This window comes from Impatiens glandulifera, chromosome 5 (assembly GCF_907164915.1).
Source record: "Impatiens glandulifera chromosome 5, dImpGla2.1, whole genome shotgun sequence".
Lineage (NCBI taxonomy): Eukaryota > Viridiplantae > Streptophyta > Magnoliopsida > Ericales > Balsaminaceae > Impatiens > Impatiens glandulifera.
Window position 1 is genome coordinate 1,584,260 of NC_061866.1, and position 57,001 is coordinate 1,641,260.

Consider the following 57,001-nt stretch of genomic DNA (forward strand, 5'->3'; position numbering starts at 1 on the left):
TCAGCCAATCAGATTCAAGGAAGTGAAATATGACCGTTGGCATTTTTCACCTATAAAAGGGGCAGTTGAAGAAGAATAAATGTGCGACATAGTGAGACAAGCAACATACAATGAGATAAGTGAGAAATTCTAAGAGCATTTATTCTACAAGTGTTAAGACTGTGCTGTTCTAGAAAGCCTAAGTGCTAAAGTTAAAGTGTGTGTTTTACAATTTCGGTGTGAATTGTAAGAGTGTTATCGAGCAGGAAATAAGTCTCGATCGGATTGTACTTGTATTCCTTAGTGAATATCCTTCTCGCGGTTTCGAGAGGAAGGGGTGACGTAGGAGTTTTATCTCCGAACATCCATAAAATCTGTATTGTTATTTACTGTCTGCCGGTTTCATTATCTAACCGATCCGTACCGCTATAACCGACTTAACTCTATCCAAGCCGAATTTCCAGATTACCGAAGCCAACCCATCAAATCTTAAACCTCCATCATATAAAACCGATTCTACCTATCATACAAGTGTGCCGCTTGAACCTGAAAGCAAACCTCTTCCGCGTTTGAACCTAGTTCAAGGGTTTGTGACAGGTTGTGTAGTATTGAAACCCCGGTGTTAATCTCTAACCGGATTAACCACCACCCTTCGAGTGAGAACCGCTAACCGGTCCAACCCCCGGTCCTCCAGCGGCTACCTAGATCCTAACAAATATTATATTATATTTAATAATGACTTGGATAAGATTAATTTTCTAAATTGAAAATAACTTAAAATTATATTTTATAGTGCATCAACTTGATTAGTGGAATCGAATTATTTTTGAAAACAACTTGTCTCCAACCAATTTAATAATAGGCTTGAAAAAAAAATAAAGATTTATTTTAATTCACATGTAGAGCTGGGCATCGTACATAAACGTTCGTATTCGACTCGGACAAGTCGTGTTAGACTCTCAATCGAGTCGTGTTGTGTTGTGTCTAAATCTTAGGTGTGTCGTATCGTGTCTTGACTCACTCAAAATATTATGATTTATGGACTATTTCATGTCGTATTATTCGTGTTCACGAGTTTATTCGTGTCGTACTAACTCGTGTTTATATTCGTGTTTCGTGTTATTCCGACTTTTTTTATCGTGTCAAGACAATCGTGTCTTGACACTCATTTAATTATTTATATATATATTAAATTATATTTTAGTAAAACTTATAAAATATTATTATATTATCAAAGTTAAATATATTATTATCATAATATTTTGTTAGAATGTTTTAATAATAATTAAAATTTTAAAATAATTTAAAATTTTAAAAATAATATGTAAAGTGGGTAAAATTTATTAATATATATTATTATATTATTAATTAAAATTAAAATTAAAATTATTATCATATATTTATTATTTAATGTATTAATAATAATTAAAATTATAAATAATTAAAAAAATTAATAAGTGATTAATAAAATAATATCAAAGAGAATTATTAATAGACTCACATTTTTATTCATATAATTTATTTTTTATTTATATTTTATTTTAATTTATATTATTTAATTTAACATTTTATTTTAATATTATATTTTAGTGTGTTTAATTTTAATTATAAATATTACATTTATGAAATTAAATAATTTATTAATTGAATAAAAATATAATAAGTTTAGAGTATGTTAACGTGAGTAACTTAGGTCATTTAACTAATTGTGTTTATGTCGTTTCGTGTGTATACTCGTGTTCGTGTCGTGTCTATACTTGTGTCGTGTCTATACTCGTGTCGTGTCCGTGTCGACTCGTAACCGTGTTTCGATCGTATAAATTCATAATCGTGTCGTCTCGTGCTTATATCGTGTCAACCCAAAACCCGAGTGAGATAATATCGTATTGTATCGTTCCGTACAAATATCGTGTTGAATCGTATCGGTTCGTATTTAACTAATCAATTGCCCAGCTCTATTCACATGTAATGTTTTTCGTTTTATGAATATAAATAATTATTTAGCTTTGGTAATTAATCGTTAGTCGTCCTGAAATGGCCTGTCTTTGCTAATAAAAATAATTACCGAAATAATAAAAAAACAAATACTGTGGGTCTCTCTAATTAAGAAGCCCCTAAGTACTTTGATTGATGTTGGAAGTGACACGTATATATAACAGTTGTAGGGTAGGCCCCACGTAATGCCACGTTTCAGTCTTTCTGTCACTCATCGTAGGGGTCCTAGAGAATGTGGTGTTACTGATGGATGCCGCGTGTCACGACAAAAACCTTCGACTATACATTTGACATTTGTTTCTATTTTTTAATTATTAATTTTCATTTATAACATATAGAATAGAATTCTTGATTAAAATTTTCGAAATTTTCACATCAAACAAGACCCAATAAATACTTTAAAATAAATATAATATTATCAGTTTTTTTTTTTAATTAATATTTTATCACCCATACAAAATATGTTAAAATTAAATAAATGAGAGTGATTTTATGTGTATTTTATAAATAAAAAAAATTAAATAATTGTTTAAATCATACGCAACCAAATATAATTTATTTTAATTTTTAACAAAAACACAAAACAAAATAAAGAACGTACCAAATAAGAGTGTTTTTATTAACCAATCTTTTTATATATATAAATTTAAAATAAGTCAAAACAATTATTCGTTATTATTTTTTGTCCAAATAAGATTTTATAAAGAATACTAATTTGGTTTCAGTCTTCGGCTCTTCGCTCATTTCAAAACACTTGGATCAACAATTTGAGTTAGAATATATCACTTTCATTTAAATAAATTATGTTGATTGTTTTTTTTATTATTAATTAGAATATTAAATAATTTTACCAAACAAAATTTCCATTGAAAGATAATTTTAAAAAGTAAAACATACATCAACCCCGTTATGATTAACTTAATAAAAAATCACTATTTTAGCTCATGTAAATTAAGTATTTCTTAATATATTAAAGATATCGGTTTTCAATTCACATAAAAAAAACTCTAAATCTATATATATAATTATGCTTAATTTTCAAAATGTCTAGATTGTCGGATCGAAAACGGTAGTTAATTTGGATATATATATATGAGTAAATGAATATTTGTGTCGAATTGTGGGTTGACCCGTCCATATATTTAAAACGGTTAAAAATAAAATAAAAAATATTATAGGTATGTTTCGAACTTGCAACATAACAAAATAAATATAACTTTTTACACAACTAAGATAATATAAGATAATATGACTTTATATTTTAAATTTAACACTAAAATTGATGAACGCGGAACGTTTCAACTTTTTAACTAATCTATATATATATAATGATGCTTAATTTTTAGAGTGTCTGAATTGCCGAGTGGAGAACTACGGTTAATTTGGATATATATGTGAGAATAAATTAAAAGTGATATCACATTTTAACTGTAATTTTTTATATATATAATGATGCTTAATTTTTAAAGTGTCTGAATTGCCGAATGGAGAGATATGGTTAATTTGGATATATATGTAAGAATAAATTAAAAGTGCTATCACATTCTAACTGTAATTTTTTTCTCGATTTTTTTATCATTGCTCGTGAAAATGAACAATTAAATGCTAGTTAAATTAATAATAATTATTATAAATGATGGGCTAACTTTTTACAATAATTTATTGACAAAAGATTTAGAGTAAGGTGATTAATAAGAAACTTTATTATTATTATTTTAGTTGAAATCAATATAAATGTGTAAATTATGCACCCCGAAATACGTGAACATTTTTAATTGTGCCGACATTAAAATAATAGTCCACTTAAAGAAAAAGAAAAATTTTAAAATATTAGTTTTGTGTATATAATGAAATGTGTGATACTTCCTCTGTAGAATATTAGCTATGATTTAAGAATGGTAATAAGTAAAGTGTTTAATATACATCTAAGTTATTATTTTGTTTAATTTATATATATATATATTAAAAATATATTATAATTATTATCATTTTGTTGGCATTTAGTGGAGTGGGGACAAATGACAAAACCAAACGCAGCGTCTTTTGTTTATGTGTTATGTCTAGGTGGTTAGCATATGTATTTTTGGTAATATTATTTTTGTCTTATATTTTAAATTATTTTTCTTGAACATATTCAATGAACTAGTATTTGTATTTATCCATAACTACCAAATCCATACACCTTATTTTAAAATTTTAAAATCATGTCTTTCCAATTCAAATAATTTAAAATGTTGATACAAACCAAAAATAATATTTGTCAAGATCTCATCTATAATTACAATCTAATTAAAAATTTGTTGCTAAACTTAACTACTTGCTAATGATTTTTTTTTTAAATTTTACAAAATTAGTAACCTCTCCCATTGTAAATATCATTTCAATTTATTGTGTATACACAATATTAATAATGCATAAATTATATGAGGAATGATAGAGTGAGGGAATTTGGTGAGGGAATTTGGTGAGGGAATGACGTGTCATCACCTTCATTGGTTGGAAAATGTAAAAGTGGGAGGAAATAGAGAAAAGAGAGAAATTATTTGATTTTTTCAGCGAATAAGATTATGACACGTCATTCCCTCACCAAATTCTCTCACCTAATCATTTCTCAAATTATATAATGTTCAAATATAATTTTAAATTAATATTATTCTTGAATTTGATCGTTTTTAAAAGACAGATTGAACTCTGAATTGGTTCATATTAATTTAAACTATCAAAATTTTAGTAATACAAACTTTTTTAAATTGATAAATCGTTCGTCATAATATATAACATATTATTTTCGTTTTTATATTTAATTTATCATATTTTTAATTGAGATAATATTTAAAAATATATTGAACGTAATTTTTAAAAAATAAGTATTATTTTTGGGATTTAAACATTTTAATTTGTCGAAATTAGTTTGGGTAACTAAAAAAATATTAATCTAAGAAAATAAATAGAGATAGATTTATTTTATTTTTTTAAATAACTTAATAACGATATATAACTTTGTTATATTAATTTGAATGTATTTTCATTTTAAATTAAATATTTTTTTTAGATATACGCGTTTAAATTGTCTATCATAGTTTGTATGATTTAAAAGATATGGAAGGGTGGTTAATAAATGAAAAATAAAAAAATAAGATAGTTGTTATTTTTATTTTTTTACAAATATGATAAATTAATTCAAAAAAAATATTACATTAGAATTATAAAAATATTTTAAATAATTAAAATTGTGATAATGAAAACAGCAATATAAAGTTCAAATACTATCTCATAAAAACGAGACATTATTAATTAGACTTTCTTATTAAAATATTTTTTTAGTAATATGAGAACTGTGTAAAATAAATTTTAATTTTATAACAAATTATTAATTTTTAGACATAAATATTATTTTAATTTAAAAATAATAAACGGTGAGGGCGGTTTACCTTTTCTGTAAAGAATTCAGACCCGTTTGTTGGTCGGGTGGGGCCCGGGTAAAAGGTTTCGCGAGTGGTGACAAAAGACATGCCGTCACGCGCCTCCCACTAGAAGACAAAAGGCGTGTCGTCGTCTTCAATGGCAGATTATTGATAGGGGTAGTTTCGTCACTTTCTTCGAGGAGGACGTGTTTGGCAGAGACCCAACCCTTTTGTCGCCGCGTGCCTTGGCGTCGGCCGCACGCTGCTTTTTTTTATTAAATAAAATTAAATTATTATTACTAATTTATATCTTTATTTTTACTATTTACACACACAAACATTTAAGTTTTATTTTCATATTTAACCCACCACCGCTTTCTCCAAACAGAACTGGCCTAAAAATGAATATTTATTAGAAAGATAGCAAAATCATTTTTTTGGAAAAAAAACTATTATCATAAAATTTAATGATAATAATAGTATTATTTAATTTACACATTTATAATTAGTTTTTAAATTATATTAGCATGGTTGGGAGTTTATTTCAATAACATGCATGGTTTAAAAAATAATACTTTGTGGTGATTTTGATATTGTGTGAATTTTTTACTATTTACACATACAGACATTTAAGTTTTATTTTCATATTTAACCCACCACCGCTTTCTCCAAACAGAACTGGCCTCAAAATGAATATTCACAAATATCTTATTTATTTATATATATATATATATATATATATATATATATATATATATATATATATATATATATATATATATATATATATATATATATATATATATATATATATATATATATATATATATATATATATATATATATATATATATTAGAAAGATAGAAAAATTATTTTTTGGAAAAAAAAACTATTATTATAAAATTTAATGATAATAATAGTATTATTTAATTTACACAGTTATAATTAGTTTTCAAATTATATTAGCATGGTTGGGATAGAGATTATTTTAATAACATGCATGATTTGAAAAATAATAATCTGTGGTGATTTTGATATTGTGTGAATTTTTTTTAATAAAAATATTAATATAGAATAATGATAAAATATAAAATAATAATTTGAAATATAAAATATTTTAATAATTTAAATAAAATTGAAAATATGTTTTTTAGATTTGAATTATTAAAATACTTTAAATTATACTTATTGAAGGAAGATTTGCTATGTCTGATTTGTATTTAGTTTATTTAAATCCACAAAAGAATAGTTAAAAAAATAGATGATATTCATATAAAAAGAGAGTTTATTTAATTGATATTCATATCTTAAGTTTAAATTCTTAAATTACTTTTATTAAAATAATTGTATCATAACTATTTTTTGTAAGAATGAAATCTTAGGTATTAACCTTTTTTTTCCTTTTTTTTAATAAAATTTCATTCATCAATTAAGCATACCTTGTAGAAATGGAATTCACGAATAAATAAATATATGTATTATAATAAGTACATTATAATGTATAATAAAAGCAATTCTTTTAAAAAAAAATATGATTAAGTGTTCTTTGATGTGGGTTATTTAGAGTTTTTTTATTAAAAAAATTATATATCTCATTATATATATATATTTTTAATTGTTCAATTTTTAATCTATAAATTAAAATATTTGTACTCTTTTTGATGTGGGTTATTTAAATATTTTTATTAAAAAATTATATATCCCATTATATATATTTTAAATTGTCTAATTATTAATTTATCAATTAAAATATTAAAATATTTTAACTTTAGTTTTATAAAATTTAAATTTTAAATGCAAACAAATATTATAAATTTTTAAACAATTAAATCACAAGTAAACTACTTTTTATTGTTATTAAATATTCTTTATATATATAAAAGAAAACTAATAAAAAACCACACATAATCAGGTTGGTAGACTTTTATATAAAAATACAATATTAAGGTAACACTAAAAAAGAAAATTTCAAAAAGAAAATTTCAAATTTCATAAAAAAAAAAGGAAAAATGATACATACAACCTGGGAATGAGTTGGAGGACATGTTTAAATTTAAAGATAAATATAATGTTTTTTTAATTTAACAATAAGAAAAATGATGATTATTTATTTTAAAATATTGCTTATCGAGTAAGTTCTTATTACATATGGTTGAGATTTAGATCTCATCAATCAAGTTAGCAAACTATTCTATAAAATTTTTGAGAAAATAAATAAACTAAGATCTATTAATTATATTCATAAAAACACCAAGGAGCAAGAGTTGTAAATGTGATTTTTTTTTTAAATATTTTATTGAGATATTAATTTAGATAAAATAATATTATGAAATATATTTTGATTATTTGTATATTAACAAATTTAATAATATTTGTTTAAGTTATTTCCAAACATCTATATATAATTTTCAATTATCACTGACACATCTCATCATATTACTTTATAAATGACTGAAGAGCTCATAACTCATAAGCCAATTAAGTCTAGATGAGTTTAAAATAGAGGAGGTTGGATTGAGAGATACTAATTTAATGTGATTAGTAATTAATGTCAAAATCTTAATCTTAAAGTTGATTTGTTTACTTGCAATTAACCAAAACCCAACCGGTTTAACTTGACTTACTCAACCTAATTTAACTCAATGGTGTTATTATCATATTTTTTATTTCAGATTAAAATATATAAACATAAAAGAACAACAAAATTAAATCACAAATTAAAAAATAAATAAATGTGACCGCATGGTGAAGCTAACGACTCTAATAGCTAGGATGGACTGACGGTTGCACAATAAGTAACGACGCTGCAAAATATGAGGAGGGATAAGAGAGAGTTGTAGGAAGACAATCTAATTATGAGAATACTTCAAATTTTGGGATTAAGGTTGAAAGTTGAAGTTGATCTATTTTAGGTTATTTACGATCGAACCGATCTTACCTATTTATTAATTAGGTTAAATATGTCGACATATTTTTGACGCGAATTAAAAATAATTACCATAAATATTTTTTTGGTTCGATTCATGTCGTATTTTCGTGTCTGGTAAGTAATTTCAACTAGGGATAACAACGTGAAAGATCGAGGCAGATAATGCGTTTACCATACCCGCCATATTCTACTTTGGAAATTTTTTTACTACCATTCCCGTTCGATTTCAGATAATCCCTACGAGACACCGTTATATTGTATTATTTAATATTTTTTTTATAAAACTAGAATGAAGTCGATTATGACACAAATAATATCCCGTCTCATCTCTATCAACTATTGGTCAAATCGAATTATTTTTTTTTAATTGGACAATTAGGATAGAAAAAGCGGTGAACTCAATTACATTAAATTGAGACCATCATTATACATATTCTAAGAGGTTGTTTGGAAGGAGGTTTTTTAAAAAACTTAGAAGGAGAAAAAAATAATGATTAATGATGATTTTGAAAATGTAATGATTATTTTTGATAAAAAAAAATTTAAAGAGTATTGATATATATAAATAAAATAAAAAATAATTATTTAAAATAAAAGATATTTTAGAGCTTGTTCAGTTCAGATTATTTAAATAACCTGAAGAGGAAAAACAATGATTGTGGGTAATAATTTTGAGGAGATAATGATGTGTTTTTGATAAAAAGACTTAATATGTATTTATATATATATATATATATATATATATATATAAATAAAATAAATGATAATAATTTAAAATAAAGAGTATTTTAGTATTTTGGTTAATGAATTGATTGATTTGATGAATAAGAGGAGAAATGATGTGATAATTGATTTTGATAGATTATTTAAAAAACTAAAATTCAAACGAGATTTTAATATTTTGGTTAATGATTTGAGTGATGTAATAAATAAAAAAAAGATAGTGAAGTAATGTTTGATTTTGTATGAATTTTTTTTAAAACTAATAATAAATCCGGTCTAATAAAAAAAATTACTTTGAGATGATTTGATTTTTGAATTTTTGTTTTTTTTGAAAATTTATTTATTACAAAAATGTAGATGACGATAAATATGAGTCACGACGAGTGAGAGAGGATGAAGTCTAAATGTGCGAGTCACCAATAGTGAGCACACATACAGAGCATATCGCCTTTAACCCCCCATTTTCATGAGCTTTTTTCAGGAAAGTAATTTTTATTTTTATTTTAATAAAAAGAAGAGATAGAAAGAGAGCAGTAAATGACAAGAGAGGAGTTGTTGATATAAACACACACAAAGACAAACTCAGATCGGTGCTTTCGTGTGAAACCATCAACTTACCTTAACTCTATCAGCATTTATATGCATGAACTGGCTTCCCAACCAGACCGGACGGACTTTTCTTTGTAAATCTCTTATGTCTTGTTAGGTGTTTTTTTTTAAAAAATAATTAGTGATGGTTTTTTTGAAATATACAACACTTTTATGATAATTTTTTTATTTTTTAAAATATATTAAAATTAGTTAATGATAAAATTGACAAGAATTAAATAAATCTTTTGTTATAAAAACCATTAATAATGAATTACTACATCATCCGAGAGAGAGCGGTGAGTTATTTTAATAGATTAATTTTATAAAAAAATAAAAAACAATTAATAATTAAATGAAATAAAGTGAATAAAGTAAAGGAGTTTAATATATATTTTTTTTACAGTAACATGTGGGTCCCACTTCCACAGTTTATTTTGGCCGCCCGCTTTGTCGTCTCTCTCGTTTGCGTCTGCGTAATTTCCTTTGACTCTCTCTCTCTCTTTCTTGATTTCTTTCTTACTTGTCTCTCTGCTTAAGAGTTAGCCAAATAGCCATACCTCTTGTCTCTCCCGAAATTTCTTCCTTTCTCTCTTTCTCTCTCTTCTCTATAAAGCCTGTATCTAGTTCTTCTTCTGGGGGGTCCTCTGTTCGTCTTCTTCAGAAGTGTGTCTCTTCCTGTTCGATCACAACTCTGATCACCGGTTATGTTATGAACGGTCAAACTCTTATCTTTCTCAACATCAATGCTTTTCTTTTTCTTTGAACTTCTCTACAAACAATACTCACTCATCCATGGCTGGTAGCAACGAAATCAACGTTAGTGAAGCCAAGGTAACATCAATTTCTTCTTTCAATGGTTAATTACAACATGTGATTAATTAATGTTTACTCTCTTTGATTTCAAGCCAAAAAGATTTCACCTTTCGATTATATGTATATATATATATATATATAGCCCTAATTAATAAATCCCCCCTCCCCCTACCCCTTCATTGTCCTGTCCTTGCTTGATTTGATTTGGTTTGGTTTTGGTTTTGTTTTCAGATTGTGTGATTTCCATTATCCCCCTTCTGGTTATTCTGGGTTTAGTTTAATTTTACATATGTGATCTATTGTCATCACCTATGAAAAAGAACCTTAAATAGAATCTGTTTTTGTTTTTTCCCCTATCTGTAGAAAGTTGTACCACTCAATACATGGATTCTGATATCCAATTTCAAGCTCGCCTACAACATGCTCCGCCGTCCGGACGGCACATTCAACCGGGATCTCGCCGAATTTCTCGACCGTAAAGTTCCGGCGAACACGATCCCCGTCGACGGTGTTTACTCCTTTGATGTAGTTGACCGCTCCACCAATCTCCTCAACCGCGTTTACCGCCCATCGCCTGAAGACGCAACAAAATGGGGACTCGTAGAACTCGAAAAGCCACTCAGCCTGACAGAGATCGTCCCCGTCATAATCTTCTTCCATGGAGGAAGCTTTGCTCATTCAACTGCTAACACCGCGATTTACGACACTTTCTGCAGACGGTTAGTGAGTTTATGCAATGTAGTGGTTGTTTCGGTTAATTACAGGCGGGCGCCGGAGAATAGATACCCTTGTGCTTATGAAGATGGTTGGACTGCTCTGAAATGGGTTCATTCTAGAAACTGGCTTAAGAGTGGTAAAGATTCGAAAGTTTATGTTTTTATGGCTGGGGATAGCTCCGGCGGGAATATTGCCCATCATGTGGCTGTTAGAGCGGCGGAATCCGGCGTTGAGGTGTTGGGTAATATTCTTCTTCATCCTATGTTTAGTGGGCAGGAGAGATCTGAGTCTGAGAAGAGATTGGATGGGAAGTATTTTGTTACTCTTCAAGATCGGGACTGGTATTGGAGGGCATTCTTGCCGGAAGGTGAAGATAGAGATCATCCTGCATGTAACCCATTTGGGCCAAGAGGTATTAGTCTTGAAGGGATCAAATTTGCTAAGAGCTTGGTTGTGGTTGCGGGTTTCGATCTGATTCAAGATTGGCAATTGGGTTATGTTGAAGGATTGCGAAAATCGAAGCATGAAGTGAAGCAGTTGTTTCTTGAAAAGGCTACAATTGGGTTTTACTTTTTGCCTAATAATGACCATTTCTATTGCCTAATGGATGAGATTAAGAGCTTTGTTCATTCTAACCTATTAACATGATCCAGTCCCCCCCCCCCCGGCAAACTTAACCTAAAGTTTTTGACAGTTGAACCGGGCTCTTCTATTTCTCTTTATCTATATATATCATCTATAAGACTAATATCTATATATAGTTCATGTGTAGTTTTTGTTTACTTATAATACAAAATATTTAGGTTTTCATGCACTCTCTGTTTTGTGCATTTGTTATAACACATTGGATTTCCCCTGCCCGGAGAAGATGATGAAGACTAAAGTAAAGAATTCATCACTTCTCTTATAATCTGCTCTGATCTGATCTGATCTGCTAATTTGCTGAACATGAACTTGGAATTGTTCATGTAACTTTTGTATGCAATTTATTATATCATATATAATATGAACATGGATGGATATTTATCCCAACCCTAACTTCTTCTCTGTTTTGCTTGTGGAATTCAATCCGTACACATGAAAAACATTAGTCATATGTTTGTATAAGTCATACGTGGGTGGGGTTGGACCATGAAAGAAAGAGATCTAACCCCGTTTGGAATAAGGGATGAAAGTGTATGTCCCCACAGGCGTAATGAAACCCCGTCCACCCAAAAACAAACGGGGAAGACGAAAATAGGATTTTGGACATAAATGTCAGTCATTAACCATCCACCAATAGAAAGGAAGGAAAGATTAAAACAAGTCTTTGTCAGATTCTCAAAGATGGGGTCTTTCATTTGGGATAAACATCAAATCAAACATTTTCATTTTGTCTTTATTTTTTATTTTTTATATACTTTGTTTCTCAACAATCTAGTCTCTATTATTTTTTATCATCTTCAACATAGTTCAAACTTCATGAAAATTTCACCAAAACTTGTTCTTATTCATTCTTCTAAGCTTTTGTTATTCCTAAAAGAAAAAAAAAGAAGAAAAAGTATTTGTCAAATTTTAATGGGTTCAAAGGAAACTTCCCCATTTACTCTTTTATGGGTAGAGAATTTCTCTCAATAGTTTAGGGGACCACTCTAAAGCAATAAAATATTTTTTTTATTTCATTTATTGTTCATATACCAACATAAACTAAAACAAGTAATTAATTATCACCATTGTGTATATGTAATTTGGTTTTCATTAGACAATAATATCAACCATCTTCTGTAACTAAAATCATTTCATGTTCAATTACTATTCAAAATATAGTAATTGATAGATGTAGAAGTTTGATATCCAATTTTCAAAGAGAATGAAATGATAAGAATATGTAATTACAAGGTAAGAACATGTTTTATGTTACTTTTCTTTAATTATTTAATTTATCAATCAAAATAATTAATAATTTTATAAAATATAAGTATAAAAAAGTAATTCAACCAATTAAAAAATTGAATAACATACTTTTTTTTATAATTTTTATAAAACAATATTTAAAAAGAATTCTCAAATAACCCGATATCAAACAAGCTCTAATAAAGGCAAATTGGAGGTACATGTAACATGATAGATTAAATTGACTTTTTTTCGGTGGAATCTGGGTTTTTATATTTTAAGATTTGTTTATGAATTAACTAGTTGGGATCTGCCAATCACTAACCTTGTCCTTTTCTTTCTTATATTTTAACCTTTGTCTTTCCTTTCCTTCACCAAATTCTCATCCTAAACTTGTTTTTTTTTTTTGTTTCATATTCCCAAGTGTCATTTAGAAGCTAAGTAGTTTGGGTTATTTGAGAATTTTTTATTATCTATTCTATAGTATTACTTTCTAAAATAATTAAATCAATTAAAAATCAAAATAACATATTTTTTCATCAAACAAATTTTTTCTCAAAACATCCCCCAAATAACCCACATCAAACGAGATCTAATTAAGTGGAGACAAAAGCAAAAACCTAGTTCTTGTTCTTGTTCACCAAGTTGGTCCTTTTTTCTAGGTATATTTTTTGGGCAGATTTGTTTGACCTAACTAGGGTAATTAAGATTAATTATATTGTGTTAATGTAATTAATGTATGTGATCAGTCTTGATGGCATTGACACAACCCATGTGCTTGTTTCTGAAGAAGAAGAAGAAAACAAGACGTGGGCTTCATTCTTTGACCAAACAATGTTTCATATTCACACAAAACTTTGTTTTTTTAACTACTTTGTTGTTTAATTAACTTTTTACTAGCTCACTTAAAGACAATGGTTAATTTGTCTAGTTTTTATTCGAACTTTACAAGAAACTTCATGTTCATTGTCGTGTACATCTGTAACAATGGTTAGTTAATATATATGTAAATTAAATTATTACTTTTTTTTTTCTAAAAGATCACATGCAGGATGAAAAAGAGGAAATTAATAAGAAAGATGAAACTTGTTGACTCAATAAATTATATGATCAATGCTATAAACTAGTAAAAAAATACTTGTTGGAGTTCACGTGGTGAGCCAGCGGTGATCCTCATTTCTTTGGCTAAATTAATAATTGGGTTAACTTAAGTGTTTTTTTTTTTTTTTTTTTTTTTTTTTTTTTTTTTTTTTTGTTTGTGTATGAAGCTTAAATTTTGAATTGAAAAATGATAGAGAACGGAAAAGTATTGACATAAATATGTAGGAAAATGATGTGTCATTCTTCCATTGGATTGAAAATGTAAGGGGAGAAAATTTTAAAATTTTCAATCCAATGAAAGGATGACACATCATTTCCCTACATATTCTCAATATTTTTTCGCTCTCTATCATTTCTTTTTGAATTTTATGATTTAAGTTGAACTATAATATTTTTAATCATGTACTTTTTCTTTATTAATTAAACATTTTTCCATGGAAATGTTTGATATGGACGAAAGTATTAAAGTTCGAGTAATAAAAGTTCAACAATAAAATTCAAAATTTTTAAATTGATAAAAATATTAAAGTTCAATAATATGACAAAAGTTACCCAAAATATGAGCCCAACTAAGAAATTGGGCAGTTTTTTATTTCTTTTAATTTGTAAATGTATGAAAGAGAAAAAGAGATAAAAACAAATGAAATTAACAATCACAAAATGAGAATGTGTGAAAATCCAAAAACTACCCAACATACACCAATGGACAAAAAACCAGAACTAGCTAGGGAAATAATTTAGACCATTCTTAATTCTTGAAGGGCCTATTTAAAAGAATTTGTAGGGTGTTTCTTATAAAATATAATAATTAAACAATCAATAAATGAAAACATAACTGTTAGTTGTAAAAAAAATCATAATTTTAAATATATGTCCACCCTCAAACTCAGTTCATCATCCAATCCTCTGACCTATAATTGAATTATGTATTGGAGGGATAAGTATTTTGTATGGAATTGATTTTTTTTCAATCCAACCCTTGACATAAAATCTTATTTAAAAATAACGTTATATTAATTGTTTTTTATTAAAAACATCTTAAATTGAAATAGATACATTATCATGAGATTGTGATATTTTCTTTTAAAGATAAAAAATGTTTGTTTTGTTTGTTGGAATGTAATAAATTAGTATATATAATACTGTATAATCATGATTTTTATTTTCATTTAAAACATTTTAAGTGACATTTCGTGACATTTTATCTTTTATTAACCATTTTTTATACATTAATGAGTTTTATTAGTATAACTCAATTATAAAATGCTCTCTAAAACTATAAATGTTTAAAATTCTATTCATACTATACTAAAGAAGATCTTAAGTTCATCAAGCATTCTTAAAAAAAATAAAAAATATATAAATATAAATAAGACATCTATTATAGAAGACATAGTACTGTTGCGTGACTGCTATAAAAATGAGGAAAAACAAAAAGGGTAAAAAGAAAGACCAGTTATTTGTTGGGCCAAATATAATTGCTTGATCACAACCCAAATTAAATGAAGCATGTCTCTTCTTGGTATATATCCCCAATCATTTGAAAAAAAAAGGTATATATATATATATATATATATATATATATATATATATATATATATATATATATATATATATATATATATATATAATCCACATTCATCTCCTTTGGTCACAATAAATTGAAATGTTCCATTTCTTTATTCTTAAATGTTTTTTTTTTCACATTATAGACCTACTCCCATTTCAATGGAGTGTCCACTTGAAGATCAATTGAAAAGTTTTATCATGTTTCCCTCTTTTGTGTGTGTAAGTGAGAGCTGTCACAGATATATAATAATAATAATAATATATTGTAAAACAAGGACAACCTAATTCACTATTTATTTATCATTATCAAACCCAACCTAGGGGGTACTTGTTAATGTTTATTTGAGGGACTTTTATTCAATTTATTTTGAATTGTTTTTTTAAAAATACAGGTTATTTGAAATTTTAAACAATGTCAGATTAAAACATGATCTATAACTTCACTTAATTCCTCTTAACAAATTGAAACAACAAAAGTTTAATTTGAAAATAATGGACCATTTTTGCAATTCCAATTTCATTTTGTTTTTTGAATCCCAACAACAATAAGAAACAAACAAATCAGATTCCCTGAGAATATTGTACATTGTCAACAAAATGGGTTAATAAACAAAAACATTCTGAGCCTTAAGAAGAGGACTTCAACTTTTACATTATTGGACCCATTTGAAAACTCTCTTCAAAACTGGATCTGAATTTGGACCGGGATGTTTTGGAATAAATAAAAAATATATGTTTAAAATAAAAATATTAGTAAACTTAAAAATAGTAAGCATTTTCTCTAGATTCATAGATTAAAAAATCGCTTTCAAACACGCCTAATATCTTTATATTTCATTCAATTACACTTTTCATACAAAATACAATCATAAATACATCCAAAATTATTTCTTAGTTTGTGAATTAGACTTCTCCCAGATAATTAGAGGCCCCGTGCAAAATAAAAAAAAAATTGGCCCACAAAATTATAAAAAATGATATTAATTGATTGGGGGTAAACATTACAAAATTTAACATTTTTAATTTATCATGCAACAATTTCAATATATATAGTGTTAGTATACCCAATTAGTATAGAGATAAAATAAATGAATTCTATTTTTTTTTTTTTCATTTTCAATCTTCTTTTTCCAAAACACAACAAATTGTTCAATAATCTTTTATTTTATTTATTCATTATCATTTTTTATTCTAAAAAATGTTATATATTTTAAAACACATATATTTTATTATTTTATTTATTTATTCACTCTTATTACTTTTTTAAATATATATAAAAATAAATAATTAAGTTAATCGTACAAAATATATAAATATATATTTACAACTTAATAAATAAATAGAGAAATTATTAATGGAGATCAGAGGAAAAAATAAACTTTTTTAAATTTCATTATTAGTTAGTAATTCCTAATCATCCGTCGTAACATTGCAATTTTTTTGCTGCATGATATTTTCTTAAAATACATATAAATTTTGAAAAATTTGGGGCTCTTAAAATGTAGTACCCTGCAATTGCATATGTTGCATTATCTCTGGTTGGGCTTAACTAGTAAAATATATGCTTGTGAAAATGCATTATCATATATATATATATATATATTATATTTTGTTTGATTTAATAATAAAAATATTAGTCAGTTATGATTTAACTTTAAATTTCTAAACTAATGTAATTTATAATTAATAATTAAACGTTATTTTGATTAGGCAAACAAGGGAGTTAATAATCCCTTAATTTTATGTATTTTTTTAGGCTATTTATAAGACTTTTTATTAATAATAAAATTTGTTGGTTTTGTATTTTTTTATTCCAACAAGTGGTATCAGATCCCAAAGCTTCCCAAATACGAGTGAATCAAGTTGAATCAAGTTGCGAGCTTGTAGTGAGTAATCGAGCCTTGAACTTGATCAATCGGATCTTTGAGATCAAAGAAGATTAAGAAGATAAGAATGACGGATGAAAGAGTTGAGGGCACTACAATGAAAATCTTTAGTTTTGACGGACTCCAGTACGATCACTAGAGCGAGTTAATGGAAAACTTACTTCGCTTCAAGAGTCTATGGGATTTAATAGAAACAGGATTCGAGGCACTCGGTGATCTAGCAACTAGTAGATCCAGAACTAAATTTAATTCTGGATAAAGATGAAAGACTATAAGATGAAGAAATATTTGTATCAAACATTAAATCGAGCAACGTTCGTACAAATATTGGACAAAAGTATCTCCAAAATCATATGGAACTCTTTGAAGAGAAAATAATAGAGGGAATGAAAAAGGTATAAAGATCACTTCTTAATATTCTACGTAGAGAATTATAAATACTTTAAATGAAAAAGAGAGAGAGAGTCAATAAATGACTATTTTTATATGAGTTGTAGCAATAGCCAAAAAGATGAGAAGTAATTGTGAAAAGATGGAGGACTATACTTTAGTAGAAAAGATTATGAGAACATTAACATAAAGGTTCATGTATGTGGTGTTGGCTATTAAAGAAGCCAAAAATACTCATCAAATGACAGTTAATGAACTTCAAAGTTCTGTAGCTGTACATGAACATAAATTCAAGTATTCTACAAAAGAAGAGATCAAGTTCTTATAGTAACAAGTGAAGGAAGGAAAAGGTAGATACAAAGGAAGAGGTAGAGGAAAATACTTTGAGAGATCTACAATAAAGTGTTATGGATGTCACAAGATGGGGCATTATCAAAGAGAATGTCCTAACTAGAAGGTAATGCGCAATATACCGAAACTGGTGTGGAAGAAGAAATTATCTTACTGACTTTAGTAGAACCACTTGGAAAAATAAATGAAGGGTTGTGATATTTAGACTTTAGGTGCTCACATCATATGTGTGGGAACTTAGAGTGATTCTCTTAATTGGATACCGACTTTAGACACTCGGTTAAGCTTGAGAACAACACAATGTTGACTATTACAGGAAAAGACAATATGAAGTTAAAGATAGAAGATATAAGATAAACGATTTCAAAAGTCTATTATGTTTAAGAGCTAATGAATAACCTTCTAAGTATGGGTCAACTTTGTAAAAAAGGAATCAAGATTGTTATAGAATAGAGAATGTAAATTGTATCACTCCACAAAAGACTTGTTCATTATTGTGCATATGAGCAAACATAATGTTCAAACTATCAAGTATCCTACTGAAAAAGAAGAAACAAACCATGAACTCGAAAACTGTTTTAGGACTACTATAAAAAGTGAGTCATATATTTGGTATTGCATGATGAGTCATCTAAATTATAAAATTTAGAAACCATAAAACTCAAGAGAATAGTTAAAGGATTACAAAAATATTATCACACCTGAGAAGAAGTGTATTCATAGTCTCTCTGGAAAGCAACAAAGACATAATATTCCAAAGATAAGCAAGTGGAGAGCAACTAGAAAGTTTCAAATCATACACTCAGATATATGCGGTCCCATAAAACTAATTTCGAGCAGTAGAAAAAGGTACATTCTCACATTTATAGATGATTTCAGCTGAAAACTATGAATTTATTTCTTAAAAACAAAAACATAGGCATTTGATTTGTTTAAGAACTTTAATTCCAGCAGAAAACTATGAATTTTGTTTCTCTACCTTTATGTAGACTATGTATATGGATGAATTCCACGTGATTTTTGAGACGTAAAAAGTTGTTTATTACCTCTTAGTTTAGACGTGTGAATAGTATCAGACGTATGAGTATCACAAGTTTTGGTATTTGTAAATATTGGGGTGAAATTTAAACTCAAATTAAACAATATCAAAACGAACCAATTATTTGAAGTTATTTCTGTTGCTTCTTGGATTTTAATTTTTAAAATATCAATATCAAAATCCCATATAACAATACCAACCAATTATTCCCTTTTCCATCTCTCGCAATAAGATGCTACCCCGAATGATTTATATTTGAATTTAGTTTCTGGGTGATCATTTGAGGTTCTCTGTTACTAAGTATGTCTCTGTTCCCATGCTCTCTCTCACAGAGGAGGGGCATTAAGGTAATTATAATAATTACCTTAATGCCCCTCCTCTATGAGAAGGAGCATGGCAACAGAGACATATTTGGTAGTAGAGGATCTTAACTTCTAGGTGATCAAGTTTGAATAAGATTCTTGATTCTTTTGTCATAAAATATTTTGAGGAGAAAGTACAAGCTGGGGAATTGGATGAATGAAAAATATCTCTCTGGCTTTACAAAAAGTTGACGAACAATCAGTTCTCCATGAATATATTTTTCGAAATGAAGAATCAAAAGTACCTTAAAGAACTTGATAAGTATGGTTTCAACTTAGTTCTTCTCACTAGTAGAATAAGGGTTTTTAGCGACGAACATTGGTGAACAGTGATTAATAAATAATATTATTGTCGACGACTTAAATACTGTGGTTAAAAAAATATCAGCCACGACGAAGTTACGCCGTGGTTAATAAAAAATATCATCCACGACTTTCGTTGTCGGCGTCGTCGCTAATAGTTTGGCTTTCCCGCCACTCTCCTGCCATTATTATCAACGACGGTTTTCGATATGAATACCGTGGTTGAAATTCAAGTTTCCTGTCCTTTTCCCGCCATTTTAAAAAAATATTAGTCACGACGATATCATAATACTGTAGATAATAATCTATAATATCAGTCACGACATTATGTTATCGCCGTGGCTAATATTTTAAAACTATTAGGGATGACAATAACATAATGTCGTGGATGATAATCTACAATATCAGCCACAACATTATGCTATCGCTGTCTCTATTAATCTTTAGACTATCAATGACCTACCGACAAATGTCGTCGTTGACATTTTTTACTAAATAAATTTCATGGCCTTTAAATAGCACTCTCATCTCTCGTTTCTCCTTAAAGAATTTGAGATTTCCTTTAGTGGTGAAAATTGAAACTACTGATTTCCTTCTAACTAATATTCAATCAGACTCTTTTCAATCTCTTCTCTCATATCTCCATCTTCAATTGGTTAAAAGAAAATTAAAGATGAAGATTATCAGAAGAGCTTAATTGTTTATTAGTTAGAAGCACATTGGAAACAAAACTCTTTTATTTTAAATTTGAAGTATCTAGTTTAACTTATTCACATTTTTCAGTCTTTCATAAATTTCAATTTTAAAACAATCAATAAATTCCATTTGAAAAATAGTATTGGTGCTAGAATTAGGGAACGTCGACGTTAATATGTAGGAGTTACTACCGATTTTGAAACTTTTTTTTGTAGAGGAGTATCGTCGTCGACGTTAGGAAAGCACCGACGTTAATCTGGTGTATTATTAGCGTCGGCTTTAGGGAACGCCGACGTTAATATGTAGGAGAAATTGTATGGAAGTCGGAAAATATTACAAGTAAGAGTTCATAAGATGATTAGTGACTAAGTGTTAATCTTGAAGGATCCCCCCATTCCCAAGTCTGCATATAGTTAATTACAATTTATACGAGATATTTAAATGATTATATAAATTTTAACAAATGTCGTTTCACTATTATTTTGCATGATCTTCATCGAGAAAGGGAGGATGGAAGAACAAAAACACGGTTCTCAAGAAACTATTAACTGAGGACAATATGGGGTTGAAGTTTAGGAAGATCGATGGAAAGCCCTCATGCGATAAGGCCTACTGATCTCAGCATATGGTCAACATTGTCCGGAATTCTGAGGTGGTGCCACATTGTTACAAAAATGGTCTAATTTGTCACATTCCTAGTTAAATCATATATGACAGTCCATCTCTGTGAGTTATATATTTTTTAACGTATTATTTTATAATTTGAAGCTTTCATAATCATAAAATATATTGTTATTTTTCAGGATCTTTCAAATCTACAACAGTCAATCTCATTGACTCCTACATAGATAGGATGATGCCACAAGTGAAGACAACATGTGATAGGTGGAGATATTCGAGCAAGAAGAAATACATTGAACCACATAATGACGACGATGAGAGAATTAAACTAAATCCTCCTCCTGAATTTTGACTTCGAAGATTGGAATTATCTCCTTGACCATCACTACTTCACGACTGAATTTAAAGTATAATAGTTATTTATAATTCATTATATGTTTAATAGACTATTAACTAACAGCTATAACTATCTTATAGTTGCAGAAAAAAAATACGACCAATACCGACAACATATCGAAATTGGTATACCCCCACCACACCGGTTTCAAAATATTTTCGCAAGTGGAGCGACATATGGTAAGTTATAATAAGTGTATTAAAATTTTATAATATCTAACAGATGATATGTATGTTATTTGTATAGGAGATGGAGAATGGACACGTCCCTAGTTATGTAGACTTCTTCCTACATACACATACTAGAGCGACTGCCGAGGATCTAACTCCCGTGCCTTTTCCGCATTTTCAATAGGTCGTCGTAAGTTGTAATCATTTCTATCATTTTAGTTTGAATGTCTAAGTTTAAAATGACTAATAATGTTGTAAATGAGTGTAGACTATGATGCGTGAGTGGTTACAAGAAAACCCTGATATGTCGTCGTTTGACGTATATGAGGCTACTTTGGGACCACAGGGACACGGGAGGGTGACCGAGATGGGATCAGGAATACGTCCAATGCACTTTAGACCCGATCAATGGAGAATTTCTTCCTCGAGTGTCAACCGCTCATGCGTGTCACAACGTCAACAAACAGAAGCGTTGGTTGAGGAGAATAGGAACATGCAAATACAGATGGAGGAGAAGCGCACACAACAAGGATGTGAAATGGAAGAGATGTGTGCGATGATTCGTTTGCAAGAAGAGACTATACAAACGTTTATGTCTAGAATTCCCCCTCCTCCCTGTGATCAGTAGTTATTGACATACAATTTTGAGATTTTTGTTGAAATTTTAAATTGATTTTCATTTATGAATGATATTTTTTTGCTAGTAGTACAATAACATATGAAACAAGTTTAATAAAATTCAAAAAATGCAAAAAACCCGAGAGTAAGCATTATCAACGTCGGCGTTAGGAGAGCGTCGCCGTTGATAAAGAACGATATTAGCGTCGACTTTAAGTTAATGTTGACGTTAATAAGAGAATCAGAAAATTTTTAAAAACCCAAGAGCAAGCATTATCAACGTCGGCGTTAGGGGAGAACCGACGTTGATAAAGAAAGATATTAACATCGCGTTAGGGAGAGCCGACGTTGATAAAGAACGATATTAACGTTGACGCTCCCATAAAGCCAATGTTAATATCTTTCTTTATTAACGTCGACTCTCCCCTAATGTCGATATTGATAATGGAATTAGAAATGATTATTAACGTCAGCGTTATGTGAATATCGTTGTAGTTAAAAATCGTTATCTTTTAACGAATAACTCTTTAGCGACGACAATCGACAATTTTGTTCACCGACGCTAATAATTATAAACGTCGGCATTTGGGCTTTTAGAGACAGTTTGTGCCGTCGATAATGGTGTATTTTCCACTAGTGTCTAAAAGTTGTTTGGCTATGTTCATAAAGAACCTAGTCTTGTTAATCTCTCTGTAAATGAAAAATAAAATCATATACTTCCTTAAAATAGAAAAACATAGATAGATAGTTTGTTAGTTATCTCAACGCACATTCTAATATCGAAATTGCCTGAATACTGACATTCATCTGCCATGACTAGTAATATCGAAATTGCTATGACTCTAGCTTTTATCGTGTTAATCTATCTATAAACGGAAAATAAATTCATGTATCTCCTTAAAAAAAGAAGAGCGTCAACATATATCTCGTTAGTTATCTCAAGAAAATTAATCTTAAATCTGAAAGTAGAAAAACAATATCGATTAGCCAATTATAAAAAAGTACTGAATTCATCGTCGCCACTAAATAGAAAAACAAACTAAAAGATGAGTTTGTTAATGTTAATAGGATAATGATCGGACAATATAGGTCATTCACAACTTTAATCTCTTGTTCGAGTCACTCACTTGTAGAAAAAGGGGTATTAGTAAGGGCTAAAACCGTTACTGAAAGCATCCAACGCCGTTACTGAAACTTATTTGTAACGGCAAATAAAACCGTTACCAATCGTTACAAAAAATTACGTTACAGAAACTTCACAGATATCAGTAACGGCATTCGAAAACCGTTACTGATAGTCATGGAATAACAGTAACGGTTCTAGCCGTCTAAAAACCGTCACAGAAACAACACGAGCATCAGTAACGGTTTTCGAAAACCGTTACAGATAGTAATGGAACAACAGTAAATTATTGATCATCATGGTACAGTTGCATACAAACTAAATGATCTCCTAGATCAACAAGCTTTAGACGTTTCATCAGTTGAATTTAGAACTTAAAAAGAAAGGTCAAAAGATTAGGAATACCTTATGATTCATTCAAAACTGTTAGCTTCCAACAACAGACAACAAATTAACCTGATTCGAAACAAATATTCAGAAGATATATATCAATAAAAAGTTGTAATCCAATATTATACAGAAGACTAGTTTAACTATATATAGTGATTCTAAATGAAGCGTGTAATCCAATAACTAACCATTAGTGATTCGAACTAACCTAATTGATCGGAATGCAACGGCGCGCGGCGGTGATCGGACGGGGCAGATGATCGGCAGAAGAGGGAAGAAGAAGAGAGAAGAGGGAAGAAGAAGAGAAGAGAACGAGAACTTACCTGATTAATGCGGCGGTTGATCGACGGAATCAGAAAACGGGGGAAGAAAAAGATCGGCGGAAGAAGAAGAAGATAACCGGCGGCGACTTCAGACGGAAGAAGAAAAGAAACGGGCGCGGAAGAAAGCGGAAGAAGAAAAGAAAAGAAAAGAAAGAAAGGAGGCGCGGTTTATTAATGCGTATCTGTAACGGTTTTGTCAATAACCGTTACAGATACTTATAGAGAATTTGGAAAGTCAGATACACTATCTGTAACGGTTAAAGCCTAAACCGTTACTACTATGTTATCTGTAACGGCATTTGCTGAAACCGTTACAGATATCACTCACTCAAAAGCTTTAATTGAAACCTTATCTGTAACGGTTTTCTCAATAACCGTTACAGATACTAGGAAAGAAATGAAAAGGACGGCTCGCTTTCTGTAACGATTTTCTAATAACCGTTACAGATATAGTATCTGTAACGGTTTCCATCAAAAACCGTTACAGATATCCCTAACAAATACCTTTACGAAGTCTTATCTGTAACGACGTTCTCAATAACCGTTACAGATACTAGAAGATATGTTGAAAAGACGGCTCGCTTTTTGTAACGGTTTCCTTTATAACCGTTACGGATATTATATCTGTAACGGTTTTGTTCCAAAACCGTTACTGATTTCTCTCCTTATCTGTAACGGTTTATATAACCGTTACTAATGAACAGATAATTGTAACGGCTTAATATAACCGTTACCGATAAAAATTATTAGTAAGGGCGTTCGAACGCCGTTACTAGGAGTCGTTACAGAAGACCTATTTTCTACTAGTGACTCTCTCCGAAATCACAAATGAGAAGTAGAGTTGTGAATGACCGACGAACAAAATAATCGAAGAGTTAAGACAATGAACATATAACCAAATGAACGAGTAAAGTCGGTTGAATCATGAGTTGAAAGTGAGGAAGTCGGACAAATAGTGAGTTGGAAAAGTAGTAGTTAGAATTTAGAAACGGATAAATCACAAGATGAAAATGAAAGGGACGAATAAGAGAAGGATAATATTAAAAGATTAACCATATTAAATTATGTTTATATATATAAATATTATTATAATATTAAATAGTAAAAAAGGGAAAAAAAAGTGAGACTAAACTTTTGTGACATTGAATATATTTTTCTATAGTTATAATGTCACCAAAAAAATATTTTAATTGATGTTTACTCCTAATAAAGCAAAATCTCATTTTGAAAACAATATACACAAAACATATACAAATTTGCATTCATTGTAGCAGGAATTAGTATATAAATTAAATGGAAAAAAAAATAACTACATAAGTTGAAACTGGTATAAATTTTTTTTATAGTAGGCCTAAATATTAGGTATGATAAATTGATAATGGCCTCCTAGGGCTAGAGTGGACATACCATCCACACCATTCCTAATTTAGGATTTTATTTTTATTATCATTCTGAATTATAACTGTCAAACTTTACTAAATACCAAATATAATACTAAATTTATCATCCTATCATATAAAATATATAATTATTATCCTAATAACAAAAACCATAAATAATTATATTAAACTTAAAAGATTGTAATCATACAACTATCAATTCTTTGTGATTATTCCCTTAAAATTGTGTAGGGTTAAAACAATTTTTTTTAAGAAATCTCGATCGTCCAACAAGAGCCCTAATTTGATATTCCACCTATATTATTTATTTTATAAAATTTCAGAACGATATAACTTGTCAATTTAGATATATTTACGGTTTAAATATACGCAAAATATAGTTTGAGGTCTTAAAATGTGTAATGTATAAGAATAGTCGGAAAAAATCGAAATGGAAGAAAATTGTTATTTTTTATAAATGTCGTAAATTAATTTTTAAAAAAATAATACGTTAGGTACGAAGACGTACTTTTTGTCAATTTGAAATAACGTGATTAAAATTGTGATAGTTCAAACCTTATAGGACATAATTCAAAATTCGAACATTATTTACTAAAAATGATTCAAATTATAGCCTCAAATAACATAAAAATAAGATGTGTAAGGATTTTTTTTTTAAATAAAATTTCGAGAAAAACTCGACAAATTTGATATTGAAACTTTTAAATTAATTTTGTTTTTAACATCTAACTATATTTTAATAATCAAATCACTTAATTTATTTATTAAATTATTAAATTTAATTTTAAATTTTAAATATAAATATAAAAATAAAAATAATAATATTTTTATTAAATTTAAATTTTAAATATAAAAAATATTTTAATAATTCATCTTATTAAAATTTTTATTACAACTTAAACAATATTTTTCAATCAATAAAAATCCTAAAAAACAACATTTTTCAATCAATAAAAATCCTAAAAATTTCAGTGATCAACCATAATTTAAATAAACATGTGCTTAGTGAATAATTATGATTATAAAGGTGATGTAATTATTTCACAATTTAAGTATGTTAATAAATACAAATTGGTTGAGATGTTTTTATGAAAATGGAAAATTTGACATGATTGTACTTGTTTCACAATTTAAGCAAGCTTATCAAATATCAATAATAAATTTATTGAGATACTTTTATCAAAATAGAAGATTTGATTCTCAAAATTATACCCATAAAAACTTATATTAAATGAAAGACATACAATTATAATTATTAAATTATTATTAAAAACATAATATATTAAAAAATAAATAAAATAGTCAATCTCGTATGTGTCACGAGAATGTTCAGTGTGAAATATTACTAAAGTTTATTAGGTGATGCCTGAATTTTTAGGGAGATAGAAAAACGTTTAATCTAAAGTGACTAACTAACATGACATACATACATAATTATTGAGTTACCAATCCAATCTTAATTTTTTTTGTTTACTATCTGTTGGAAAAAAAGCTTAGAGCTTTCAATAACCATTAACCACATTCAACTGATATGTATCATTTTTAATGTTATTATTATAACACTTTTTGATATTCGTTTCAAAAAATCGATAGAATCGGTCGGAAAATTAATTATTTTTCTCAAAAATTTACGAGTTCAACATATTATTGAGTAACTTTTTTTATGTCATGTTTTTCATTTTAATTAAATGATTTTTATCATTTTTAATAATAATTCGATAAATTTGGATAATTTTTTTTAAAAATTTACACAAGTTACAAAAATTGTCAAAACAATTCCTAAATAGTAAAATAACGAAATAAACTTTATATATATATAACAATTTTTTTTCTTTTCAAAATTTAATATTTTTTTTATACCCAATTTGCCCTTGAATTTGATCTATCCCCTCTCTACAAGCACTGAGACAATGGCCTAGTCTTTTGCATTCCAGCTTTGATAGGGCAAGCTGTCTGAACCGGTGGGACCATACAATTGTACTGCATACACAATGAACTCCGAACCGGAATCTTAGCCATTGGATTCATCTTCATACCCGAAAGATAGTTATGTTGTATATACAGTACATGAATCGTACCCGCCAACAATCCGTCGATCAAACTCATCGGAACTTCGCCGGTGAAGCGGTTATTGTTCAGGTACAAGCTCTGCACGCCGGAGAACAGGGGAGATATTTCTCCATTCAATCTGTTGAAACTCAAATCAATGGTTGGAATTGAGACTTGATGAAATGGAAGAACTGGACCGGTGAAGAAGTTTCTTTGAAGCTGGAGGTTATTGATCGGGAATGAGAACAGAATGCCTGGGATGATTCCGGTGAATTTGTTCATGCTGAGTTCAAGATAGTTTAACTTGTTTAGCTTGATTAAAACTCGGTCTAGTGTTCCATCTAGATTGTTCCATGATAGAGATAGGTATTGGAGAGATGAAGGGAGATAGCCGGGGGAGATAGAGCCGGATAAGTAATTGTGTTTCAGATCGAGACGAGTTAGGGTTTGAGATGCAAACCAGGGGATTGAACCGGAGAGACGGTTACGGCAGACGATGAAGTTAGATAAAGCAGGAAGAGCAGCGACGGCAGATGGAATTTTACCTGTTAACACATTGAAACTCAGATCGATTGTCTTAAGCAATCGGAGTTGGCCTAGACTTGACGGAATCTCACCGGATATATAGTTCCTACTGATTCCAATAAACTTGAGATTCTTCAAATTCGCCATTGATGCTGGTAATGTGCCGTAAATTCTTCCTGGAACAACTGTGAATTCAGTTAGAGAAGAGAAATCGCCAATGGAAGGATGAATCCGACCTATTAAACCGGGGGAACCTGCTCTAGGTTCGCCGAGATTTAATACAACGATTTTTCCGTGTTGGCAATAAACGCCGGAGAAATTGCAGGGATCTGAAGTGAAGTCCCATGATGAGAAGAAGTTTGAGCCAGGCATATCGTGAAGAGACTTACGAATTAGTTGTAGAGCTAAGAAATCGATTGGATTGAGCATTGCGAATGAGAAAAGTGAACAATGAAGTAGCGATAGTAGCAGCATTAAGATCTTCCGCGATAACATCATAGCGATTGAGAATATTGTTGAATGATCGATTGATCGATCGATCAAAGAGCTATATATATATATAAGACTTGACTTGGAAAGGAAGGCAACTATATATGTTTGATCTTCATCTTCTTCATGACGATTCTTCTGACTGGGGATTTGTTTTGCTTCTCAAGGAAGATGCAATGACTACTCTACTGCTTGCTTTTTTCTGCTTTTTCTTTATCAGGATTAGGTTCGGAATGGAGAGCGGTTATCCTACCTTCCGAGCCTATTTGGAACTTTAAAGTCTCAGGTTCGGGAGTAGACGGTTTGTTGGAAACTGCCTGCATCCTCAACAACATTAAGGTACAATTTTATTTATTTTATTTTTATTTTTATTTATTTTTAGAGTAACGATAAAGAACAAAAATTTGGTGTCATAAATGAGAATAAGATCTGAAGGGGGGCAAAATAGTCATTTTTAATTTTTTTTATTGTTTTGCCCCCTCTCTTTGAGAGAAACAAGGATCCCGCTACATAAATAATGTCAGAATTATGTCACAATACGTAATTAGACTTAAATCTAATAAGAGAGAACAATTCAATTTTTCAAGTCCAATAATATGTTAACCCATCATTCTCGAACTTTTTGTAACACCAAATTTTTGCTCTCATTAATATATTTTTTAATTTAATTATTTTCGATAGTTTATTTGATGACGATACTTTAACCATTTATTACGTAATCACGATTTATTTAAATTTATAAACTAAATAAAAATTGTTCGTATATCAATCATTTTGGATTACTCTATCAACGACGAAAATGGATTAAATAAGAATAATAAAATAAAGTCTTTGATTAATTAAGTCACTAGTAATGTCATTTTCAACCCGTTCATAAGAATATAGTATTTAGAATGTTTATTTTTTCATTGTTTTGATCGAAAATATTATACTTTTATGTGGCTTTTCTAAGGAAGTCTGACACTAATGTATAAGGGTGATATTTGAGCTTAAGTTGTGATAGGGTAACATAAATTATTACATATTTTAACAAATAAGATATCATGAATGAATGAAATAAAACGTACATATTTTAACAAATGAGTTGGATAAGTTATAACACATAAGAAGAATAAGTCAGAGCAATTAATATGTTAAATAGTACATGTACAATTATTGATTTGAATAAGTTGAATACTATAACATGTAACTTAATCTTTAACGAACTAATAATTTTAGTGCTGGTTCAGATTTGAGTTAAAATTATAATCTGAATTATTTGAAAATAATTAATGGTGATTTTAAGGAGGTATATAATATTTTTGATAAAAAAAACTTAAAAATTATTAATATATAGTAATAAAATAAATAATAATTTAAAATAGAGGTATTTTAGTATTTTGTTTAATTAATTGAACAATGTAATTTAGTATTTTTAGTTTTGGGAAAATCTCATACACAGTTTATATATTATATATTTAAAAAAATATTTTTTTTTTAATAAATTTGTTTTTTTTATAAAATATAAAAAATAAATAAATATATTAGTGATATTATAAATATATATATATTTTTTATTAGTGTTTGGGTAGAAGACATATAAGAAATGATTTGGGGAAAGACTTTTGGGAGGGGAATAAAAAAAGAAATTACGAGCCACAATTTAATTAACCTTAATCAAAAGAAATATAAATATAGAAATCTAGTTTCGTTTTATCAATTTACTAGTGTTTTATTTAACTTGTCAAATGTTCTCAAATTACATCAATTATGTAAAATGATGATTTAAGAATTTAATAAAATTAAATAAAAACTAGAGAAATAATTTGTTTTTTTAAATATAGGAAGCAAAATGAGCTCAATACAATTTAACTAAGAGAAAAAAGATGAATGCAAATTAAGTTTATGGTAGAAAAAATATTAAGTATTAAAATTTCAACTATCAAATTTATAAATATTAAATAATTAATTTAAATAAAAATAAATTCAAAATTAAAATAATTATTATAATAATTAATTTCAAAATTAAGATAAGACCAAAAACAAATAATTTGAAATAAATATTCATTTGGAGCTCAAATAAATAAAATAAATAATTTGAAATCGATATTATATACATTTTAAATTTTAAATTAATTATTTATAAAGTCCCAAAAAGATATAAAAAAAACAAACAAACAAGTTTTAAAGCTGAAAAGGGTTGTAATATAGTAAGAGAAAATGACTGTAGCAGGCCACGCAACCAGCGGATGAGCGCCTAGGTATCATCCAACAGACGACAACAGAACGCATCGCTTGCTCAACGAAGCTGAGCACTTCCGCGAGGCACAAGATCAACTAACGTGCGCGTCAACGCCGTTAGTTCAAATGGGAACGAAACTCCCAAACGTTAATAGATTAAGACAGAACTCGGTCGATACTCAACCAAATAAAATGATTCAAAATTTGAAATGATCACCCTAACATTATGATCCTTTTGCATACGATCATAGGCGCAATCATGGCCTAATTGGATGAGAATGATCTGCATACGATCATAGGCGCAATCATGGCCTAATTGGATGAGAATGATCAAACACAGACAAAGGTCATTAATGACCTTTTTTTCTAGAATTCGATTCACTTGTTCATCAAACTAACATTGACCGACTATAAATAGCCCTTCTTAGCCAAGACGAAGACAAGGATTAGAATCCCAAACCTTAAATTCGAATTTTATAGAATCCGTCTGTAATATTTTCTCTAGTTTTTGAAAATTTAGAAAATTTTGGATAAGGCTATAATATTCATTTATGAATCATCACAAAGCTTCATAAAAAGTTTAGAAGTGTTCTCCAACTCATTGTAAACTTTAATTCACATTGTAATTCGAATTACAAATTCAAATTGAAATTTCTACTTATCAGTTCAACCATTATCGAATACAACTTTATTATCCGTTTTCTTGATTTGATCAATCCTAAGATCATTTTAAGCTTTCGAAATCAATTTGAATGAATCAATCTAAATAAAAAACACCCAAATTCAATTTTGAAAATTCTCAAAATCAAAATTTTGTTTTTGAGTTCTAGCTAGAGCTCAAGAACAACGGTTTACAAAGTTTCCTAACATATTTTAAAAGATGTTAAAAGTAGTTTTAGATCATCCAATCGATTTGAGGTATATTTGCACAAAATCAAAATTTACAATAGTTTTCAAAAATTCAGTTCTTGAATTTGTTAAAATCGATGGCAAGTGTTAATATTTTGGTTTCATTTGATCTTAACATGTATACCAAAACTATTGGTAAGCTTCTTATACTAGATTACACCTTAAAAACCAAAATCCCAATTTTGACTCAAGAACTACTCGGATGAAATTTAACCTTTTCTCAATTGATTGATACATCGGGATGCTGTTAAAAATGATTAATAAGAGTAGATGAAGTTTTTATGGCTTCAGATTGAATGATGAAAGATCATAGCAAAATCTGCAAACTTGCATTTGATGTTCTTGGCGTGCGACCGAAGATTTTAGCCTTGGTCTAGTTTTCGACCGAGAAAACCAGCCATATCCTGCACCCGATCGAGAATTCTCGCTCTAGCTTGGTTTTCGATTGAGAAAACCAGTCAGACACGGTCTTCGACCGAGAAGAAGCGTGCGCGACCGATGATTCAACTTCTGCGTTGACCAGGTGCCCAGATATGTTGACCCCGGGCCAAATCCGACCCAAACCTGTGTGTTCGACCCGATTCGAGTCTTAACACTTGCCTTACGACCTGTTTGTTTGAGACTTTTAATTTTAATTGTTCTTTAACCATTAGAAGCCTTAAATTATTTTTAAAAATACGAAAAAAAATATAAAACGATTTTAAATTATTTTTAAAAAAAAATATTTTAATAAAGGTCTGTTTGAATATATTTTTAATTTCAAACACTATAAATTGATATTCTTAAGGTACTTTTCTCAACAATTTTCGACACCAATCGCATTTTTTAGATTTTTATTTTTTCGTTGCATTAAAATAGAATTTCGCTGGATTGCATTAAATGGAAAAAATCTTATTATATAAGACATATATATGTATAGGCATTTAAATATTATTTTATAATTTTAAATGTAAGAAAAATTTATACATGTCTAGAATTTATTTGGTTAATAAATTAATTATTTTGGTTAATAAATTAATTATTTTTGATTAATTTAAAATAATAATTTTTTAAAATTAAATTTTATTTTAATTATTTTAAATCTAGAAGATTATTAAGATTTGATCAAAAATTAATTATTGCTATAATTAATTTTAAATGTTGAAATATATTTTTATAAAATATTTAAATAAATTTTTTCAAACACATAAATCAAGCCTAAATAAATTTCAAAATAAATAAAGCCTTTATAATTAATTTTAAAATGTTGAAATATATTTTTATAAATTTTTTAAATAAAAGTTTTTCAACCTCATAAATCAAGTCTAAATAAATTTCAAAATAAATAAAGCCTTTATAATTAGTTTTAAAATGTTAGAAATATATTTTTATAAATTTTTTAAATAAAAAATTTTTCAACCTCATAAATCAAGCCTAAATAAATAAAGCCTTTATAAAAATTCTCCGAGAACGATTGGATTTTCAGATGTTACACTCTTATAAAAATTAATAATTAAGTATAAATATTAATATTTGAACCTATTTTCATATAATTATGAAATGAAAAATAATAGAGAGCGGAAAAAATCTTGACAAGAATGTGTAGAGAATGATGTGTCACTTTCTAAGTGGATTGAAAATTTTCAATCCACTTAGAAGATGATACATCATTCCCTACACATTTTTGTCAAAAAAAAATTTCGCCCCTCTATCATTAATCTTATAAAATATGTTTATATAAATTTTAACTCACAAGAAGACTTGTTTGATTTTTATTAAAAACATTTTAATTTACATATAATCAAATCATTGTAAAATAAATTCAATCACAAACAAAATGAATAATGTTAATCACTTTGAGCTTGTTTTAATTTTAGGTTATTTGAATATTTTATTAAATTTTTCAAAATGGAAATTGTTTAATAAAATAATATATTATTTAAAATTTCAATTGATAGTAACATTCCTTCCACTTGTCTAGTTCGTGCTAAAGTACAAACACAAAATTTAAAGCCTTATCCTCATTGTTATGTCTAGGTGAAAGACAGAGACAAGTTCTTGATTATATAAAAAGTAACGATTGCATCATTTTTTTAGGGTGAATTTTTCTTTTATAAAAATATTTATAACATATTAATATATAATGATAAAATAAAAAATAATAATTTAAAATAAAAAATATTTATAAACACAATTAAATATATAAAATCACCAACATATTTATTTTTTTATTATATTTTATAAAAATTTTAAATTTTTTTTTTTTTATAATAATATAAATTTTTAATATATTAACAAATATGTATTATATTAAAAAAATTATTTATAAAATTTTATTATATACATAATTTTTTTTAAGAATATGATATAAAAAGTACCCTTAAACTAAACTGGAATTATAGTAAAAAAAATTCAGGAAGTAAAACGGAAGATGGTGAATGGTTCCTCGCATCCAACAAGCCAATTGTGATCTCTAGTTGGAATGTTTGATTTATTATATATATGCATTGACATTAGACAAATAAGTTATTAAAAACAGTAATAATTAATATTGAAAAGCTAAGATAAATTCTACAACATTATCCCCCATCCATTAACACATATTAGCTACTCATCATCATAATTCATAACCTACCACAAATAAAATAAAACACTTTTCATACAAGAAGAACAAAATACACCTAGAAAACTCAGTCTATACTTCAATCCCCCCTTTTCATAACCTATTTTGCCAATGTCTATGCCATCACAGGAATCGATCCACCACCAGCCAATATGTCTTGCTCTAGCTAAAAATAAACAACAAAACATATGATTAGCAAAACAAAAGACTTTTAGTCCAATCTCCAATTTGAAACTTAGTACACACATACCTGAAAAAGAGTTTGAAGCTTGTTCTTCACCAGAATGTATTCATTCTTCAGTTGATGCAGACACCTCACACATCTGCACAAATCATAATTCAATTCATTCTCATCCAAAACAGAAGATTCACAAGAACCAAACTTATGTTCATATATGGATCAAAACATGAATAACCCTAAAATTGACTTACCCTTCACGATTCTTTTCTTCACAAAGATTTCTAAATGCAACACATACATTTTTCACTCTTTGGGCACCTATACTGTTTAAACAGGTAAACCATTATCAGCAAACAATCAACACATTATTATTAATCTATGGAAGACAAAGATTGACCTTGAACTGCTACCCTTGAACTGATGAACATGACTATCAATCTGTTTATAGTCCACAATCTGTTGTTGTCTGTAAAACCCATAAACCCAATCATATACATGTAGAGATTTCAACAACAAAAAAAAGGAAAAAGATAAGTGATCCTCACAAAGCAAGAGCCAAGTTATTCAGAATCTTCTCTGAATCTTCAAAGAAGAGCGAAACAACTTCGACTACAAAATCTGGGCTGCTTTCATCTTGCAATTTCTGAAGCTGGGAGAATTGATCGTCCAAGACCCCCTTCAGAGAATACAAATCAAACCCATCATAAATTAGAAACAAAAAATAAAAAGAGATGAAGAATCCAAGTAAAACCCTTCATAGAACAAAATACTAACATCATGGTACAACGACTTTGTGTAATCAACATACTGTCTTTGCAACATCTGATTCGCAATGTCCATGGCAGCAAAAGACGAGATGGGTCTTCTGATCTCTGAAGAACTCCTTTTTTTTTTCTTCGGACTATATCTATATAGTGAAGAAAGAATCGAATATGGAAAGTTGCTTAAATTTTTTAGGAATATGGAATACCCAGATTTGGTAGAATATCTTTTAGCATTAAATTGTCTCTCTTTTTATTCCCTACTATGGTTTTACCATCTCTACCCCCATTCATTAATGATCACAAACGGTCCCAATATTTAATCAATTTCTCTATCCCCACCAACCCTAATCCTTTGATATTTGGTCCCATGGCTCACATTTGGTTGGAATCAAATGAATTGACCCTTGTAAACCATTTCTTGATTTCTTCTTATTTTGCCAACCAGATTGGTTTAAGCAATCGATGTAGATATGAATGTAGCATGATTTCTTCAATAAACGTCTACCTACACTAGTATATCTCTTCCTACCACATAAATAGTTTATTTTAATCAAACAGAATGACAGAAGTTACAAGAATAACAAAATTTAGTTCCTTCCACATTCATAAAAAGAAATTATGTTTCATGGAAACAACCAAGTCAAGAGTTGACCATATTTAAACCCCCAAACTATGTGCAAAAACGGGACGATAAATAACTCCACAAAAATAAGAAATTGTCAAAAAGAAAAATCTATAGGCGACAGAGATACGTGTGGTTGGTATATACAATTGGAGACATTTTGTTTCACTCCATAAACATTCCACTGAACAAGTTATCCTGGTTGCTTTCTTCATTGTCCTCATTGTTCTTCTCATATGACAAACTACCAACAACTTCAGATAACCCAGAAAGCTGATCCACGACTGAATCCAAAGTCACTGTTAATGGGACCACCACCTCAGTAATGGTAGACGAAAGGTTTTGATGCAGTGGAGAAGTCTCAAAACCGTTCCCAGTATAAGATATTTTATGCATGTCCAAATTATTTACATGGTCCTTGGAGGGTGTTATAGTCTCCTTGTTATTGTTTTGATCAAAATCAATGGGATTCTCAATTATTGTTGATGGTCCTGGAATTTCTTTAGCATACTTCAATTCTACATGAAAATGAACTACAATGAGTAAACTAAGGTAAATCATATGGAAGAGACGTAAATATTACTCAAGTAGGCTCCACTTATTTCAACAAGCAATAGTCATCATTTCTAAATTCTGAGTGATGCATAAAGCAGAAAGGTAAACCAGTCCACAAGGAATGACAATGATGCCCTACCCATCAAGAGTACTGCTAATTTGTATAAACTAGGAAAATCAAATTCCATTTTGGGTTCAAAATTGATATAACAAAAAAGAAAAAAGAACATGCGAATACGTTCTATTCAGTCAGCTACATTTATGTGTTACCTGCGTTTGAGTATTTGGCAGAGCTTAGAGATGCAGGTTTTGAGTGACATATACCAGTTTCTTTCATGACAGTCTCACCTGTTTGACTAGCCACATGAGGTGAAGTAGTAATGGGAATTTTTTTCCTTAAAAACACTCTGCATGAGAGAACATAAAGAACGGTTAATGCATTTATTTTTCTAGTGCTGAATCATGTTGTTAGATGCACCTCCAAATACATCAACACCTAACACCCACTAAAACAATTGCCTTCTTTCAACATAAAAAAGTAGGGTTTTAATGGTGAACAAGCCCGAGTTGTGTCGATGCTTAAACTTACTACGTGAAGTCCCACAAATATTTTGTTCTTACCCTTCATTACCGATGCATTGAGGATTATCAAAAACAGATAACAAATCCTTCCTTTTCGTTTCAACCCCATGCAATTGGATCTTCTCTATTTCACTTTCTCCTTCGGCATGAGTATTAATTTTTGGACTAACCATTCTTTGGAAAGAAACCTACAACAGGGACAATAATCGAAAATCAAAGAATTATATATGTATTTTAAAAGACATCCAAAGTAAAAGAAACAGAAATTTAATTAGATAATGATTCTAGCACTTCTCACAATATTAAGTTTGTGCTGCGTTTATCCCATTACCAGCATTGCATCTTTATCTTGTAGTTGGTTTATTTTATTTTCTACATTAAAGCTATCACACATACCTTTCGGTTTTGCCATATTGGCAACCTTCCTGAGTTTATTTGCACCTCTGCATTGCATAGATACAAGTGGGATTTCTCATGAGCATCCAGTGTATTGTCTCTTAACAACTTTTTTCCAACAATATTACTGTTAAACTGGGCACAATTATTTTCCCGAACTTCAAAACCTGCTTCTTGTTTAGAGACGATGGGAAATTCCAAAGATGCATCCCTCTCTATACTATCCGATTTTCTACAAACATCCCACAATTCAATCGGTTCAACCTTTACTTCTAAATTGTTATCTTGAGCATGAACACGTGAATTTGAATGCAATAACGATCTACCATTGCTTGATTGTACTCCAACTACATGCATGAGTCCGTATTGCACTAAATGGCCAGATGGGGAATACACTAAAAGATGTTCCAACATATTAGACTCTGATTGGGAATTTCCAACACCAGCCGCTATAGCATTGTGAAAGATAGCCGTAGTTGCACCAGATGGAATATATCCATTTCCTGCTAATGAAGCAGCATTGCTCACTGAATTAATCACTCCACTAACACAGTCTTTTATCCGACAAACTACAGAAAGGGTAACAGTAGCTGGAGGTGAAGTCAACTGCGGGTTAATGGAGAAAGTTGAAGTAGACCACCATGGTGAAGATAAAATTGGATAGGAGATGGGGGATTCACTATGACAATCAGAAGTTTGCAATCCAATCTCACCACCAAAAGGAGATAGGGTAAAAATGTGACATGTCCCTTTGGAGGAGATAATGGAAATCCACTGACTACAATGGTTGAAGCAAATGTCTTGGATTATCTAGAAATTTGTAAAAGAAAATCATTAGCAAATAAATTGGAAATATGAATCAGAAACACAATTAATTTGTTTGTAGGTATACTAACTGCTGATGTCATTCCACGATAAAGCTTGTATAAATGAACATGGGCAGAGCTCCAGTCATATGTTCGTTCTCGTGAATCACTTCGCGTGTAAGTTGGTGTAATGTAAAAAATATTGATATTAGTTCCATTGACTGAAGCAGTAACCAGAAGTGTTCCACTTGGATCAAAGCACAATGCAGATATTGGACTAGTGTGGGCACTAAATTGAGATATAACTTCTTGTGAAACAAAGTCTTTCACAACCACCTGCAATCAACATTAATCACTCAAAAGAAAAAACCATCAGAATATACTATTTCTTCAGGAAAATCTTACACATGTATTACTAATTAATATGTTCATCTCATTATACTGCTAAAAAAAAAGAAATGGAAATCTCATTCAACCCATAGTCAACATGAAAGTTATGCATTCGCCTATGCGTGGGTCATGAATTCAGAAAACGACAAACAAGGGGCTATGAAGGTCATTCAAAAATTGGAAATTGTATGAATCTTAGGATGACACCTAATTTCCTAGTTGACCTTCCAATTTTGCTATATCCTTTTTCTTGGAACTAGAGTTCTGCTGGTAAATTTTTAGTAGACTAGTTGCATAAGAGCAAAAAGTTCACTCCATTGTCACAATCAATAATTCTCTTTACATTTGATATTTTTAAATTATTCAGTCTAAACTATATGGAACTCATTGTCAGAATATAAATTCATAAATTTAAAAATAAATGTGCGAGGGAGAAAGAATCAACCATTCCAGAATTTTCTGCTATTGGAGGCACATTCCGGCCAAATTTCCATCCTGAAGTAGAAGGTGTGGGAGAACTTAGCCCATCTTGAAGCAATTCTTGACAGTATCTAGAAACTGTTCGATATCCTTTGTCCCCCATGTTTATTAAACCAGCAGCAATATGTTTGCTGGACTCCTTTGCATAATGAGCCACTAGATTATTGCTAGAACCAAGAGACGACTGGTTAACAATTTGAGACGGGTTAAGATTCTTTGGGCTCAACCTGCTTTTACTTGTTATAATAGGGTTTTCAGAAGCATAAGCTAACCACCTAGTGCCAACTGCCATCGGACCATACCCAACATTCACCCCAATTTTTCCACGCCCGCCAAATTGAGGCACGGGATAGGTGAGGACACTGAATTTGTTCACAAGAGAAACAGCATCTATGCAATAAATCTGCCACCAATCACCAATGTGATAAAAAAAATAAGATAGAAGTTAAATCAAGAATACAATGATCTCAAAAAGGAATAGAAATAGTCATTACCTGTGTTGGAAGAGCAATTGCTACTATCTTAGAGCTACATCTAACCATGCAGACAACAGACCGAAATCTCAAATCCTGTACAAAGCAATTAGTCTTAAGAGAGTAGAACTTAACAGCTGTAGGAGAATTGTCATTTTTTTCTGATTGATTTCCCTGCAAATGGGTGCTCTCATTCGATGAGTTGCTTACTACTTCCTCCCTTGCAACTACTAGTAGTAAAGGATGTGATGATCCAGGTCCACCATAAGGAACAGGAATGATTTGCATGGAACTGACAAAACCACAGTCCTTCTTCGAAACCAATTCAGTAAAGTTAGCAGCATCTTGTAAATCGTAGACTTGAAATCCATTTTGATAACCAAGTAATAGAACACGTTTGGAGATTAATGGAGACAGCACAAGACTATCAAAACCACTCCATGTTACCTGTTTGTTTAACAATTGTAGTTCAAAACTAGGCTCATGTTGATCACATAATAAACAATATAGTAAATCAAATCAAGGGTGCAATTTCACTTAAACTGTTCTTCATTCTTTAACAACTTGATTAAAACTTTTAAGGCAAAACAAAGAAAGAAACGAGAAATAGCCCAAAACCTGATCTTTGGTTCCATGACTGGAGGAGGCTGCTGCTGCTGCTGCAACAGAAGCGACGATTGACGCTCCGGCGGAACGGACGACAGTGCTAGCATTTGTGGAAACGGATTTTATGCAAGATGAGATGATCTTCAGAGAACTAGGCAACATACGGGTTTTGGACTTTGCCTTCATCGTCGCGACACAAGATATCTATCTATCTATCTATCTGTTCAGCAGCAGCGAGACTAGATTATGGGCAATCTTAATTGATCATCCAATGATTCTTCCATATTTATTATAAATATGTTTGAATCAATCACAAATACTTCGTTGATATGGTTCTTCTAGCTACTTGCGCCCCCCTCTTTTTCTTCACCGTTTTGCTTATAATAAATTTAAATTTTGAATAAAATTATCTTATTTTATTTATACTTACTATTTTATTTAAATTCGTTTGTCTTTTAGATAACCTAATATTTAATATAATTATAGAGAACTATTTAAATACTATATTTAAATAATATTAATTATTTTTAAAAACAAATATCAATTATTTTTAAAAACAAATATCCAAATCATAATAAATTAATTTGTTATATTTAAAATAGGACAAATTACACGAATCTCCTTCTAATTATTTGGATAATATATTTTTATTTCTCTTCATTTTTTCGTCACGTTTTAACCATTCTTACTCAATATATATATATATAAAAGATATTTAATAATTATATATATAAATTTTAAAATTAATAATTAAAAAATATAATATATATTTATAAATATATATAGATATAATAATTAACGATTATATATATATATATATATTATATAATATATTATTTATTTTTATCTATACAAATATATACATATATAAAAAAGACAAATTATTTTAACCTTTAAATTATTTTTTAATAAATATAAAATATAAAAATTAATGATTAAAAATAATATATATAATATATAAATTATTTTTAAAACTTATTTTATATATATTGATATATAGATAAAAATAAATAATATATATCTTTTATTATGAGGAGTGATAGAGGGAGGGAATTTAGTGAGGGAATTTGGTGAGGGAATGACGTTGCACCACCTTCATTAGTTGGAAAATGTAAAAGTGAGAGGAAAAAGAGAAAAGAGAGAAATTATTTGATTTTTTCAGCGAATAAGATTATGACGTCATTCCCTCACCAAATTCCCTTACCAAATTCTCTTACCTAATCATTTCTCATCTTTTATATATATAAAAGAGATTTAATAATTATATAAATATAAAAATAATAATAAAAGATATATATTTATATATAATATATATTATATAAATATTTATAAATATATACAAGGTTTAATAATTATATATATAAGTATAAAAAATTAATGATTAAAGATAATATATATAAATTAATATTTTAAGTTTAAAATCGTTGACAGAAAGGGTATGGGTAATATTTTAAAAATGAATGGGTGTTTTGTTTTAAAAATTAATTTAAGGGCTAAAAATAAGCGATCCAAATAATTAGAGATAATTTGTCTTTAAAATAATATAATGACTCAATTTGTTTGAGGTTTGAATTTTTGTTGTTTTTATTAGACTAGTCTTGAACTTTAAATGTTGTTTAAACTTTGATATAATATTTATTTTTCTATTTATTCCCACACATCACATATTTTAAAACATTCAATTAGTATTGAACAGTTTTGAACTTTATATCTCAAAAAAAAAAAACTTAATCTAAAACAAAAATACGTTCAAATTTGTATACCGTACACAAAGTTACACAGAGTTATGCCGTTATTAAGTTTTGAAAAATAAATAAAAAAATTTATCTCTATTCAAATCTTTTTTCTTAGATTACACCATCTTTTAGTCACACAAACTAACTTTAACAAATTAAAAGGCATAAATATCGAAATCAATATTCAATTTAAAAAAAAAAGTATGTTCAAACGTGAATATCATTTTATTTAAAATTGTGACAAATTAATTAGAAAATAAATATAATAGGTCAAAATAATATTAAGAACTTTTTGTCTATTTGAAAAAAAATTTAAAATGACTAAATTTTTTTATAGTTCGAATCCATATGACATATTTCAAAATTGAAGTCTCAAATAGCCATTAAAAACCATACAATTCTAATATTCACAATAAATTTTTAAAAAATAGTAATTTATTGTTATTTGTGTAAGCATATTAAAAAAAATATATAAGGGATGAATTTAAAGGAGAGAATGGAAATGAATATCATGATGACACTAATGAAATTTGATTAGTTGAAAAAATAAAAAAATTATACCTCTGCCATTTTTTATTTTTTCTCATTCCATCTAACCTTCTCTCTTCAATTTTTCACTCCTAATTATACCTCCTAAAAAATTGCCAATTTTAAAAATATTTATTATTTTAAAATAAGTTATTTTATTATTTATATATTTTCCAGGTGTAAATGAGTGCATTAATTATGTAGTATTAAATAATATAGTGTTAATTAAATTATAACGGATTTTTTTATCTATGAATATTTAAATGTTTTTATATTTTATATTATTTAATAAAACTATATATATAACCTCCAACTAGATCTCCATCTCCTGGTCCCATAGCTAGTAGGGAAAATATCATATAGTGGGATGACTCGATGTTCGATACGTTTTAACATTGGTTTGCGTGTTAAACATTTAGTTTTTTTAAAAAAAAATTAAAATACCTAGAACGGTAATAAATTAATTAAATAAAAATAATTAATTATTTGTTCAAAATTTAATATTTTGGGAGGCTAAATAACAATTTAATCTGGTTTAAATTAATCAAACATAACTAATTTAAAGGTTATTTATTTGAAATCCAAGTAATTTTATGAAAATCAATAAAAAGATACGTGTATAAACGTATTTATACAAGAGTTTCCAAAAAATGGTGGTTCGTGGTCTATTTACGCCCGGGAAAGGGCTTTTGCGCTATATCCTCCGCACCCGCCTATATACGGTTTCTTCTAAAATAAACGAAGTCTGGTTTTTATAAATCCAATTATAATATTTATTATCTTTAATTAGTAGTTCAGGGGTCATAAATAAGGATGAGTTTAAATAATTGTACAAAATTATTTAAAAGGGATGTGTACTTGTTGCGCTAGTATTTAGATTTAACAAAGTCTGAAAATATCAGAGGAGAATGTTAAAATTTAAAAATAAATTCCAAGGGCCTTATCCAAAACATTGGTTTATGAAATATTCTGAAAATATAAAAAATATTATTTTCTAACATTTCAGGATTATTTGAAATAAGTTTAGGTTCCAAAATTATAAAAATAATTGAATTTTGAAAAGTGGAACCAAATAGGACTTAGGACCGGAGTCTTAGGGTCTGGGTTTAGTTTGGCCGATCTAGGCTCAGTCAGGCTTGATCAAGACTAGGGTGGTCCGGACCATGGTTCAGGTCGTATGGGTAAAGAGACCGGAGAGCTCGGCCCTGGGCTCGGGATGCTCGGTCCCAAACTCAGGCGGCTCGATCGTAGACTTGGAGGCTCGGTCCTAGTTAAGTCTATCGGTCTAGGGGCTCGGTCATAGGGTTAGGTAGCTTTCGGTCATAGGTCTAGGGTTAGAGTTCATTTTACCGGTCCTAGGTCTAGGAGGCTCGATCCTAATCATCGGTCCTAGACTAGAGATTCTCGGTCCTAGTCCACGGTCCTAGGATAAAGGCTCTCGGTCCTAGGTTAAAATAGGGTTCAGTCCTATGTTAGAAACATCGGTACTAGGCTAAGGGAAAAACTCAGTCCTAAGTTAAAAAACTCGGTCGGGCTCCACGGTTCTAGGCTAAAACCATCGGTCACGGGGATTGGTCATTCCTCAAGAACACCGGTCCTAGTCCTCGGTCGGAGCTGAAGAACACCGGTCCTAGGTCAAAAAATTCGGTTCTAGGATTCTCGGTTCCAGGTTAATTTTCTCAGTCGGGTTCCTCGTTCGCTAGCTAAGTCCCTCGGTCGGACTCATCGATCGCCGGTTAAGATCCTCAGTCGGATGTAGGATCGAGGTGTTCTTGATTTAGTTAAAATTTCAGAAAGCTATAACTTTTGATTCATGTTATGGAATCATGATCTATATGCTATAGTTGGTTCATATGATTATGAAGAACAAAAGCCCTAACATAAATCATGATTTCAAGATCTTTACAAAGATTAATTTCAAAATACCATTTTTGGGTCAATTTTTTGTATTTTTTAAATTAGGCCATTTTAAGGTCTGATTTTTTTCCCTTAGCTTCGAAATGATGAATATAGTTGAACTTAACTAAAACAAGAACATCATTCAAAATATTAAAATAATTTTTGAAGATTGAATCAAAATCTAAAAAATTTCAAAAACAAAATTTGATCAAACATGATCAAATCAATGAAATAGTTAATTGGATTCATCCTAACATGTTAACAAACATGTATATTAACTAATTGGATCAACAAATCTAAATTAAAACCAGCAAGACAAAATTTTTAAAAATCCAGCTTTTAGCTTAATTGTTAAAAATTTCAGTTTGATTAAATATGATCAAAACGTTGTTATAGTTGCTTGAAATTTATCCCAACATATCAACAAACATGTATAGCAACTAATTGGATCAACAAATCCAGATTAAAACCAAGAACACATAATTTTCTAAAAATCCGTTTTTAAGCCCAAATTTCTGAAATTCTTGATTTAGGTTGATTTGATCTTATCTCTTTCAACATAAAGTTCATACATGATATACATAATGATTCTAAACATAGAAATCACATAATTAAACTTAAGAACATATCAAACCCGATCAAACAAGAAAAATTATAAAAAGAATCAAATTTTCAATTACAAATCGGAATACAAAGCTTCTGGATTGATACCAATACTTGGAGAACACTCTTGGGAGGTGTTGGAGGCTATCTAGAAGTATGGATCGAAGCGGGAGTCGCTGGAGAAAGTTTTGACAAAAACCAGCTCTTGGCCAGATTTTCAGACTTTGATTTCTTTATAGGTTGTAATTGTTTGATATTCTTCAATGATTTGTACTATAGACCATGGAGGAGTATTTATACTAGGGGAAGGTCAGTTGAGGAGGGTTAATTCAGGTCGAAATTACCCTTCGGCGAACTTATACCGTAAGCTTTATCTAGTTCGCTAACAGCCTTATACCGAAAGCACGTGGCCGAAAAAATCAACGGATTTGATTGCCTATGGAGAAAGCTAGAACTTTTGGAAGATCGCGCCCTAGCGAGCCGCGATTCCGACGAGGTCGCGAGTTCAGCGAAGACGACGAGCCGGACGACGTCGTTTCAAGTGAAGGAACATAGGGTTATGTTGGGTTTTGTCCGCAGTCAACTCGTTTTACTAACTTCGTTAGTTAGTCTTGTTAGTTGATCGGGTGTGGACGCGTGCATGGTTTCTCTATATCCGGTTGCGTGGGAGCGTTTGGGCTGTTGGATGAAGCTAATTGGGCGCTCATCTGATGGTCTAGGATCCTGCTGCAGAATTTAACAAAAATCCAAGGAGGGGAATGTGGACAATAAATTCAACAAATGGTTGGCCAAGAAGTCCTTTCCCCTTCCCCTTGAGGCCGCCATCGTTACCGTCAAACTCGCTACCGAAGGCGCTGTCGTTGGCGCCTGTACTGGTATCTTAGGAGTTGACTTTTCTTTTCTCCCCACCCCTCCTCCTAATCTCCAAGGCATGGTTCGTTTCAAGAGATCTCAGGTACGTACGTACGTACCCAAACTATATCTTCTTCATCGTGGCTGGCTGGACTAGATAGATTGAGTCAATGTACATAATTGCCAAAACTTGATATTACCGTTTCTTGCCCGCAATTTGATTTTAGTGTAAGAAAGAATAGATTCATTCTGATGCTGATCAAAGCTATATATATATATTGTATTTGGTTCAGGTCTCTGTTTTGTTTTCCAAACTGATAATGTGAAAAGGTTTTGATCCATATATATATATATAATATATAGATCATAAACAAGTTTCTTTTTGACTTTATTCTCAGGCCTTATTAAGCGGTCCTTTTTTACTAGCAAGGTATGTTGCTATCGCCCACGTAGTGCGTGCATGATGGTATAATCAATGTCACGAGAAGAGTAAAAGGGAGAGATAGTGTGCAGGCCAGGCAATTCCTTTATCTACCTTTTCACCTTTTCCTTCTTTTGAAATGTTATTGTTTGTATTGCAACAAGTTGTCTCACACAACTTTTTAATACAAATTTTTTAATTTTAACTCTAAATTTAGCTTCTTTTCAAATACGTACATATTGTTTAGATCATTGAGTTTTGTATGTTTTTTCCATAACATATAATTTTCGAGACTCTGTTTTAATTTGTAGTATCATTGCTGCTTATGGATCTGTTGCCATGGTAATACTTGTGTTTGGTCTGGGTGGTCCAGATCTACTAAATATGTATTTTAAATCGACACTCTTCTAGGCAAGTCTTCAAGGTGGAATTTTAAAGGTAAACCTCTAAGGATGGATGGATGTTTACTAGTATTTTCTTTTACTTTTCAAACAAGTAAGTACTTTAGTTACAAATGAAAGCATAATATTAATAATAGCTGACTTTGGTCCATTTAACCTGTAAATTAAATATGAAAGCTCGCTCATGTAATGTTTTATTCTCATTAATAGGATTTTTTGTTTACGCGTGTAGGACCCGGAGCTTTAAAGAAGATGATGACCCTCGTTTTATTTTTATCAGTATTTATTGGTTTTATTTAGCATCCCACCTTTTAAAACAAATCATTGAAAATAAAATTTGACAATATAAAATAGGATTTATGTGTTCACTTTTTAGGTTATTTGAATTTATGTCTTCATTTTTTTAGGTTATTTAAGTTTGTTGGGTTCTGAACTTCTGATTTTTTGAATTTTATTTCTTTTAATCAATTTGATTTTTTATATTATATAATAAATAATTAAAATAAATAATAATAAATGAATTCGGTTTGATTTCGAGTTGACAACCTTATTCGAAAATCAAATAAAAAACCGTGTTGAAATTCCAATTGATTTAAAATTCAATTCAAAAACTGAAAATAAAATTCGAATAAGATTTATTCGAATTCGGTGAATTAGAATTCGGTTGAATATTATGTTCAATCAAAATATTAAACACACCAAAGAGTTTGTAAGATATTTGCTTATTGGGATAAAATTGTATTTTTATTTCAAAATTCAACCTCATGTCAACTATCTAATCAATTTAAATACTAAAATTATCCTAGGTTAATTTGATAAAAAAAAAAAAAAACTAAAAACATGTTTTTTCTTAATTTTATTTTAAACAAGTTTTTTATAAAAAAAAAAAACTTAAACATAGCCCCCCCCCCCCATTAACCACCTCTTCAATTGAGGCCAAAATATAAACATATCCTATTTCTTTCTTTCAGGTTAATCATTTAACATTTTTTTTATTAAAAATCTTAAATTCAATTATTTCTGTGAAATAATAAGATGATATCATTATAACTCTTCCATACATATAATAAACAAAAAAAGTCTCATGTATTATTTAAAAATAAAATATTTTATCTTATCATGTTAAAGCTATTTTTTTAATGAAAATATTTGTATGGATATATGTTTTTGAAAAAAAAAAGAAGTAATAGAACTATAAAGTAGAAACTAACAAACTTGTCCAAAAACATAAAGAAAACCTGAAAAATAAAAGATCATTGAAAAGTAAAAATATTTAACTAGACAAGCTCACAAGCCTCGAAACTTTGTTAGGCAATTAATATAAAAAATAATAGTACGTACAATGTTTTATTTATTTTAAAATATAAAAAGAAATTGTGATGCTTTATTTATTCCATAACTTGTTAGGCAATTAATATAAAAAATAATAATAGTACAATGTTTTATTTATTTTAAAATATAAAAAGAAATTGTGATACTTTATTTATTCCATAAACAAAAAAGGAATGAAATAAGTTAAATTGCAGGGATAGTGAAAACCCCATAACCAGATTGATATTTTGTAATTTTATAAAGTTATGTATATATTAGTAAATTTAATATTATTTTTTCACTTCAATTCAGTTGCTTACAAATAATGGCGGACATATATCCATCTCTCACACTCGTTTCATTGTTTGTTTTCTTTTTTTGGTTGAAAGACATGATTAAATTTGTGTCCAAAGATTGATAAAATTTGTAGAATACTTGGAATATATATGTTATATATCAAATTTAAAAAGTCATGCATATAAATTTAACATCATATGAATGTCAATAGACGGTTACAAAAAAAAAAAAAAAATATATATATATATATATATATATATATATATATATATATATATAAAAGTTTTGTGAACATTCCTAATATATTTAAAGTTATTTATTTATAATTTAGACAAATATGTATAATTTTTTTAGATTATGTTTAAATTATATATTGGCTTGTACATTAGAATAACACTAAATTCATTTCTATTTATAAAATAAATAAAAGATAAAAAAAAAATGACCAACCTATAAGTCTATAATATTTTTTTTAAAATAGAAATGAATTTATATATATGTAAGTTCTTCAAGAACTGTTCTGGTGAACATTCCCAATATATTTAAAGTTATTTATTTGTAATTTATACGTCCAAGTATAAATTTTTTAAATTTTGTTTAAATTATTTATTGACTTGTACATTACAATTACAATAGGTAATATAATAATACTAAATTCATTTCTATTTTAAAATAAAAGATAAGATAAAAAAAATACAAACTTATAAAGCCTCGTTTGATTAAAGAATTTTTGGGATAAAACTCAGTTTTTATCCCAAAATCCAATCATTTTATCAACTATTAAATCAAATAATTTTATCATATAAATATCAAAACTACCTTCTAATTTTATCCTCTCTCTCTAAACCATCATTCTCTCACTTACACCATATCCTCTAAAGTCAAAGGACAAATTAGTCTTCTAATTTTAAAAACCAATTTTTTCCTAATTTTTATCAAACAAGATAAAACTCAGGTAAAACCTAAAAGACTCTTTCCTCAAACAAGTCCTAAAAAACTCTTTCCTCAAATGTCACTAGTTCGCTTTGAGTTTAAGTGATAAATGACAGTGAGAATGTCAAGTTAGCTTTCCTTTATTAAAAAAAATTAAAATAAAGTGAATTTAATATTATAATATTTTATTTTTTGATAAATATAATATGATACTTTTAATTTGCATTACAAACAATGCAATCACTCGGTGCATTATAATTCATAATAAAACTTATAATTTTAATAATAAAGAAATAAGACTTTACACTTAGTTTATCTATTAATTATAATAAAATAATAAATTGACTAGTATACCATGGTTTATTGAATTTTCCTTTTTACATACTAAATTAATTATAAAATTAATCAAATTCATTTAATATTATGTCAATCTAGTTTAAATTTATATATAGTCAAATTAGAAAAAAAAAATATTGCAATAACTCTTCCTCTAAACAAAATAGGCATTAAATTACAAATAAACCAAAATAAAGTAAATCATTACAACTATTAAAAGCTATATTTTTAGCAAAGGACTTATGTAATAGATTTTATTTTTCTCAAAGATTATATCAGCTTAGAGGTTGTTTGGTATTGAGAAATACTCAATAATAAAAAGAGAAAGAAACAAACCCATACCCAAACCAGGCCTAAGAATAAAATATCTCATAATAACATTTATTCTTGACAGTTACAAATTTGATATTCATCAGTCACTTACCACTTGACACAAAAGGACAGAATGAAATAGTAGATACACCATAAAGACAAAACAATGATCACATGGATCAGGAAAGTGAACAGATCTGAGTTTATATATATCATTTATGTTGTTCCAACTTATGTTATTGTTTCCTTCAAACAAAGGGTGGTCATCATCTAATGATAGAACAACAAAAGGTTTGAATATCTATATATTTATCAATCAATCTGCAGATAACAAAAGAGAAAGAGAAAGATGTCGATTGAGCTGGATGCAGACAACAACTTACAGGATGAAATTAGGGAGCCGTTAATCATCCCTGAAAGAAAGATTCTCATTTCAGATGATCCTCCTCAAGAACAAAAACATCAATGGATGGTTTACATGAGTACAATTGCTGCTGTTTGTGGTTCCTATGCATTTGGAAATTGTGTAAGTACCCTTTTATTTTTTTCTTGTTTTGTTCGTCATCATACTTGAATAAAAAAAGAGTGATCATTTCTGGGTTTTCAATTTCAGGCAGGTTTTTCCTCACCTGCTCAAGCAGCCATTACAGAGGATCTCAATCTATCTACAGCTGAGGTTTCACCACTAACCACTCCCTTCCTTCCTTCTTTCTGAAAGAAGGAATATTTTAAAACGAAAAGAAAAGTTAGTATAGTTCAATATACTAATGCTGCTGGATTTATCTGTAGTACTCATTGTTTGGCTCGATATTGACTTTTGGAGCCATGATTGGCGCAATTACAAGTGGTCCAATAGCCGATTTCACTGGCCGCAAAGGGGTAAGTAATTGAGATAGAGGATGATTTATTATAGGATTACTTTCTTTCTGATACACTAAAGATTGTTAAGTGCTTAATGTGGATTAATGTTAGGCCATGAGAGTTGCAGCTGCTTTCTGTGTAGCTGGATGGTTAGCCATTTACTTTGCACAGGTTCATACAACTTGTTTCTCTACTTAAAACATAAATTCTACTCTTAATCTTGTCTAATCTGAAATTTATTGTGAAAGGGGACAATTTCATTGGATATAGGAAGATTAGCAACAGGATATGGCATGGGAGTCTTCTCCTTTGTGGTATCCTTCCTTTCTTTTTCTCATATTTTATTCAGACTTTAAGTTAAGAGGTTATAGTCTTATAGCACTTTGATTATTGAAGTGGGTGTCCAAGAAAAACAAAAAAATGAATAAGATATGCAAATGTTGATGGATGAACAGGTACCTATTTTCATTGCGGAGATAGCACCCAAGAATATGCGAGGAGCACTGACAACACTAAATCAGGTAAAGAACATGCACGAGTGATGTAAATATTTATCAGATCAAAGTTTCTAGCACCCGAATGCAATCTAAATATAAGATTTTGCCAGTTTTATATGCAAGGAAAACAATAAATTAACAAAATGTTCTGCAGCTCATGATTTGTACTGGAGTCTCAGTGTCCTACATAATCGGGACATTGATATCATGGAGGGTTTTAGCATTGACAGGTAAACCACCAAACTTGTTGAAGATATTCACTCATTGAAATTGATGCTAACAAAATCTTAACCAGAAATGATTGGATCTGTCAACTCCATACAGGACTGATTCCTTGCGCTGTTCTAGTTATCGGTCTCCTTTTCATTCCAGAGTCCCCTAGATGGCTAGTATGAATAGAATATCAGATCTTATATTTTCATATACATATGTAGCTCATTGAAAAAGTCAAATAGATTACTTCCAGCATGCCTGAAAAGTTCTAACAACTAAATGCAGGCAAAGTTAGGACATCAAAAAGAATTTGAAACTTCACTGCAGAAACTACGAGGCAAAGATGCTAATATTTCAGAGGAGACAGCTGAAATCCAGGTCCATATCTCTAATAACAAAAGAATTTTTTACAGACAAGAATGTGACAGAGTTCATACTTATTACTTGGCAGGATTACATAAGAACACTTGATGCGCTACCAAAAGCAAAAATGCTGGATTTATTTGACAAAAGATACTTGCGTTCAGTCACTGTAATTCATCAATCACTTCAAGCTTTCTGATAACCTGGATTTCATCTTTGTGTTTAAATCAACTTTCAAAAAACCTTTTTATGTTTTCAGATTGGAGTTGGATTGATGGTCTGTCAACAATTGGGAGGAATCAATGGGATATGTTTTTACGTAACCAGTATCTTTCAGTCAGCAGGTTGCCTGCTTCGATAGCCTTACTTGAACATTTTTTCTTGTATTGAGATGATGAACAAACTCAGTTCTCACTTTCAAAATAATCATAAATTTCATTAATGGAATACAAAAGTATCATGACTAGCCTAATTAGATAGCTACATTGCTATATCTGATTTGAATCCAATCCCCATTCTTTGCCTTTCTTGAACTTAAAGTTTAGCAATTATGTAATTTCATGAACTAATTGAATTTACACTCACAGGATTTCCTTCAAACGTGGGGACTATTATCTACGCCGTTCTTCAGGTCATCCATCTCATTCCTGTAATTACCTGGATATTCAATTTTTTCTTTCTATCACTGATTATGATAGTTAACCGCAGGTGGTAGTTACTGCACTAGGTGCAACCTTAATTGACAAAGCTGGAAGAAAACCTCTTTTATTGGTAAATGATGTACTTTATGAAGATCTGAATATACCCTTCTTTCAGTATTCTTGTGAAATTATAACTTTGCATTCTAGGTCTCAGGATCAGGATTGGTACTGGGTTGCTTTCTGGTAGCTGTTTCCTTCTATCTTAAGGTACCTATTCTTGAAGATAATTAAGAAATAACATATTTAGTCCATGGTAAATAAAGATCACTCTGTAATATAGGTTCATGAAATTGCACTCAAGGCATCACCTATATTTGCTGTAGTTGGTATATTGGTAATCCTCTCAATTCATCTCAGTGAAAATTTCCACAAATGACAACCCTTTTAAGAGTTTTTAATCATGATTGTTGAATTGTTTTTTTCTCAGGTATACATAGGATCATTCTCAATAGGAATGGGAGCAGTTCCTTGGGTCATAATGTCTGAAGTATGTAAAAGATGATACATATTATTAACTTACCTAAAAGTCTGAAAATCAACTAAGTTTACAATTATCTCGCATTGCAGATATTTCCTATAAATATTAAAGGAGTGGCTGGGAGCCTAGCGACGTTGGTTAATTGGTTCATTGCGTGGATAGTGTCCTACACTTTCAATTTCCTTATGAGCTGGAGTTCTTATGGTAAGTGCTTGACTATAAACAGTGTCATTAACTAACAAAAAATATTCTTTTGTGGAAGAGATTGATCAAGATATGCATTATGCTAGATAGGATATGTGACATTTTTTGATTGTAATTGACAGGTACCTTCATTCTTTATGGTGTGATCAATGCACTTGCAATCTTATTCATAATTGTAGTGGTTCCAGAGACAAAAGGCAGGACTTTGGAACAGATACAAGCTTCCATTAATTCTTAGAAGTGAAGAGTGAAACTAAATTTATGAGAAACATTGTCTTCATAATTTTTATATGTTATAATTTATAATAAAGCTCAATCACTGATTCTTGTGTTTGTTTGTATTGTAACATGAGTAGTGGAATGAAATGGATACTTAAGTTTTAGTCACCATTTCAGATATAGGGTTATTCATAAATATTTCGAAAAACCAGGTATTTAAGTGACCCAAAATTATCAGTGTAGAACTTATGAGTATTCGACCAATCTGGACCTGATTAATTGGATGGAGTCGATTTTTTAATGTCCCGTTTGTTTTACAATTCTTTTCTATAAATTTGGAACTATAAATTTGAAACGAATTTTTAAAAGTACTGATATATTTATTAAATTAACATTTTTTTATAAGAATTCTTTGTTTTATAAATTAATATTTCTTTAATAAGAATGAATCTGTTAACAAAATAAATATTAGCAATGATACTAAAAAAAATGGTCTCTATTTTTTCTGTTCTGGATGGGTCAATAAACGGGAACCAACCCGAATCTGGCTTAACCCAATTTTGACCCAAAAAAATTTGGTTCCCTATTTACCTAACTTGATCGGGTCGGAACGGTCAGATACTAAGTACCAAAACAATAGGAACTTGTTGTCGTGGCCTAATCATGAAGCTACCTCTCAAATTCATATTTACAAGGAATGCTCAAACTAGGGTGTAAATGAGCTGAGCCACTGTTCGACCTCGGTCAAAGTTTGATTCGAGTTCGGTCAAAATCGAATTTGAGCCGAGCTCGAGCCAACTCGTTTAAGATACGAACCGAATTCGAGTTTAAGTAAGACTCGCTTGATGACTCGTCGATCTTTTTCGAGCATAATCATATAATTATTTTTTATTATATATTACTTTTTATTCAAAATTTGAAGTTTACCCATAAACTATCGGATTTATTGTTTATGAGCCTCCCCAAAATCCAATTATCCACGTAACCCTTTTTTCTATATTGTTTTCCAAATTTTAAATTCTCCTATGACTCTTTGAATGGTTTTATTGTCCCTAGTCATCTCCTATTCAAATCTGTCTACAATAATTGTAGATCGAAAATTAGTTCTTTGTATATTTTTGATAGATGGAACTAGCTAGGAAAAAAAATATACTATAAAATTTTAAAATTTATAATAGACTTTATATTAACAAAATATCTAACTCTACCCAACAATTTTTTTTTGTTAATCATTATGCAAAAATATTATATTTATTTAATATAACATAAAATATAAATAAGGGGTGATAAATATAACCGATATTATAGGTATATCAAAAATATCGTACCACAATATATCGAGAATATCGATTTTTTTGGTTTACCGAAAAAAATAAGGTATGATACTGATATCGAAATTATTGGTCCGATAAAGATATGAGATTTTCAATATTTTGGTATATATCAAGATATACCAAAATAATATTTATAAATCAATATATATATATATATATATATATATATATATTATAATACATAAGAAAATAAATAAATATGATATTAATTTAATTACATAAATATAATTTATATAATTATACTATAATATTATTTAATATATGCAATCTCAATGTAATAATACGATTAGTTTAATACTTACCCAACATCTAGCCTTCCCATTTATTTATACAATTTTCTTGTTATAAATTAGGCCCATTAATTTTTTATTTAGTTTTTAAAACATTAACAACAAAATTAAACTTGTAAATATGAATACAAATCTCAAATCAACATAAGGTGCTGTGGTGTAGTGGTTATCACGTCTGCTTTACACGCAGTAGGTCCCCAGTTCGATCCTGGGCAGCATCATATTATTTTTTCGTCCCTTCCTCAAAAGATAAAATCTTTGAGAAATGAGGAAAACCTTGATAGAAATGAGGAAAACCTTGATCCCGGTCTTAAATAAGCAGAAAAAAAAGAAAATCTTTGAGAAATGAGGAAAACCTTGATCTCGGTCTTAAATAAGCAGATGCGGCGAATTTTAGGAAACAAGTAAGGGTAAAATAAAAAAAACATCGCTTCCAACCACGTGATATTCTCATAAATAAAACCAAGAATTTTATAATGACTTCGATTTAAAAGATATCGGTCATAAGTTATTTTTTTCTTCATAAACGATTATTCAAAGAATAACCCTCCAAACAAGGTTTTTGAGAAAAACAATCGGAATAAACCCATACAACAATAATGATATGATCCTGGGCAGCATCATATCATTATTTTTTATATATCGATCTTAAATAAATAAAAACTCTTCGTCCCTTCCTCAAAAGAGAAAAAGAAAATCTTTGAGAAATGAGAAAAACCTTAATCTCGATCTTAAATAAATAAAGACCCACAGTCTATTCCTCAAAAGAGAAAAAGAAAATCTCTGAGAATTGAGGAAAACCTTTATCACGGTCTTAAATAAGTAGATGCGGTGAATTTTAGGAAACAAGTAGGGGTAAAGTAAAAAGCATCGCTTCTAACCACGTGATATTCTCAGAAATAAAACCAAAGATTTCATAATGACTCTGATTTAAAAGATATCGGTCATAAGTTTTTTTTGTCATAAACGATTATTCAAAGAGTAACCCTCCAAAAGAGGTTTTTGATAAAAAGAATCGAAATAAAACCATATAACAAGTAGGGGTAAAGTAAAAAACATTGCTTCCAACCACGTGATATTCTCAGAAATAAAACCAAGGATTTCATAATGAATCCGATTTAAAAGATATCGGTCATAAGTTCTTTTTTTTTGTCATAAACGATTATTCAAAGAGTAACCCACCAAATAAGATTTTTAAGAAAAAGAATTAGAATAAACCCATACAAAAACAAGGCTGAGAGCCACGAATTGAGAAAGAACACATCATTACTCATTTGTCAAAGAAAAATATAAGTTTAAACTCGACGTTTTGGGAAGAAAAAGAATCAAAAAAATAAAATGCCAAAAAGAGAAAATAAACCCCGAAAACCTTTAAAAAAATTAGAAAAATGTTTTTGTGTTGGTTGAGATATTGAAATTATCATTCATGCTCATTCAGCCTCTAGTCTTGATTGCTACGTGTACGCATTTTAATTCGCCCCCCCCACGTCCCAGAATGTTTTATGTACGCGAGATTTTTTATCATCCTATGAGTCTACCAATTTAAGAGTCTATCTAACGTATTTTATTTTAGGACATGAATGATCTAATCCTAAGATAAATTTATCCATTCAAAGTTTCATCTTTAAGAGCGTTTTGTGTGATCCGAAGTTGGTCGGTCACATGCCTTACCTATCCTTCGAATGCTCCACCCCTTGAGGGGACGCATCGAAAAGATAAAATGGTAAACATGACCCGTGCACATTTTAGAAAGAAAAAAAAAATTCTACAAAGGCTATACTATAGAACCCCGTGTTTTAC

General features: G+C 29.3%; 5 protein-coding genes and 1 non-coding gene across 8 annotated transcripts in view; 3 read left to right on the forward strand and 3 right to left on the reverse strand.

The window, feature by feature from the left end:
• Positions 1-10,204: 10,204 nt before the first annotated feature.
• Positions 10,205-12,181, forward strand: LOC124938391 (gibberellin receptor GID1B-like). The gene is made up of 2 exons (XM_047478820.1): positions 10,205-10,453; positions 10,799-12,181. The coding sequence occupies exons 1-2, from the start codon at positions 10,415-10,417 to the stop codon at positions 11,798-11,800; spliced, it is 1,041 nt and encodes a 346-aa protein (XP_047334776.1). The 5' UTR covers positions 10,205-10,414; the 3' UTR covers positions 11,801-12,181.
• A 15,356-nt stretch (positions 12,182-27,537) lies between these two features.
• Positions 27,538-28,998, reverse strand: LOC124938119 (LRR receptor-like serine/threonine-protein kinase ER2). The gene has a single exon (XM_047478496.1). It carries the CDS (start codon positions 28,833-28,835, stop codon positions 27,657-27,659), a length of 1,179 nt encoding a protein of 392 aa, XP_047334452.1. The 5' UTR covers positions 28,836-28,998; the 3' UTR covers positions 27,538-27,656.
• A 5,471-nt stretch (positions 28,999-34,469) lies between these two features.
• Positions 34,470-35,796, reverse strand: LOC124938759 (histidine-containing phosphotransfer protein 1-like). The gene is made up of 6 exons (XM_047479262.1): positions 35,513-35,796; positions 35,284-35,414; positions 35,136-35,204; positions 34,990-35,061; positions 34,808-34,880; positions 34,470-34,723 (listed from the first exon to the last, which is right to left on the reverse strand). Exons 1-6 carry the CDS (start codon positions 35,576-35,578, stop codon positions 34,673-34,675), a joined length of 462 nt encoding a protein of 153 aa, XP_047335218.1. The 5' UTR covers positions 35,579-35,796; the 3' UTR covers positions 34,470-34,672.
• Positions 35,797-36,080: 284 nt separating this feature from the next.
• On the reverse strand, positions 36,081-40,776 carry LOC124939251 (autophagy-related protein 18g-like). Of its 2 annotated transcripts, XM_047479741.1 has the most exons (8): positions 40,425-40,776; positions 39,828-40,253; positions 39,299-39,736; positions 38,554-38,799; positions 37,658-38,467; positions 37,301-37,449; positions 36,950-37,086; positions 36,081-36,642 (listed from the first exon to the last, which is right to left on the reverse strand). In XM_047479741.1, the coding sequence occupies exons 1-8, from the start codon at positions 40,596-40,598 to the stop codon at positions 36,290-36,292; spliced, it is 2,733 nt and encodes a 910-aa protein (XP_047335697.1). In that variant the 5' UTR covers positions 40,599-40,776; the 3' UTR covers positions 36,081-36,289. The 2 variants fall into 2 exon arrangements, with proteins under 2 accessions (XP_047335697.1, XP_047335698.1); XM_047479742.1 differs by lacking the exon at positions 36,950-37,086 and having other exon boundaries at positions 36,478-36,642; positions 40,425-40,775.
• Positions 40,777-50,232: 9,456 nt separating this feature from the next.
• LOC124938017 (sugar transporter ERD6-like 7) overlaps positions 50,233-57,001 on the forward strand; it is a 13,460-nt gene continuing 6,691 nt past the window's right edge. Inside the window, exons 1-18 of one of the 2 annotated variants that reach the window (XM_047478374.1) lie at positions 50,258-50,567; positions 50,655-50,717; positions 50,831-50,920; positions 51,014-51,073; positions 51,151-51,216; positions 51,358-51,423; positions 51,554-51,629; positions 51,724-51,788; positions 51,898-51,990; positions 52,064-52,144; positions 52,235-52,319; positions 52,563-52,606; positions 52,684-52,746; positions 52,824-52,883; positions 52,957-53,010; positions 53,104-53,163; positions 53,244-53,358; positions 53,481-53,748. In XM_047478374.1, coding sequence (XP_047334330.1) covers positions 50,391-50,567; positions 50,655-50,717; positions 50,831-50,920; positions 51,014-51,073; positions 51,151-51,216; positions 51,358-51,423; positions 51,554-51,629; positions 51,724-51,788; positions 51,898-51,990; positions 52,064-52,144; positions 52,235-52,319; positions 52,563-52,606; positions 52,684-52,746; positions 52,824-52,883; positions 52,957-53,010; positions 53,104-53,163; positions 53,244-53,358; positions 53,481-53,596 — 1,434 coding nt within the window. In that variant the 5' untranslated portion in view covers positions 50,258-50,390 and the 3' untranslated portion in view covers positions 53,597-53,748. Of the gene's footprint in view, positions 50,568-50,654; positions 50,718-50,830; positions 50,921-51,013; positions 51,074-51,150; positions 51,217-51,357; positions 51,424-51,553; positions 51,630-51,723; positions 51,789-51,897; positions 51,991-52,063; positions 52,145-52,234; positions 52,320-52,562; positions 52,607-52,683; positions 52,747-52,823; positions 52,884-52,956; positions 53,011-53,103; positions 53,164-53,243; positions 53,359-53,480; positions 53,749-57,001 lie in introns of those variants that run through there. The other variant, XM_047478375.1, reaches the window with a different exon arrangement.
• On the forward strand, positions 55,350-55,422 carry TRNAV-UAC. The gene has a single exon. It is a non-coding gene; the product is annotated as a tRNA-Val (tRNA).

Bases quoted from the DNA above. Each gene is read 5' to 3' on its own strand.
- LOC124938391 (XM_047478820.1), top strand. From the start codon at position 10,415: ATGGCTGGTAGCAACGAAATCAACGTTAGTGAAGCCAAG. The intron at 10,454-10,798 runs GTAACATCAATT...CCCTATCTGTAG, and splicing joins TCAACGTTAGTGAAGCCAAG to AAAGTTGTACCACTCAATAC.
- LOC124939251 (XM_047479741.1), bottom strand. From the start codon at position 40,598: ATGAAGGCAAAGTCCAAAACCCGTATGTTGCCTAGTTCTCTGAAGATC. The intron at 40,254-40,424 runs GTTTTGGGCTAT...TTAAACAAACAG, and splicing joins GTCATGGAACCAAAGATCAG to GTAACATGGAGTGGTTTTGA. The intron at 36,643-36,949 runs GTAACACATAAA...ATTTTCATGTAG, and splicing joins TGCCAAATACTCAAACGCAG to AATTGAAGTATGCTAAAGAA.
- LOC124938119 (XM_047478496.1), bottom strand. From the start codon at position 28,835: ATGATGTTATCGCGGAAGATCTTAATGCTGCTACTATCGCTACTTCAT.
- LOC124938759 (XM_047479262.1), bottom strand. From the start codon at position 35,578: ATGGACATTGCGAATCAGATGTTGCAAAGACAGTATGTTGATTACACA. The intron at 35,415-35,512 runs GTTAGTATTTTG...TATTCTCTGAAG, and splicing joins CAAAGTCGTTGTACCATGAT to GGGGTCTTGGACGATCAATT. The intron at 34,724-34,807 runs GTATGTGTGTAC...GTTTATTTTTAG, and splicing joins AGCTTCAAACTCTTTTTCAG to CTAGAGCAAGACATATTGGC.